The sequence below is a fragment of the Lathyrus oleraceus genome, chromosome 1 (assembly GCF_024323335.1).
Source record: "Lathyrus oleraceus cultivar Zhongwan6 chromosome 1, CAAS_Psat_ZW6_1.0, whole genome shotgun sequence".
Classification (NCBI taxonomy): domain Eukaryota; kingdom Viridiplantae; phylum Streptophyta; class Magnoliopsida; order Fabales; family Fabaceae; genus Lathyrus; species Lathyrus oleraceus.
In genome coordinates, this window is record NC_066579.1 from 447,793,555 (window position 1) to 447,865,643 (window position 72,089).

The 72,089-nt window shown below is 33.1% G+C and overlaps 4 protein-coding genes across 4 annotated transcripts; 2 read left to right on the forward strand and 2 right to left on the reverse strand.

The window, feature by feature from the left end:
* Nucleotides 1–3,342: 3,342 nt before the first annotated feature.
* On the forward strand, nucleotides 3,343–4,662 carry LOC127115906 (F-box/kelch-repeat protein At1g16250). The gene has a single exon (XM_051047322.1). It carries the CDS (start codon nucleotides 3,485–3,487, stop codon nucleotides 4,592–4,594), a length of 1,110 nt encoding a protein of 369 aa, XP_050903279.1. The 5' UTR covers nucleotides 3,343–3,484; the 3' UTR covers nucleotides 4,595–4,662.
* A 13,800-nt stretch (nucleotides 4,663–18,462) lies between these two features.
* Nucleotides 18,463–21,866, forward strand: LOC127082555 (uncharacterized). Its single transcript, XM_051022792.1, has 2 exons — nucleotides 18,463–19,096; nucleotides 21,452–21,866. The coding sequence occupies exons 1-2, from the start codon at nucleotides 18,782–18,784 to the stop codon at nucleotides 21,632–21,634; spliced, it is 498 nt and encodes a 165-aa protein (XP_050878749.1). The 5' UTR covers nucleotides 18,463–18,781; the 3' UTR covers nucleotides 21,635–21,866.
* A 17,338-nt stretch (nucleotides 21,867–39,204) lies between these two features.
* On the reverse strand, nucleotides 39,205–40,663 carry LOC127082561 (uncharacterized). The gene has a single exon (XM_051022798.1). It carries the CDS (start codon nucleotides 40,307–40,309, stop codon nucleotides 39,521–39,523), a length of 789 nt encoding a protein of 262 aa, XP_050878755.1. The 5' UTR covers nucleotides 40,310–40,663; the 3' UTR covers nucleotides 39,205–39,520.
* Nucleotides 40,664–55,410: 14,747 nt separating this feature from the next.
* Nucleotides 55,411–57,708, reverse strand: LOC127115239 (uncharacterized). The gene is made up of 7 exons (XM_051046829.1): nucleotides 57,378–57,708; nucleotides 56,952–57,287; nucleotides 56,365–56,906; nucleotides 56,159–56,310; nucleotides 56,004–56,052; nucleotides 55,731–55,882; nucleotides 55,411–55,492 (listed from the first exon to the last, which is right to left on the reverse strand). The coding sequence occupies exons 1-7, from the start codon at nucleotides 57,706–57,708 to the stop codon at nucleotides 55,411–55,413; spliced, it is 1,644 nt and encodes a 547-aa protein (XP_050902786.1).
* Between the last annotated feature and the right edge of the window lie 14,381 nt (nucleotides 57,709–72,089).

The window sequence follows — 72,089 nt, forward strand, 5'->3', positions numbered from 1 at the left end:
AAGTTGTAAAAGTAATGCTGTAAAAATGTGCTTGTACTGCTGGAAGAGAAAAATTGCGAAAAAGAGAAAACGGCGAGGAAGTCTGGAACCGAGAGCTTTCCCAAAAAGCTACTATTTATACTGCTACTTTTTGTAACTGCTTCCAAGGGTTTTCCGTGTACATGGTCTTCACGTTCCAAGGGTCAAGCGTGGAAGTAGCTTCAATGTGGTCTGTTGCGTTCCTGGTGCCAAAAATATAGGGGAATGGTGTGACGTCCGTCACACCATGTGTGACGCTCGTCACACAAGTGTGTAAAACGTGACGCTCGTCACAGCCTTTGTGACGCTCGTCACAGGCACAGCGTCTGTGCTTTTTGGGCTGGGCTTTGGCCTTTGGTATTTGCTTCTTTTCATTCCTTTTTGCACCTCCTTTTCTTCCTTTTTTACTTGTGCTTCAAATAAACCACCTGAGATAAATAGAAAGAAAATACCGCGTAATATCTAATAAAATGAAATGAATTGAAGTAAATAATAATATAATTTAATTAAATTGAGTCCAAAAATGTGATATAATTTCATGTTATCAAGTGTTCAATTTTATGCTAACAAAACACAATTTAATGCATTATGCTCAATTCTAAGTTGTGCAAAGATTTAATTTAGATAAAACTTAATTACTAAAGTAATAAATGATAAACGATAATAAACCGGATAAACAGTAAAACAAAAACCTTAAAGGGTAGAGAAAATTCACCATCCTAAAGAACTACACAATTGCCTCTATTTAATTAATTTTCTAAAACCTCAACAACTCACATATGTTTACCTTTTATAACTAGTTTTTGGTCATGCAATCACCACAAATTAACCTGACTATGTCGCGATGCTTTATTAATATGATGTGACATGTCTTAGTGAAAGATAAATCGTTACACAATTTAGTGCCATTGCGTTGTGATTTCGTTATATTATTTGGTCTTCATTTGCACTTGAAATCACGCCATAATCCTTCTTGATTGTGGGACGATTTTAAAGGACTATGATCTTTTTCCTTTTTCTTCTTCAAGTTCTTATGAACTATTTAAATCCACTTATCATCATTGTAACTTTCACCATATAGAAACATTGTAAAGTTGTTTGGCCAAACACTTTTTAGATAAAATGAGATTTTCCACAGTATTTTGAATCATTCTATAATTTAGTATGATTTATACAATGTTAATCATAAATTTAGTTAAAATATTATAGAAGATGTTAAGAAATAACAATATGATTTCAAAATATTTCAATTTAGGCCACACATGATTCATATCCCAGATCATGCTAAAGTATTATGAGCGTGAAATAGTGTATTGAAAAAATTAAAACCTCAAGTAAATTAAAGATAAAACATGACTTTTATCTGTATTCCTGCCATTTATATACACACAAAATGATATATTAATATCGTTCCACATATGATAAGAATAAAGGACTAAAATATGAACCATAAACTCAAGATACAAACCAAAGAGGTTTGATTGGAATGCATGAAAAGGATAAACGTAAAACATCTTAATTAAGTTACTAATATGAGTTTTTTTTAAATGACCAATATAAATCAATTAAGGGACCAAAAAAATTTGAAATAAATTTATAAAGACATCTCTCAGGATTAAGATGTGTGGTTAAGTCTAACTCAACCCTACAAAATTGTTTAGTAAAGTAAAGATTGTCTCCACTTATAAATACATGTTTATGTCATAGATTATTCGATGCCTAATAAATTTTTAACGAAACTCTGATACCATATTAGAAATGTGTGGTTAGACCTAACTCAATCCTATAAAACCGGCTAGTAGGATAAAGATGACTTCCACTTATACACACATGTTCATGTCATAGATTATCCGATATGAGATTCTTAACATTCAAACACAAGAGAAATTGTAAAGATAAATTAACGGTCTGGTTGTTTTAATTTTTTAAAATGATTTTTATTGTTATTTTTCTTTAAAAATAAATTACAAAGATTTTTTAAAAAAATTAAAGAAAAATTTAATTTAAATATTTATTTTAAATGTTACTACGGGTATTCCATTCTTTTACTATAATCTTTTGAGATATCGAAATTTTAAAAAATTACTTAAATTTGAAGTTATTCTGAATAATTTTAAATAAAAATCATTTTAAAAATATATCTTTTAAAAAAAATTATAATTTTAATTATACTTTAATCTTTAATAATATACATTTATATTATTTGATGTTAAAATTAGTATTTTAATTTATAAAAAAAAAATTTAATAAAATAAATCAATCCTAAATTTTATACAAAAGCAAAATTAATTTGGTGTCAAAGTTATGTATTCAAGTTACTATTTATATCCATATTTTAAATTGGATAGCTTTTTAATGTTATGAAAAAAATTAAATATATTTTTGGTCTTCCTAAATATTTTAAATTTTATTTTAATCACTCAAAATATTTTTTTTATAGAATGGTCCTTCTTAAATTTTTCATCCATATTTTTTAGTCCTAAATAATAAAATCGTTTGTTAAAATTGTCTCAAATTCAATTGTTAAGTAATAAGTTATCGCTAAAATCGTCGCTAATTCAGTCATTAAGTTGTAAAAATCATCACTAAATTATAGGAGGGTCGAAAGTATGAATGATATTTTTTTGAATGATCATTCTTTGAAGAAAATATTTTGATAAATTAAAAACGAAATTTGAAATATTTAGGAGGATGACAAATATATTTAATCCTAGAAAAAATCAAAATCTTACTACGATAAAGATACCAATCAAAATGCATTTATAAAAAAATGATATTTTTCATCTTACAATTTTAAAAAATAAATTTGATCTAATCTAAAAAAATCCTAATAAAATCTAAATATGTCAAAATCATGTTCAATTATACATCTCTAAAATCAATTTTTTTTCTCATTCCAAATTAATAGTTTAAAACAAGCATTCACTTAACTCCACTCAATTATACACCTCTCATTCCGGTGCTACTAAGGCCAAAAAAGGGAAGAAAACCCATTCTACCAAAATTCCAAATGCTAACATAACAATCAACGCCACAAATAGAAATTAATCTGATAAAATTATACTCAATTTTTTGTTTTCTACCTACTCAAACATTGGGATATCCGGAAAACATTAGTTATTTTTATCCCAAATCCCAAATACTAACATAAGAACAACATAAAAATGGACATAACCACTAAATGTTCTATATATTTTTTAGTAACTACCACTAAATGACACTACTATATGATAGGCTTATAAAATAAAATGTTATATAAAACTATATAGTATCAATCACAAGAAAAACCTTCGATTTCACCTCCATTTTTTCTTCCTAGTTGATACTCACAAACAATCTTCATTTTGTTTTCTCCGCCCCCATTTTCTATATCTCCACCCCCTCTTTATATTGTTACATTTCCCACTCACAAAAAAAAATATAGCATCACTAATAAACTTTGCATAATAATCTCCCAAATTCTCCAATGGGGTCTCTTCCATCACCACCACCATCACCTTCCCAAGAAAATCCTCTTTCAAATTATGTCATGGTTACAATTTTCTGTCCTAGAGAACCAACACCAAATGTGACACTTTCTAATTCAATTCACCTTTATTATCCTTCCACCAATACATGGAACTATGTTGGTACAATTCCTGGCCTAATTGATGACCAAGTATTGAAGGGTTTTTCTATGGTGTCGTTAGGAGATTTTGTTTATATAATTGGTGGACAAATTTGTCACAAAGAAAAAGTTCATGTTAATGATGATTCGGCTGAGTTTCTTGATGAAGGTATAAGAGTTGTTCCAAATGTACTTCGTTACAATATAAGAACTAATCAATGGTTCAATTGTGCACCACTAGGTGTTGCTAGGTATGACTTTGCTTGCACTGTTTGTGATAATAAAATCTTTGTGGCCGGAGGAAAGTCCATGTTGGCGAGTGCGAGAGGGATCTCGTCGTCTGAGTTGTATGATCCTGAACTCGACACGTGGACACATTTGCCTAATTTGCATATTTTGAGGTATAAATGTATAGCCGTGATGTGGAAAAGTAGAGTTTATATTGTTGGAGGTTTCGCCGAGAAAGAAGACTCTGATTTAACTATGACTAGCATCGTTGAACGGAGTTCAGCTGAAGTGTATGACATACGAACAAATAAGTGGGATCTTATCGCAGGTATGTGGCAACTCGACGTACCACCTAATCAAATCGTGGCGGTGAATGAGACACTTTTTAGCTCGGGGGATTGTTTAAATGCTTGGAAAGGACACGTTGAGGCTTACGATGGAAAACTTTGGAATGAAGTCGAGGGATCGCGTAAGAGAAGTCTTTCGACGTTGGAATATAACTACGAGAATTGGCCTTTTAATCAAAGATTATACTTGACTATGGCGCCGATCGGGAATAAATTGTTTTTCTTGGCGGGTTATAGGGTTGGTGATGGAGAATTGGCAAGAACAATGTCTGTTGTTCATGTATTTGATACATCAACTAGTGCAGATGCTTGGAGGAGCTTTGAGCCAATGGAAATGGAAGGTGAGAAAGAGCTTTGTAGTCATTGTTGTGTTGTGCAACTCTTATCATCTTAATTGAGAGTACTAAGAGGAAAAGAAAAGGAAAAAACCAAACAAAATGGTGTATGTTTTATTATAGATTATATGTTATGCAATGATATTTATATATTCTCTTAAAACACTTTTATCATTGATTATAAACTTTATGTGAGTGAAGTTAGTAAAACTTGCATAAGTTTTATAGAAAGAGTGTTTTAATAGTTTTGTACGTTGTAATCAATGCATGGCATTTTTGCTAATGGATTTTGCATTTAGATGTTTAGATAAAATCAGCTTTTCAAGTTTGTTTTTGAAGATATCAACTTTTCAAGTAGGATTTGGTGTAACATGGGTACATAAGTATCTTGATTATTGTTTATAAACTCCATTAGCATAATCACTTCACTTAATCTCCATTAGCATAATCACTTCAAGTCAATAGTCAACGACTCTGAAAAAGCTTATTTCCACAGAACCATGAAAAGAAGAGAAAAAAAAAGCTTCAATCATTCATGTGAGCCTCACCTCAACAGCCATGCCCATGCCAACGGGCTCACTCGCACGAGCCACTGCCTCACCTTGACCATGACCCTCACGTGGGGCCCACACTCTGATTCTGAGTTCTCTCTCAACACTGCTCTCTTCTGTACTGTTTGTTGATTGCGTTGAGATTTTCGCACGTGTCAGATCTACCATGCACGCGTGAAGCTTTCGCATCAAGTTTTCACTGTTCAAATATTATTTATTTAAAGCAATTTTCCGATGTTGTTTTGTTCTTTTAATTGTTTTTGATTTGATTTGATTTGATTTTGACATTTGAAGTAACGTTAACTGTTTGGTGATTCATCTGAGCCGTTCATCTTGGAGACAATTTCTAGGGCTACATGATAGGTTTGGGTCTCAAAAGGTCGACCATATATGAGATTATGGGATTCTTGTTTTTTTATACCGGAAAGTATACTATACCTAGTTCTTTTTTTAAAATTATTTTCAAACTTTTCAATTGAATAAATTAGTTTTTTAATTCATAATACCTCTAATTATTTTTTATGATATTTTTATTGACAAATTAAATATTATTGTAGAAAATATTAATTTTTTTTTTTGCAAAATAAAATTGTGGAATGCTATCATAAAACATTATTATATTTTTATTAAATTAAATTTATTAAAATATCAAAAATAAATATAAAATACAAAAATTGTAATTATTATTACTTCTATATTAAAAAGTGAGATTGACAGTAATTTAAAAATATATTTTATTTAATGTAACAACAATAATTTTAAAACGAAACGAGTATCTACCAAGTCTAACATCCCTATAATCATATGATCTTAGCCCCTAATTTTTTGAAAACCTACCACTACATTCATTTTATTTATTTATTATAATACTTTATAGTAGAATGCATCTAATCTGTGTTAACAATATTTTGGTCTTTTTCATTTTTTGAGTTTAAGTTCTTTTTAGTAACAATGTTTGCAATGTTGAAAAAAAAAGACAAAATCATTATTAAGGGAAATTATAAAAGATCAATGTGATGTATTAAAGGACCAATTTAAAACTCAAAAAATAAAAATAAAAACTAAAAAAGTTATTAAGAAAAACATTAAAAATGAAATGATGCATTTAAAGTGGAGAAACCCCAATGTTAGATTTTCGTCCAATTTCTTTGATAGAGTATTTGTAAAGTTTTGGCAAAAGTGCGTGCAAATATATTGTGTAGTAATTTCAGTTTGAAATAGGATCTTTAGATGATCAAAGTGAGTTATAGTTATATTTAGAGATCGTGTGATCCTTTTTTCAATGTTTTTTTTTTCTTATGATTTGGCATGCTATGATTTGATCGATTTAAATTTTTAAAAATGGTATAGTATTCTCAAATAAATTGGTGACTTCGAAGGATGTGGAAGACTTGAGCATTCTTTTAGCGTGGACATAGAATCATGATAGGTGGTGGATAACTCTTGTGCTTTTTCGGTCTAACTCAAGAATTCAATCATCATATGAACCAATAACGACTTAAGTTTTACGACCTCTCTTTAGTGTGTTCTTGTTGTTCAAGTGGAGATCATTGTTCGTTCTAGGAGGTCCTTGGTTGGGGAGCTCTAGCTCCATTTCTTCATTTTAAGTGATCTATTTCTATGTTTTATGTTATTTTTTTGTATTCATGGTTGGTTTCTTATTACTTGTTTGTTGCTTCCTTTTTTTTTATCGGTGTTTTGGTACCTCTTGTACCTGTTATCAGCATTTTGATGTACTCTTTTGTGGAGGTGTTCGTTGGTCAGTTTGTTTCGATTTCGAGAGAATTTGATACTCAAACCGATCAAAAATATATGAATTGATTTGGATTGGATTTGCACAATTTTGTGATAAAATCCAAACTCAACCAAACTAAGAAACAACGAGTTGGTTTGAAATGGATTGATCATATATATTAAAAATAATAGTGCAAAAATATTTTTAAAAAAACTAATATACATTAACTAATTTCTCATAATAATATAAAATCCTTAATTTTTTCATGTCTTCATATAAATCGTGAATGTCGCAAATGTCGTTTCATATTTTTTTCTTGAAATTGAATAGCGTAAACTAATTTGAAAATCTGTTTCTCGAACCAATTAACATCGGATTTCATTGGATTGATTTGATTTTTGTATGAACTAAAGAAATGCTCAACCCAAACAATTTGCTTTGGGTTGAATTCCAATTTGAGTTGAATTTATCCGAACAAATGAACACCCAAATAATATATATATATATATATATATATATATATATATATATATATATATATATATATATATATATATATATATATATATATATATATATATATATATATTCTTTAAAAAAAATGGAATTATTGGAAGTGTCATTTTAGATTTTCATTTGGCTTTCGTTCATATTAGGTAAAATTTAGATGGCATCTTTCTCGCGAATGAAGTATTGGATGAAGCGCATAAATGCCCGAAGGAGTTAATTTTGTATAAAGTGGATTTTAAAAAAGCGTATGATTGAATTGACTAGAATTACCTGAATACGATAATGCGAAAAATGAATTTTTCGAATTTGTGGTGAAGATGGATTATGGAATGTGTAACAACAGCAACAACTTCGATGTTAGTTAATGGAAGTCCAATCGATGAATTTGTTCTAAAAAGAGGGCTTCGACAAGGTGATCCTCTTTCTTCTTTTCTCTTTCTGATAGCCGTTAAAGGTCTAAATATTATGCTAAGTTCTACTATTGAAGTAGGGTTGTTCTCGAATTATAAAATGAAAAGGGAAGAGGTAGTTAGTATCAGTCATTTGCAGTTTATTGATGATACTTTAATTTTATGTGAGAAAAATTAGACTAATATTAGAGCACTAAAAGCCATTCTTGCACTCTTTAAGGTAATTTTGGATTCAAAGGATAATTTTATCTATGGGTGATCGCTTAGTTCTCCTTCATTTTTTCATGTCCTCGCTCCATGTCAACTTTCTTTCCTTCTTCATCGCTTTCACATGTATCATTTCCACTTTTTTTTAATCTATTTTTAATTGTTTTTTTTTGGGGGTTGGGGGTTTGAGGTTACCTGGAAAATTTATTGGATTAAATGGAAAAATATGTGTCCTGAAAAGGAGAAAGAAGGTTTGGGAGTTAGGAGGATTAATGAGTTTAATTTGGCGTTATTAGGGAAGTGGTGCTAGAGGTTGTAGTAGGATCAGTTGAGCCTGTGGTTTAAGGAATAGGTTGTGCACTAAGGTAAGGACGGTGAAAGGTTGGGTTCTCGGTGGTGGATAGACAATTCAGGTATCAATAGAGGAGTAGGAATGGGGATAAGATGCTGGTTTCATGATAATTTTGTGAGAGTGGTTAACTATGAGAGCAACACTTTATTTCTATCTGACTAGTGCTTAGAGGACAAGCACAATATAGTTACCATATTCTTTCGAAGACATATGATGATCAATTGAAAATGTTCAATGAATGAACACAAGCATATATAATTAGTATTTGGTAAAACATGGAAACTAACTATATATAATAGAGAAACCACAGTTTCAAAATTACTCACACATGGAGAAATGGTTCTAAGTAACAATCTTTTCTCCCATCTAACCGGATGTTAAGTATGCTTCAATCTTTTTTTGCAGAATTATTTATAAATCGAATATCATTTGGATCAAAGAATCCATAAATATCAAATTTATTTAATTCTATACAAACACGGCGAATGTACCTAAATGGTCAAACAAATTTCAGAAAATAGGTGAGGAATTAGTTATATACAAAACGATGAATGTACCATAATGAGATGTTCAATTATATATACTTATGTGCACCAAACTTGTAGTAACCATATGTCTAGCCATCGATTTCCAATAACCATATCCTTTATATCTTTAGGATTGACATAGAAGCAATCTAACTCTCGATCATGTTCTAGCTCAAGATGAATTAGATTTATCTTGTCAATAACGTGACATAATATTTTGGTATATGATTCTTAAGAAGGATACAGTAACTCCTTATGGATCTTATTATCGATAGAGACGGCTAAAAAACTTCCTTTTGTACTTGCACCACGTACAATAGTTCTTTCAGGAAATTGATCATCAACATCATCATCTTCATGTGTACATTGTGGAACAAAGGAACCTTGATTGGCCATATCAATCAACAAGTCCTACATAACATGGTAAGATATACATTGTTAATTACCAGAGTGATTTAAATAATACATATCATATGCACAACAAATCATACTTACAATTAGGCATCTGAAGTGTAGTCTTTATTTGGTCTTTGTCGAGCCCTCTTCCACTTCTCATGTCGTGATGATGTAGATAGGTTGCGATAAAGACTCATGGAATCCTCATCTCCTAGTTGTTGTCTTTTTTAAAGCAATAATAATTTTCTCAAGTTTCCTATATCTCCCACGAAACAACCTATTGGGGTATTTGTTTTTTGCCTTGTTCAGTTGTCTTGCTTCACTTCTAACCTGTTTTAAACATATGAAAATTATTAGCTTGCATGGTTGTATCTATAAAGCATAAGCATAAAATTATCATAAAATACAATTAGTAGTGATCAGGAACTCCGTAGAATACGATACTTTCCAAACTTTTTCCAAACCATTTTGTCAAGAAAATTATAAGTTTCCTAATGTAGTCACGTGTGAACCGTGAATTAAAGCTCCTCCAACACTTACCAGCATAAGTGATCTATTTTTTCCAACTTATAATCATCGGGAAATTCAAATGTCAACTACACAGTTACATAATAAGTATGTATTAATAATTATTTAAAGTAATATTAAATCGATAAAAATTAAAATTAATACCTTAATGTCTATACATATGCTCTCTTTCACCTTCCCTGATACATCTTTCCAATCATTTATCAAGATACTGACTTTGCTACGTCCAAGGAACACATCATAACTCTTAAAAAGCGAAGAATGAAGACCATTGAGTATCATATATACGACACTAAACTCAATCAGAAATTTATCACCCGACTTGTGGATTTTTGTTAATTAAGAAATCATTGTGGCACACTTTGCTTTGTTTTTTTCTTTTATGTTTTTCGTCTATAGTTTGAGACTCATTTTACGAGTTTTATTTGTATAAGTAGTTTTGTCGCTACTATATAAAGAAAAGACAATCTATCAAGACATAAAACATTCAACATAAAGACAGAAACATAAACATCAACCACAATGGCATAAACAATATAAACAACAACACCAATAACTACATAAACAACAACACCAACAACAATGCATGTATTTATGTATATTGTCATAAGGTAAAATACATAAGCATGTATACTATTGATCAACATCAACAACATAAACATAAACACACAAACATGTATACTATTTCAAAATAGTGTATTGAAAAAATTAAAACCTCAAGTAAATTAAAGATAAAACATGACTATTTATCTGTATCTCTGCCATTTATATACACACAAAATGATATATTAATATCGCTCCACATATGATAAGAATAAAGGACTAAAATATGAACCATAAACTCAAGATACAAACCAGGACTAAAATATGAACCATAAACTCAACATACAAACCAAAGAGGTTTGATTGGAATGCATGAAAAGGATAAACGTAAAACATCTTAATTAAGTTACTAATATGAGTTTTTTTTAAATGACCAATATAAATCAATTAAGGGACCAAAAAAATTTGAAATAAATTTATAAAGACATCTCTCAAGATTAAGATGTGTGGTTAAGTCTAACTCAACCTTACAAAATTGTTTAGTAAGGTAAAGATTATCTCCATTTATAAATACATGTTTATGTCATAGATTCTTTGATGCCTAATAAATTTTTAACGAAACTCTAATACCATATTAGAAATGTGTGGTTAGGCATAACTCAACCCTACAAAACCGGCTAATAGGATAAAGATGACTTCCACTTATACACACATGTTCATGTCATAGATTATCCGATATGAGATTCTTAACATTCTGACACAAGAGAAATTGTAAAGATAAATTACGGTCTGGTTGTTTTAATTTTTTAAAATGATTTTTATTGTTATTTTTCTTTAAAAATAAATTACAAAGATTTTTTTTAAAAATTAAATAAAAATTTAATTTAAATATTTATTTTAAATGTTACTACGGGTATTTCATTCTTTTACTATAATCGTTTGAGATATCGAAATTTTAAAAAATTATTTAAATTTTAAGTTATTTTGAATAATTTTTAATAAAAATCATTTAAAAAATTTATAATTTTAATTATACTTTAATCTTTAATAATATATATTTATATTATTTGGTGTTAAAACTAGCATTTTAATTTATAAAAAATAAATTTAATAAAACAAACCAATCCTAAATTTTATACAAAAACAAAATTAATTTGGTGTCAAATTTATGTATTCAAGTTACTATTTATATCCATATATTAAATTGGATAGTTTTTTAATGTTATTAGAAAAAAAATATATATATTTTTGATCTTCCTAAATATTTTAAATTTTACTTTTAATCATTCAAAATATTTTTTTTTAGAGAATGGTCCTTCTTAAATTTTTCATCCATATTTTTGTCCTTAATACTAAAACCGTCGTTAAAATTATCGCAAATTCAATTACTAAATAATAAACTATCGCTAAAATCGTCGATAATTGAGTCGCTAAGTTATAAAAATCATCACTAAATTATAGGATGGTCGAAAGTATGAATGATTTGTTTTTGAATGATCATTCTTTAAAGAAAATATTTTGATGAATTAAAAACGAAATTTGAAATATTTAGAAGGACGACAAATATATTTAATCTTAGAAAAAATCAAAATCTTACTACGATAAAGATATCAATCGAAATGTATTTATAAAAAAATGATATTTTTCAGCTAACAATTTTAAAAAATAAAGTTGATCTAATATAAAAAAAAATCCTAATAAAATCTAAATATGTCAAAATCATGTTCAATTATACATCTCTAAAATCAATTTTTTTTAAAGTGGATTTTGAAAAAGCGTATGATTGAATTGACTAGAATTACCTGAATACGATAATGCGAAAAATGAATTTTTCGAATTTGTGGTGAAGATGGATTATGGAATGTGTAACAACAGCAACAACTTCGATGTTAGTTAATGGAAGCCCAATCGATGAATTTGTTCTAAAAAGAGGGCTTCGACAAGGTGATCCTCTTTCTTCTTTTCTCTTTCTGATAGCCGCTAAAGGTCTAAATATTATGCTAAGTTCTACTATTGAAGTAGGGTTGTTCTCGAATTATAAAATGAGAAGGGAAGAGGTAGTTAATATCAGTCATTTGCAGTTTATTGATGATACTTTAATTTTATGTGAGAAAAATAAGACTAATATTAGAGCACTAAAAGCCATTCTTGCACTCTTTAAGGTAATTTTGGGTTAAAAGGCTAATTTTAATAAAGGCTTGCTATTTGGAGTAAATGTATATGAGTCTTAGTTGGTGGTGGCTTCAAAGGTGTTGAATTGTAAGATTTGATTTATTCCTTTTTGTATATGGGTATACCGATTGGTAGTGACCCTAGTCAGGTTGTTTTCTGGAAATCGTTGCTCGATCAGGTAAAAAAAGATTATCGGGGTGGAAGAATAAAAAATTATCTATGGGTGTCGCTTGGTTCTCCTTTATTTTTTCATGTCCTCGCTCCAGGTCAAATTTCCTTCCTTCTTCTTCGCTCTCACATGTATCATTTCCACTTTTTTTAATCTATTTTTAATTGGTTTTTTTGAATGGGGGGTTGAGGTTACTTGGAAAATTTATTGGATTAAATGGAAAAATATGTGTCCTGAAAAGGAGAAAGAAGGTTTGGGAGTTATGAGGATTAATGAGTTTAATTTGGCGTTATTAGGGAAGTGGTGCTGGAGGTTGCAGTAGGATCAGTTGAGCCTGTGGTTTAAGGAATTGGTTGTGCATTAAGGTGAGGACGGTGAAAGGTTGGGTTCTCGGTGGTGGAGAGACAATTCAGGTATCAATAGAGGAGTAGGAATGAGGATAAGATGTTGGTTTCATGATAATCTTATGAGGGTGGTTAACTATGAGAGCAACACTTTATTTCGGTCTTACTAATGCTTTGAGGACAAGTACAATATAGTTACCATATTCTTTCGAAGACATATGATGTTCAATTGAAAATGTTCAATGAATGAACACAAACATATATAATTAGTATTTGGTCAAACATGGAAACTAACTATATATAATAGAGAAACCACAATTTTAAAATTACTCACACATGGAGAAATAGTGCTAAGTAACAATCTTTTCTCCCATCTAACCAGAAGTTAAGTATGCTTCAATCTTTTTTTGCAGAATTATTTATAAATCGAATATCATTTGGATCCAAGAATCCATAAATATCAGATTTATTTAATTCTATACAAACACGGTGAATATATCTAAATGGTCAAACAAATTTCAGAAAACAGGTGAGGAATTAGTTATATACAAAACGATGAATGTAGCAAAATGAGATATTCAATTATATATACTTATGCGCACTAAACTTGTAATAACCATATGTCTAGCCACCGATTTCCAATAACCATATCCTTTATATCTTTAGGATCGACATATAAACAATCTAACTTTCGATCATGTTCTAGTTCAAGATGAATTAGATCTATCTTGTCAATAACGTGACATAACATTTTGGTATATGATTCTTCCGAAGGATCCAATAACTCCTTATGGATCTTATTATCGGTAGAGACGGCTAAAAAACTTCCTTTTGTACTTGCACCACGTATAATAGTTATTTCAGGAAATTGATTATCAACATCATCATCTTCATGTGTACATTGTGGAACAAAGGAACCTTGACTGGCCATATCAATCAACAAGTCTTACATAACATGGTAAGATATACATTGTTAATTATCAAAGTGATTTAAATAATACATATCATATGCACAACAAATCATATTTACAATTAGGCATCTGAAGTGTAGTCTCTATTTGGTCTTTGTCGAGCCCTCTTTCACTTCTCATATCGTGATGATGTAGATAGGTTGCGATAAAGACTCATGGAATCCTCATCTCCTAGTTGTTGTCTTTCTTAAAGCATTAATTTTTTCTCAAGTTTCCTATATCTCCCACGAAACAACCTATTGGGGTATTTGTTTTTTGCCTTGTTCAGTTGTCTTGCTTCACTTTTAACCTGTTTTAAACATATGAAAAATATTAGCTTGCATGGTTGTATCTATAAAGCATAAGCATAAAATTATAATAAAATACAATTAGTAGTGATCAGGAACTTCGTAGAATACGAGACTTTCGAAACTTTTTCCTAACCATTTTATCAAGAAAATTATAAGTTTCCTAATGTAGTCACGTGTGAATCGTGAATTAAAGCTCCAACAACACTTACCAGCATAAGTGATCTATTTTTTCCAACTTATAATCATCGGGAAATTCAAATGTCAACTACACAGTTACATAATAAGTATGTATTAGTAATTATTTAAAGTAATATCAAATCGATAAAAATTAAAATTAATACCTTAATGTCTATCCACATGCTCTCTTTCACCTTCCCTGGTACATCTTTCCAATCATTTATCAAGATACTGACTTTGCTACGTCCAAGAAACGCATCATAACTCCTAAAAAGCGAAGAATGAATACCATTAAGTATCATATATACGACACCAAACTCAATCAGAAATTTATCACCTGACTTGTGGACTTTTGTTAATTAAGAAATCATTGTGGCACCACTTTGCTTTGTTTTTTTCTTTTCTATTTTTCGTCTATAGTTTGAGACTCATTTTACGAGTTTTATTTGTATAAGTAGTTTTGTCGCTACTATATGAAGAAATGGAAATCTATCAAGACATAAAACATTCAACATCAAGACAGAAATATAAACATCAGCCACAATGACATAAACAATATAAACAACAACACCAATAACTACATAAACAACAACAACAACAATGCATGTATTTATATATATTATCATAAGGTAAAATACACAAGCATCTATACTATTGATCAACATAAACAACATAAACATAAACACACAAGCATGTATACTATTTCAACATATATATAAAGTCTACTCATAAAGTCTATGTATACTATCATAAGGTAAAACACACAAGCATGTATACTATTCATCCACATCAACATCAATAACATAAACACACAAGCGTATATACTATTTCAGCATATATAGAAAGCCTACTCATAAAGTATATGTATATTGTTATAAGGTAAAACATACAAGCATGTATACTAGAGTTGGATTTGGTGCCTTCTGTTCCATGAGGATGGGGAGAAGGTAGAGTTTCTTTGTGTACCGCAAGTGCCCTTGCTAGAGTTGGATATGAAACTGGTATAGGATGACCTCGTGAAGTTATCTCACACATAGTGCTTTTCCTGAAAGGGTTGAACTGTCATAAAATTGCTTACAACACTTGTAGACCAGGTAACAACCCCGATGCAACTATCAAAGACAGAGGTAGAGGTTTATTAGCAAGTTTGACTAGGACATGCGATTCATTAGGTTGGAAAATGGGAGAGGTTCCTCGAATGATTCTCTAAGGAATCACCATTGATTCAGTTGAATTTGATGGCGAAGTTACCAATACTAGATCATCCAATCTTGGAAGAGGATGAGGAAGATGGGGATTCCTGCTTTCTTCTGCTGTTGCGACGACAGTGGCCTTGGCAGATATAATGGACTTGGAATCGACCATAATAAGAGTTGATGAATATTAGATTTCATGCGAGGAGATCAATATCTCGACGAGCGGATATCTGAGATTAAAATCCTCGATGTAAGAAGGAAGGTTTCTTGCTGAAGTTTGTAGAAATCAAAAATTGATTCCCACATATGGCATCATTATTCCACAATGGAACTAGTAATGTGAAATGGACTGATGATTAGACTTCTGATGCGTTGTGCTGAGCTTTCAAGTGTGGGAGGTGTACCTGTAAGATTATCACTCCAATGTCTAAGTCAAAAAGAGAATGAGAAGTATTGGATAATGAAAATGAATTTGAATCAACTATATATCCATTAAAATAATATACATCAAACTTTCTAATGTATCATTTTCTTTAAAAAAAATTAAACTAACAAAAGAGGATATTTGTTATTAATAAATACTAACAAAATTGAAACTACCTCTTTTTGCCACCTTATTCATTTTCCACTTTTTACTTTTAACTTTCTCACAATTTTTTTTCTTTTCTTTATTCAAATTTCAAATTTCTCCTGCATTTCTTTTTCTCACACTTTCTCACTTTCATTTTTAATTTTCTCTCTTCATTTTCTTTTTCCTATTTTATTTTTTTAAGAAAATAAAATAAAATTTGAACCTCATTTTAATTTAATGAAGAAGAACACAAAAAAATATTGAATTTTTAAAATACAAAATTTATCTAAAATAAAAATATAATTATTTTATAATTATTATATATATATATATATATATATATATATATATATATATATATATATATATATAATATTCATAATTTGTATTATTATTTTTCGTTTTATAATTAAGTAATTCATTTAAAGTTGACATGTGTATTTAAATAAATTTTATACGGTATCAAATTGGTTAACACTCAATAACAAAGCACACAATTAACTTTCTATTTCACAGGTTACTATCAACACAATATCTATTTTATTTTAATTAACAATTGTCTTTATTTGAGAGACAAATTTTTTATTTTTAAATGTGAATTTTTTTTCTTTCTCCATCTCATGGGTCTTTTTTTTATATGATTATTTAATACAATTGAGTTTATATGATCATTGTTCATTTTACAATTAAGTAAAACATTATAAATTGACATGTATATCTAAAAACATTTTATATTGTATCAAAATGAATAATACTCAATAATGACGCACACCACTAACTTTTCAGGTCACTGATTACTATTAGGACAATATTTATTTTATTTTAACCAACAATTGTCTTTAATTAAGAGATGAATTCTTTATTTTCAAATGTAAATTTTTTATTTTTTTCTCCAAATTCGTTTTTTCATTTTAAATTTACACGTGTACTAAATATATTTTATACCATATTAAATAAATTTACTCGTGCAGACGCACTAGTATCTTGCTAGTTACTTGTAAAATAACGTCTCCTCTCTTTATATAGCAAAGACAGTTATAACCGCTTCACGTAGAATGCGACGTATCACTATAGAGATTGTCTGATTGATTTGAACGATGTATAATGAACTAAAGGCTAGAATAGGCATGACAACGGGGCGGGTCGGGGAAAGTTTTTACCTTCCCCAAACCCGAATCCCCAAACAACCTCAGTTCCCCACCCCAAACTCAAACGTGGATGCAGAATCAAAACCCAAACTCGTCCCAAACGGGTTCGGGTATCCCCGCCCCCGCCACCATTCATTTAGTGAAATGATTTTTTTTAATACAAATAGTTATTTTTTCCAAAATAAAGTTACAATAAAAATAATAAAATAAAATAATATAAAATAATTTCATACATACATTTCAAATATTTTAAATAATAAATTCAAATTAAAATATCAAAATATTGACTACATATTTAATATTCTAAATTATCAAAAATAAATAATAATGTATATAATGAAATAAACGGGTCAGGTTCGGGGACGGATTCAGGGTGGGTACTAGTGTCCCCATTATCCGACTTGTCCCCATATTTTAAAATCGGACAAAACTCAAACTCAATCAAAACGGGTTTTCCCCCATCAACTTTGGGGTGGATACGGGTGGATACCCGCGGGTACGGGTATTGTTGTCATGTCTACGTTAGAATCATCTGAGCTTTGTGGATGACCCATAATAAATATTAATGTCGAACATGAACACATATCAAATACTAATATATATATATATATATATATATATATATATATATATATATATATATATATATATATATATATATATATATATATATATATATATATATATAATATATATATATATATATATATATATATATATATATATATATATATATATGAAGTGTAGCTACTATTAACAAAACTTGTAAATAAACAACTCACCTTGGAGATACTCAAGGATATTGCTATGCAAATGGTAAACATAAGCTACTAAACTACCCTTTCCAATTTCCAACATCCAAATGAGCAACAAAGTCACTCTTCTTTTGTTTTTCTCCAAACAGTTTACTTCATTTTCAATTTTTCAACTGTACTACAACACACTTAAATTATTTTACCCTTCCTTCAAAGGTAGGTAGTACAAACTCAAGATTAAAATAATAACAAATATTTAAAAAAAATAATCCCAAAAAGCAAAAGCAAAAGATGAAAAAAATTTCAACCCCTGTTGTTTTTCTGTTTTTATCGTTTTCCTCAAAATAGAGGACAAACAGAGGGTCCTATTATCCAAATTCCAAAGTTCTCTTTTTTTTCACCTTTCACTCCAACCCATATCCTCTCTCTCTTTCTCTCTCTCTCTCTCTCTCTGAACAAGCTTTAATAGTGGTAAATCTCAACCTGTTTTTGAACAATATCATAGTACTTTATTGCAACAAGTGTTGTTCTGTTTTTATTTACAAAACAGAGTTGTTCTGTTCTGTTTTGTTCACAAGAAGAAGAGGATGTTGTTGTAGTGTTATTAATTGTTGTGATTGAGCTCAAAGGTGAATTATTATGGTAAGAGAAGAAGGGTAAAAGTGGAAAAGAGAAAAAGAGAAAAGGAACAGTGATGGTAATGGTACTAGGAACAGAGAAGCATGTTGTTGATAATGGATGGAGTCCAATAGGGGCCCCACTAAATGTACAGAGAGATGATCAACAACAACAACATTGGACTAACAACAACAATAATAGTTTCGATAGTTCGGTTAATGCTGTCTCTTTTGGTTTTGTTGCTACTGCAATTCTTATTTCCATGTTCTTACTCATGGCTATTTTTGAGAGGTTTCTTGCACCTTCTTCACAAGCTTTGTTTCCTAACCGTCGCCGGAGCCGTCGTGCCGTTGAGTCTCCGATGAGGAAACTCAGCCACCCATCACCGAAAGTGAGTTTTTTTTTTTTAAAATATTATCTTTTTGTGTTTTCATTGTTGTAATGCCAGTTTCCTAAATATTCATGGTTATTTATTTTTCTGACAAAAATGTTTTGATGTTTCTAGGTTGCTTTTATTTCTCACTCTCATTAAATGTTTTTTTTGCCATGTTTTGGTCTGTGTTGTGTTTTTTCATGAATTCCTCTTCCATGTTTAGTTCAGAAACTTTCACTGTTCTTCATTCATTACAGTTATATCTTGTTTCTTGATTTTTTTCCCTTCTTTTTTGATGTTTCATAAGGTATTTTTCATGTTGGCCTAACAATTAAGGTTGTTGTATGTTCTTTCATTCTTAAATTTCCCAAACTTTCATATGTTTTAGATGTTCTTCATTTTGTCATGATTATGTTCATGATTATTCCACAATTCCCAACTGGTTGGTGAAAGAGGTTAAAAACCTTGTCAATTGTCAAATCTTAATTTAGTATGCGACCAACTTTTTAAAATGTTTATGGTTATAATGAGCTTAAAATATCTATCTATCATAAATAACCCCACCAAAAATTTCACATACATTTACATTTACATTTAGCACCAGAGAGGCTCATATTTGCCATGATTAAATTGCACTAAAATATCGAATCATAAAAAATTGTGTCGCCTATACTATGGTTAATTAGAGTTTAATATTTATTGTCACCATTGAATTGTGGCCCTTTGTAGTCAAGATCAAATGCAGGATGTAAAATCATAAGATCCTATGCGTCAAAGGTGCTTGAAAGTGCTACAATTAAAAAAAGATCGTTTTTGTTGCTATTGTGTTCAAAATCGAGCTTTTTAAAGTAAGATCATAAAAAAAACATATTTGACTTTTTTTGGACTTGAATTATAATTTCCATATTTGTGTATGTGTGAGTAAATATTCTGAAATTATTATTTTTTCCTTTGCTAAGATCTTACGTGTTGTGTTAATGATCAGAGTTTTACGATCTTTAACAAACCGATCGATCCTATTTAAGATCTTGTGCTCCTAAAAACATAGAATGTTTAAATACTAGTACTATATGATTGAACAATGCTGTCTTCTGATTTTTATGTAGAGATCACATGGTCCTCTATAAAAATTTTCTGCTAAAACTTTGGTCCCTAAGCTTATGTCTTTGTATGGTACTTAATCATCTATTTGTGTGAGTTTTTAGACCCACACATTGTCCTTCATGTTCATGTGCTACCTTACATCACCACAAATCTCATAAGATACCGTACATGAACATGAACGTTTTAATCTTATTATATACTCTTTCTTATCCTATTTTCATGGCTATTGTTTATTTATTAGTTGCATTATTGTATTGTATGATGAGCTAGTACCATGCAACAATTGTGATGTCTACACTGTGCTATTTCTTTGGAGGAACACATTAGGCCCACCCACTTATTCAATCTAGAGGACACTATTTGATTGGGACATTGTCTTTTGAATTGTTTCACTCAACTTTAACAAATTTAGTAATGATTCTCTTCTAGTATTAGAAATGGTTCAATGATTCTTTGAATGCTAATCCTACTAATCAAATTATATAGAATTTAATAATTTAGATGTTTGGCATTTTTGTAACATTAATGGAATTGAGAATATGTTTTTGGATTTGGCCTTCATTATGTGATTCTTATTTTGTTTTAGTTTTTTTTATCAAGTAGTTTAGTGGGCGAATTTCACCATTTATAGGTGGGGAAAAAAATATCGTAGGTTCGAATCTGCGCCAGGATATCTCTTGCTTATGAGTTGTATATAATTGTTTGTCATTATTTTGAGAAGGTAGTGATTTCAAGCTTATATCATCTTCAAAATGTACAACAAATATTTTCAATGATTTGATACATGCTTTATATATGCTAATATGTTTAAAATTTAAAGGAAACTTTTGTGCTTTTATTACTTTATATTATGTGGATTCATATCTTATTTTTATGTTTAAATTATATGTAGGTGGAGTGAACATATTTAATGTCCTTTATATAAATACTATATAGTATATATCTACATTAAAAGTCAAATATTTGATTTGATGTTAGATGATGTTGGTGCCTTGTCTAACATGACTAGACTTAAAGAAAAGAGAGATTGAAAATGTTGGATTATATTATATGAATATGATGTTTCTATTTTTCATTTCTTTGATATAGTAATATTCACAAGTGAGATCCACTTGGAAAAGATTCCTTATACCTACTATTGAATCTTTTATTTTAAACTTTAATTTAATTACTTTCATGTCCTTTCTTATATTGGTCTACAATATCAAATAACTTTCATTTCAGAACAACTAGATGGAGTACCAGAATTTGATTGATCTTTTTATGCAGATGAGTATTTTTACTAGCTGGGTTTCAGTTCTAATGCCCGGAGATGAGATTCCTACTTTCATTGCTCATCCTGCGCCGATACCGTGTCGCCCGGAACGAATTTCATGGCCTTCTCATCATCATCATCATACAGCATTGTCTTGTTCCACTTCTAGTGTTATGCCTAATATGAATCAAGTATGAATGAGAAGAATTGAACTGAATTGAACATGACAATGTTGTGCAATCTGCATATTGAATGAAAGGGTTGATGAATATTAATTTATGTGTAACATTCATCAAATTTTATCCATGAGTTTATGAGTTTTCTTTAAAGCTTATGTTATCATGATTGTATATAAGATTTAGTTTAGGTGTTTCTCAATGGACGAACAAGTGTTGTTCTCTTCATTAGTATGTAGACTTTCTCTTAGTATTTTGTTATCTTCTTGTTATTTCATTTTCTAAAAATAAAAAATCATTAAAAAAGAGATTAACTTTGTAATTAAATTATAAGATAATTCAAGAGCACTTGGATATACAGAGATTTCTTTCAATTTAATTAAAAATCCTAAGTTTGATTCTAATTTTAGACCTATAATAGTGTTAAATTCTTTTTTTTTTAAATGTTTCAGGAGATTAATATCTAAAATTGTGATTAGAGGATTTACAAAATAAGTAATGAAAAGGGTATTAGAAATTTAACTAACTTTTCATATTGTTTGGTTAATTAGTTTAGTGGACGGTTTTTTTCACTCTTATGTGTTCTTCTACATCACCGTGAAAAGATTCATTGAAATGTTCCTATCTTCAAACGCACATATTTTAAAGTCATTTTTATATGAAATTGACGGTGCGATACTTTTAGAGATGCCCTAAGATAGGAGAAAGAATAATTAGAAATATGTTCGTTAAGGATTCGCATCCTCGTGCCTACTTATTCTGACTATGCAATAAGAAAATCAGAGCATTTGTAGTTCATAAAACCACCAAACAAAGAGAGATTAAAAGTGATGAAAAATATAACTTGCACCAACATAATGGTATCAAGGGTATCAGTGATGGAGCCAAAACTTTTTAATAAAGGGGACAATTTATATAAATATTTTTTTCTATTTAAATTTAAATATTACATTTAAGTTTTGTGTAACTTTCTATAAAATAGTTATATTGAACTATAAAATTAATATTATTTATCAAAATATATTTTTTAATTATAATTAACATATGTAAATTAAAATTTAATAAAGAAATATAATAATGAATATATATATTATATTAATACTCAAAAGCTATAATTATTTTGAGATTAAAAAAGAGTGAAAATATAATATTTTGAGACAAATTTCCACATTAAATTTTAAAGATATTTATATTTTGAAAAATTATCAACAATTAAAATTTTAACAATTTTAAATTTAATTTTCATGATAATATGCAAATTTTAAACTTTATATAAAAAATTGATACTGCTATAATTTTAAAATTTTAAATTTTAATATAATATAATATAATATAATATAATATAATAATAATATTATTATTATATAATTAAAGAGATCTACAAAAATAATACTAAAGAGATGTTAAAATTTATGTAACTTTTACTGAATGGATAATGTAATCTTTATTTTAGATTAATTAAACTTGCATTTAATATAAAATAACATGTACATGTTTTAATTAAAATATATGTATTAATGTAAAAATTAATATTAATCATAAACAAGTATTAAAAGATAGTGAGAATACTAACACACACTTATTTGTACATGTCTTCGTCCCTTAAGGGAACCCACAAAGGGAGAGTGAACTTTGAACCAAAGAGTAAACAGACGTCTTAACCTAAAAAAAGAAATTAAATGTTTGATTACGAGGCAAACAACTCTTGATTCATAAGGTGGAATGTTGCTATATCGTCCTAAAATGATATATAGGGGTCCTTAAAGAAAGTATCGTTGAGTACAAGGATGAGTATATATATATATATATATATATATATATATATATATATATATATATATATATATATATATATATATATATATATATATATATATAAATATAACGATATTAATATGTAGATATTAAATAATAACATGTAAAAAATACATAATTAAATGTGCTTGAAAATTTTCAGAGCTATTTGGTGTTAAGGGTTGACCCAACACTAAATGTGGATTACAACATACTTTAAAGTGATTTATTTTTCTTTTCTTTTTCAAATTGTTAGCTTTCATATTTTAAAAACTCCATACAAACTCTCAAGTTACATTGATATATTTTAAAATAGTAAAAGCAGAGAAAATTCAGTCTTAAGACTAAAGAGACTACTAAATATATTAAGCTATCCAATTCATATAAAGCAAACGTTAAAATTAAAATAAAAACAATTAATTCAACGACAACTATAAGTTAAGATTAAAAAGGGGATTTAATTGAAATACACTAACAGTGTAAAGAGATTTTACACCGTCAGTTAATCCTAAATGTTGGATATTAAAATAAGTTTGACTTTTATTTTTAAAACCTATAAAGTAATGCAAACGGATGATGGTGATGAATCGACAGTGTAAATCTTTTTATACTGACAGTGCATAGTAATCAATCTCTTAAAAAGGTATCACAACAAGTTATAATTCAATATGAATTTAATTGAAATATACTGATAGTGTAAAAACATTTTACACGGTCAGTTGATTATAACGGTTGGATATTGGGATAAATTTGACTTTTATTTTTAAAATCTATAAAATAATGCAAGCGAATGATGGTGATGAATCGACATTGTAAATTTTTTATTCTAAAAGTTCATATTAATTAATCTCATTCAATATTATGAAAGAGTTTGAATACTAATTTTTTTAATGAGTAAAGTGGGCTAAACCTAAACAATTCAAAACAAGAGTAAAATATTTAGTTTGAATTCATCTAACAGAATGAATAATTCTGAAATCCTATCTCAATTCAAGTTGTTATTCATACATTTTCTATCTCCTCCAAACGATCAATGGTACAGGGCTACTGGAGCCCCATCTCACATAACAATAAACAGATTCAAATCTTAAGCTCTCTTCCCATAACAATGGACTTTCCTTTTAAAAATATATCTGAAGTACATCCAATTTTTCTTAAATTTAAAACTCAAATTAAAAATAATTTGAAAGAGAGATTTTTTTTATCGTGACAATGAAAAAGAGTACGACAATAATCTTTTTCATAAATTGTGTGACTTAAATGGAATGGAATGTCCTTTATATTTTATTTATCCTCACACATCTCCTCCAAATGAAAAAGTAGAAAGAAAATTTTAAACCATAAATAACATCATTAGAATCCTTCATGCACAACCTCTCTATTACCATTTTTTTTTTGCATCATGCACTAGAAATAACAACTTACACACACAACATCTTCCTGAATAAAAAGTATTTCCTCCAAACACCAACTAAAATTATCTACCAAAAAAATTCTTCATATTTTTATTATAAAGTTTTTGGGTGTCTTTGTTATCCTCTCATCCCATATATTTTTTTGAAATAAATTCCAAGCTCAATCAACACCATACTTATTCTTGGGATATCTATCAAATCAAATCATAGTGGTTTCAATTATGGAGTCGAAAAATACTATGTTTCCTAATTTAAATGCTCTTACAACTTAGCTATAATATTTTAGATTACAAAATGACACATTTTCTTCCATCATCTCACAAATCGTCACTACACAAATGAACCAACCCAAACAACACCTACACATAAGACCCAAACAACACCTCCCACCCCTAAACAAAGTAAAATTCCAGCGGCCCAAAGCACACCTCACGTGTCCCCTAAAACCCAATCATCATCAACGAATTTTTTTAGCAACACTTACATCTTCCATTATCTAAAATCAATCCATTGCTCAAAAAATTTCCCCCATGAACCAAACAACTTCACCACCAAATTCATGTCATTCTCCTTAAATGACCATCCAAACATAACATGAAATTTTTATGCCTCACTATTCTTCAACTTTTATACCTGTGCACCCTATTATATTTCTCATTTACCTACCAATCTCATTAGAATTTTCAACACCCTATAACTATGTATGATTTCCCAATAAATTTCTTTATGGACTAAAACAATCACCTCGCATATAATTCCAACGATTTATGGACTGTATCGACACAATGGGTTTCTCTTATAATATTAGTGATCAATATTTATTTATTTATCATCATGGAAATGATACAACTTATATTCTTCTTTATATGGATGAAAACATTATTATTGCTTCTTTTGATGTTTTTCTTCAATCCATTATATTAAAACTTTGTTTTGAATTTTCATTTTCAATGAAGAATTGAGGCCGTATCAATTATTTTCTAGGTATATCTATTACAAGAACTCAAGAGGTATTTTTCTCTCACAAAATAAATATTTTTCTCTCACAAAATAAATATTCAAAAGAAATTATTAAGTGTGCGAACATGTCTTCTCGCAAACTTTCGCCTACATCGGTGGACATGAAAGCAAAACTTTGTGATTCTTCAGGTAACCCATATCATAACTTAACTTAATATTAAAGTTTTGCTTAAGCATTACAATATTTGACATTAATACGGCCAAATATCTCTTATATCGTTCAGTTAATGTGCTTATTTATGCATGATTCGAAACCATAACATATGTTTGTATTGAAGAAGGTCATTCTCGAAATTCGAAGCTTTATGGATCTTATATAGACTATATGGTTGTAGATACATCTGTCTATAACCATTAGACGACCTTAGTGGTTTTGATCATGACAGTACCTAATGTTAAATAGCGTTCAATAAAATCATTGGTGATATTTGATCCAACAATCTCTAACAATAGTGTCTATCAAAGAATTTATATCAACTCTCATTATTAAAAAAGTCAAGTTCAACCTGAAGTGTTAAATTAATGATGAATCAAGAAAGAGATCTGAAAGCTTCAAGATTATGAAAAAGAGGAAGTGTGAAAGCTCTTATAGTCCTATGTATGAGTGATTAAATAAATGTTAAGGTGTAAGAGTAACTCTCTCTCTCTCACACACATAACTAAAAATTGTTTGAAGCCTGTCTCTTTACACCTGAGATATTTTTATGCACATACCTAAGTGATTATTGTCTTGCTTAAACAATTATGACTAATTTTTACACTAGTTACTCGATTAATACATTAGGGCTAATCGATTAACTCTTTTGTAACATATTCCAAATATTTAAGGAGACTTCTAATTAATTAGTGACATCATTTTCAAAACTTCCATTTGTAGCTTATCTAATTGATTAACAACTAGGGTTAATCAATTAAATCATTTAAAAACCCATGTATCTTTCTCTTTTTGAGCTATTTCTTTTCCTATAAATTGAGGGATTCTCCTCATTCTTTTTTTACACCATATTTCAAAATTTAAACTATAACTAGATAAGACCCGCGCGATGCGCGGTTATAAATTATATTTTATTTGTTTTTTTTATTAAATTGTAAATATGTTAAGAATTATTTTTTTTTTAAAATATGATCGATAATTTTATATTACTGATAATTTATTATAAATTATAATTGACACTTATTAAATTATTAGTTGAAATATCAGAGTTCTTATTTTAGACATTACTACATAAATTTTTATTATACTCTCTACAATCAATAAAAGAAAAAAGTTGCATAAACTTTAAATTAATTTTGACAAATTTATATCTTTATATGTGACAAATGCAAGGACATTGTTATTTGTCTTTAATTTATTTGTAAAACATGATATGAAGAATATATAATAGAAAATAAAATTGAAGTTAAAAAGAAATTGTTAAATTAATATATTTTTTGTATTTGTCGGGACTTGAATCCGTGACCTATAACGTTATGTGATTGTATCTTTTGAGAAGTGAAGATGAAATTTGGAAGATGCCACATATGAAAAATGATGATGTGACACAAATTATATTAAAGTGTCAACATGATAGTGCGTGCTTCAGATTTAATATATTATAATAGATAATAGATATACTATTTTCTACTATCTTCTTCTCTATTTTTTTATTATTCACCAAAGTTGCCTTAGACCCAAGATGATGGAATATACTTTTGTAAGAGTTTGATTGTACTAGGGGATGCTACATTTATTATTGTTAAAGTGTGTGATTCTCTTGAGCCATATTCCTATTTGGTTATTGAGATGAGTCGGTTAAAATCTCTATTTTTATTTGTGAGTCCAACCTATTAAAAACACCTTTTAATTTGGAAATCAACCTTTATAAAATCTCTTATTATTTTAAAAGGTCTCAGGGTATTTCTTTAATGCTCAAGACTCATTTTTAGTTTAACTCTCATGAGGAAATTCTTGGGGACAAGAGTAAGCATGATAGGTTGAACCTATATAAATTTGTGGTGCACTCTCTCTAACTCTATCTATTTAACTTATGTCATTTAATTTTATTTTCTTATTATTATTCTTATTCTTCTGCTCCACATAAGCTCTGTTGAACCAATACAAACTTTTTTTTCAGAAATACTTTTTTAAAATAATCTCAATTTCTAAATAACATAATTCACCCACACTCTTATGTTAGGAGTCACTTGTTCAACAAATGTCTTCAGAGCCTAACTCGTGTTTTAAGACTAATCTTCCCATGAGGAAGGAATGACTTCAATAGAGAATTGTATGATTTATGAAAAGAGGATATGAGAATCTTTATAAAGGGGATGAATTTTGATATTTGAAAATCTCTAAAGAATGATATTTTTCTTCTCACACATCAAGTTAATGGTGTTGTGGTAAACAAACAGGAAGATGATTTGAGCAAATAATAAAGAGAAAAGTGCAGTGCGGTTTGAAATGTAACACCATCATCACTATTTCTATTATTATTGATGAGTTTTTGTGTGTCTCTCACTGCGATACTACAATTTTTTTTTGGTATATCCTTCTAGTTACCCATGAAGGAACAATCAAGATAAGAAGGGAAATGATGAATACATCAACTCATGAATATTAATTCTTCATAATGAAACATGAAGAAAACATTTATGGTATGTGTCGCACCTCAAAAAATGAGAACACGATTTAGCGAAGCACAATCGCATGCTCGCAATGATGGACTAAATAGATCCGCCGCCGAACTTTATTTATTCCTAAAAAGGAAAGGGGAAAATCGATAAAACCCAAGAAAGAAATACAATGATATTGTTTGTCGTAACCAAATTAGGATTTGGGAGTCGATTATGCAAGGGGAAGGTATTAGCACCCCACATGTCTGTTGTACCCAACGAGAACCATCAGGCTAGTTGTGCGCGTTAGTGTTAGCTTAGAAATATTAGGCTTCTTGAGTTATTAGAAGGGAAAGAAGAATAGGAACAAAAGAAAAGAGAAAATGTTTTTTGGATTTTTTAACGAAGATGACTAAACCTAAGTTTTTTATTAACGGACCTGACAAGATTTATAAATCATGCTCCTACGTATCTCCAGATGCAACGGAGAACTCAAGGCTTACGTGGTTCTGGACAGAAAATGTTTGTTTGTTGGTAGATTTTAGCGAAAGCTACTTTGTGTCAATCGACGAAAATATTGTTGGACTACCCAAAACAAGTGGAGAATGGGACATTTTGCATCACGTCCAAATGGATTTACATATCAACATTCGTGGGCAACGTCGTAAACTTACTCACACGTTCAAGTGGACAAAACATTGTTTTGCATCATCAAGACAGAGTACCTTTCATTTACAAAAGGGTTTAAGTATCCATCTCACAACAGCGAGAAAAGAGTTTGATTGGTTTGATTTGTTTTGATTAATGCAGAGAACTTAGATTGGTGAGATATCCATCTCGAATCCTAGCCTCAGGAGTGCATGGTATCCACCATGTTCCGTTTCCATCTTATTTGCAAATGTGTTTGATATTTTTAGGTATTTTTGAGATTTGATTGAGAAAAGGTTTAGAGAATACGCATTGACAGTTTTGAATAATGGCGAAGCTAAGATGGACGAAATATCCATCTCGAATCTTAGTCTCAGGAGTTCGTGGTATCCACTCCGTTCCGTTTCCATCTTTATTAAAAAGTGTTGAATATGCATAAAGTATTTTTTGAGTTTTATTGTAAAAGTGGATTGACGTTGGATCAAGTATTTGATGAATGGTTGCGAAATATTTGAATGAAATGGATTGTAAGATTTGGAATGGATATGATTTAGTTATTAAGAAAATACTTAACGTTGGATCGAGTCTTTATTTTTTATCTTTTTTAAGAAATGGTTGATTTTATTCTTGTATTAGAACTAGCTAAACAATCAAGCAACAAAGAAATAAAAGCGGTAAAATTATTACACGTCATGGGAATGGGGGTACGTTTTGTCAAATGGGGATTCATGATAATGAAACGATTAAATTGAGCCCAATCAACAACCAATGATAAACAAGTGTAGGTGCAAGAGGATAATCTAATTGTAAGAAGGCCTAAGAGTAAAATATGTGAAGAAGATAGCAACACATAAGGTATATTTAGAACATGTTCAAAAATTAAGTCGAAAGAAGTAAAATCAAATGGTGCACAGATTAAAATCGGGATGCGAGGATGCGAATCAAAATCACATAACTCAAGGACGTACAAGGCAAAATGGAACGGAAAGGAGCAAGTAAAACCCTAGATAATGTGCTCAAAGCTGGTTTGCGCATATTAACAATAATGGAAATGTTGTATGCGACGACTCAAAACACGATGAAATACCATCAATATATCGATAAAATAATCGGAGGAATAACAACATGGATGGTGTCAGATCCATAGATCAAAGTTTGATGTTTAACCATGAAAGGAAATCAAAGACACCAAGCAAAAATCCAACAAGTATCACATTTTTTAAAACGTTCACGGTGGACTTTTGCAATGGCCGTAATCAGGGGAAAATAATTGGAAAAATATAAACAAAACTTAAATTGTAAAGATAATATCAAAAATAAGAAGTATGTATCAAAAAATCAGAAAGAAAAAGTCTTTTGGATGGTTAAAGAAAATATGGAAAATAAACATGAGTCATTGAAAAAACGGAAAAATAAAATGGAAAATATAGTGAGGAAGAGTGGCAGCAAGTGATTGAACCTAGGACATGACGGAGGGAGGCGTGAAGCTTCAACCATTCCTCTCATGGTTCTATGGCGAGGAGGAGTGGCAACAAGTGATTACAATATTTTATATAATGGAAAAAAAGAAAAAAAGCAATAAAATTTTGAAAACAAATGCAAGCATGTGGGCGCCTGGATCGAACCCCTGATTCGGGAATGGCAAGCCACAACCCTTATCACTAAACCAAAGTCATTAGTTGTTATTTCATCGCAAACACTAACATATATAATAAAAATATGCACTAAAAATAATATAAACAAAAATAAACGCAATGAAACAGTAGCAACAATAAATCTGATATTCAACATGTTCATCTTCTCTTTCTAAGATGTAGTAAAAGATGCAAAACAAAATAATGAAAATGTACTTCTCTCATCTCGTAAAAACATCTTTCTCCTATACTTTTCAAAAAACAAAGCTTCAAATGTTTTTAGAGAAAACAAATGTTACTCTCCCTACTTTCATGATCGAATAGGAAGAGGAACAAGTTTTTCTCTCCTCTCTCAAACAAGGCTCAAGCAAAATGGAAAAGAAAACAAAAACAACTCACATAGTATCCATAAATGTTTTTATGAGCAAAACAAAGAATCAAGAAACAATATGAAAATAAAAGTTATCGAATGAAAACAAAAGAAATTGAATCAACAAGTGTGACGATCAGATTTGCTTCAACAGCGGGAGCTGCGCAATCCCAATAGAGATGGTCGGAACATAACCGAGATGATCATTTGAAGCTCTTGCAGCAGCAATTCGAAAGTCTTTCCTCTTTCTCTTTTTCGATTTTTATTTTTGTCTTGTTGTCATTATTGTGTTGTGCATTTTGGTGTTGCCATTTAATATTTATATGGCAGCGAGGGAGAATTTTACGGTGATGGAACTTAAAATAAAAATGGTGGATATTATAGGTTCGTGTGTATGTTGATGTGAGGGTTTGTGAGTTGTGTAGTTGTAATCGAAAATAGGTGGGCAGTGGGAGATGTTGAAGTTGCAAGATCTGGTGGTTTTAATAGAAGTTAAGGGAGGTAGAGGGTGGTGGTTTTTGGAGATGTGACTTGTTGGGGAATATATGAGACTCGCTGGATATGTAATGAGGATCATTCAATAAAGCTTTTCTTTATCCATTAGACTGACTAGGGAGGTTGTTAACTTGTGAAGAGATATCCATCATGGATAAATACTTCGAAAAAACATGCTAAGGATAAAGTTGATGGGGATACCTTTCTAAGGAATCTTGCTGGTATGAAACTCGTCTATTGAGTTCATGAAGTTTTGCTGGAGAAAAATCAAGAGGAAATTCCGTGGGGGGACATCTATTGACATAAGACTTCACTTGGGGAACATCAATCACTTTGTTGGGGAATAAAACTCGTCTTGAGAACCATCGCTAGCAATTATGGTCTTCTGAAAGCAACTTGTACTATCAAAAAGAATTGTTCTACTCTTGAGAACACCTTTTGAATCTTCATTCTGTTGAGGATTACACTGAACCTCCCTGAGAGGTTGTTGAATCCGACTGAGATTTATGCATGATCTATTTTGTACATGATATGCAAGAAGAAAAATGAATGCATGAACTTACTGGTTTATGCATTTTGTGTACGGCAAGCTCTGATTCCTCGACACCTTGTCTTGAATAGTTTTGACACCATGAAAATGGTTTTCAAAACTATGATTTCTGCTCTGCCGCCTGGTGGCTTCAGTGGGGATTCTTATCTCTGTAAGAATAGAGATTTCTGACTTGATCAGATCAAGATGATCGTTTGAGATGCTTCACACTTTGTGAACTTATCGTGCCCCAGTTTGCTGAGTCTTCGGAAAAAACTTCTCTTGAAGAGGAATTTGACAGTTGTTTTCCAAAATATGAACGTAAGATGGATTACCCCAGATTGACTGAATTTCTATGTGGTGGGCTTCAATTTATCTTGGAAGTGGCTTGCCGCAGTATGAGCCTTAGAGAGATCTGATGTGTATCGAAGTGATTTCCCTAGATTCACTGAATCTTGAAACGGTTTGCACCAAGCAGACTGTTATTTGGAAGAATTTCCTTGATGTTAAGTGCGGATTTGCCGATAAAATTTCTTCATAAAAAAGGTGATTTTTAATGTAATGCTCATGAATTTTTTTTAAATAAATCATTATGGAAATGAAGGTGATATATAATGAAAGGATCACTGGTTTATTCAGAGTGAGAAAGATAATGAAATGTGATACCAATACAAATAATTAATAAATACTTAGGAGTCAGGTTAATGCAACCTTGCTGAGTATGATTTCAAAAGTTACCTTGATTCAATTATGTATTTTGAGGGTTGTAATGTGGCTTGGTTCACGGCTTTTAAACAAAAGGATGTGAGGCTCAAAACCTAATTTTAACCCACCCCTTCTTCTTGATGATCTCCAGTCCTAAATTCAGTTAAATTGATACACGCATTCAACTTCCAAGAAAGTTTGAAGGTGTGAACATGATGGCTTGAGAAATAATGATAGTGATTCATGTGAGGTGGCAGTGACCTGTCTTGTTTGGTAATCACAAGATTCTATCAGGAACTCTGGTGATCCTTTGGTTCTTGATATGATAATCACTTGTTTTCATCTTCATTTATTTTCTCCTTTTTTCTTCTTTCCCCTAACTTTTTCTTGGACTGTTCCTTTTGAACTCTCAGTCCATCGGGAGGCCCTAATTTTTGCCTAAGTCACCTTTTTGGTGTTTGACTTAACGAGATTTTTTCTTTTTATTTTTCTACTGAATATGAATTTCATGGCATTGGTTATTGGAGAACAACCACCATATTTTTGGATTTTTGTGACTGCTTCGACACTTATTTGATGTGTGTGAAGAAAACATGTGGTTAAACCTCTTAGGTATTCAAAATGTCTCTCTTGAGATTTGAATGCATAGTCAAATTAACTAAAAGTTATCCTACCTCTTGTTCAGATTAAGGGTTTTTCGTTCATAAAGAAACACCAACTTCTAGATTCAAAGGGGTTGACAAAGGATTATCTTCTTGACATCTCATTTGTATCCGAAATGAAATAATGTATTACATCATCAACATAGCTTTATTCGAAAGCATACTTGTCAGCAATTTTGGGTATTCATCATTCTCCCTCTAATCTTTGTTAAAAACAACTGTTTTGATAAAGAAAAGGGAATATGCGAGAAATATATTTTTGTGTGATAAAAATGGAAAAACGAGTGAACACGAAAGGATATATTCAAAACAATGCATGCCTATTTCATTACTATTACCATTAATATTTACAATTTTTAAAAGAAAACAAACACTTAGCAAATAGGCAAACTATAAAATGCAAATGACAAAGTGGCCTAATAATCTGCTTTGAGGATGAGCTATCATGTCTGGTCCATTGGATTTTCTTCTTGAAGTCTTCACATTTACCCCGGCAGGGTATTGTCCACCACATTTGGAACGTTCGCAAATGAAAATACCTTCTGATCAATCAACTGTTGTACCCGGTACTTGAAGGCTTTGCAGTCCTCCGTGGTATGCCCTGGTGATCCATCATGGTACTCACATATACCATTGTGCTTGAAGTTAGGTGGGAACATCACCAATTTCTTAAGCTTCTGAGGGAACACTAGAGATCTCTTAACCAACTGAGGGAGAAATTTAGCGTACGTCTTCGGAATTGGATCAAACTAAGGTGGCCTTCGGGGATCTGTCTGGTTATGATTATAATTATGTTTCTGATCCTACTATTACTGCTGAGGTGTTGGCTATTGAGATTACTGAGGGGCCAGTGGCTGATACGGTTGAGGAGCTCGTGGTCGATATGGTTGCGGAGCTTGTGGCTGATATTGTTGAAGAGCTTGATGTGAATACGACACTTGAGATGGAAACGAAGCCCAAACAGCTTGTGGATAAGGCATGGTAGGGTATTGTGCACTTGTTATATACAAGTATGGAAAGTAAGGCATTAGGACAAGTGCCCTTTGTTTTGCTTTCCCTTTGTGAGAGAAGATGGAATTTTCCTCATATTCATTCTTTTTATACCCGTTAAAGGGTTTCTTTACTCCATCCTAGCTATTGGAGCCTCCTTGAATCTTACCAATTTTCAAACCTTCCTCCACCCTTTCACCAATAATTACCATGTCAGAGAAACATGTAGACACACTACTAATCAACCTTTCATAGTACTAACCCTGAAAAGTATCCATGAATAGGTCAATCAACTCTTGGTCCACTAGCGATGGGTGAACTCTTGTAGCCAGTTCTCTCCAACATTATGCATATTCCTTAAAGGATTCATTTCCTTTCTGGGACATATTCTGGAGTTGGGTACGATTTGGAGCCATATCCATGCCGTATTTGTACGGTTTTGCAAATCCATCATCCAACTCAGCCCAGGTACCTATGTTGCACCGCTCCAACTGCATGTACCATTCTGCAGACGTCCAATTAGGCTATCTTGAAAATAATGAATCATGAATTTATCATACTTGGTATATGCACTCATCTTTCTGCAATACATCTTCTGGTGGATATTTGGACAATTGAGGCCCTTGTACTTCTCAAACTCTGGCACTTTGAACTTTAGCTAAAGCAACACATTAGACACTAGACACATTTCCAAAGCACTCAAGTTGGTTGAATTATGCCCCTCAATGAATTTCATTTTTTCTGCCAAGGCGCGACACATTTGCATAGCCTCGAAATCATGAATAGCAACGAGATTGACCACTGGAGTAACCCTTTGATAATTATGCATTTCGTACTCATTTTGGATCTCTTCATCAGTGTGAGAGTCGGGATTTGATTGAAAATAAACAACCTTTGTGCAACAAATCCATAAGTGACCCTAGAAGCATGAACAAGTTAAGGCACATGAGTTCCCTCAGACGGAGGAGTGAAACCAGATGGAAGACTGTAAATCACGGGATTGGGAATAGGAATTGAAGGTCATGATTGGATAGTAGGCTCTTGAACAGGAGCATTAATCCTTCAGCGACGGCAATACAAGCCTTCTTCTCTCTTCTAGCCAAAGTTTGTATGGTCTCAAAGGGAAGGTAAAGGCTAAGCAAGTGGTAGCATAGAAGGAACGCTACATGGGACTAGTCAACAAATTGGTTAGTCAACTCATCAAGTGGCCATAGATCCGCCACATATGATCACACGTATCACAAATGGATGGATGCATGAATAGTAAAAAGAGTGAAGAGTATGGTGTGGAGGTTAAGTCCCTTCGTCCCCCCCTCTCTCTCTCTCTCTCTCTCTCTCTATCTATCTATCTATCTATCTCTCCCTCCCTGTCTTAGACCCCCCTTCTCTTCTCTCTCTCTCTCTCTCTCTCTCTCTCTCTCTCTCTCTCTCTCTCTCTCCCTCTCCCTCTCTGTCTTAGACCCCCCTTATTCTCTCTCTCTCTCTCTCTCTCTCTCTCTCTCTCTCTCTCTCTCTCTCTCTCTCTCTCTCTCTCTCTCTCTCTCTCTCTCTCTCTCTCTCTCTCTCTCTCTCTCTCTCTCTCTCTCTTCCCTAGCCACACAAACCAACAAACACTAAAAATAAACCACCAAAGTGGATCTAGGAGATGGTTCCCACAGTGGCCCTGATGAAAATTTGATGAACACTCTTCGTGTTCATCAGGGCAAAACCCATAATTCCCCAGAAACACTCAAACACCAAAAATTCCAAAACAAACCTAACATGAAATTTGATTCTAAACACAATTCTAGCTTCAATTTAACTAAAAAATTTGACAAATCCACAGATCTAGTTAATCCCAAATTAAACCCTAACTAACAAAATCTCCCCCAAATCTTAAAATAACGAACAATCAATGCAATTCAGAGTATTACAACAGCATTACAACGAAGCAACAAAACGAAGCAAAGTATAATGTAGAAGACCTCGCCGAAGCTTTATAATTTTGGCGAGAAAATGTACCTCAAGTGAGTTTCAAATTCCCCCCCCCCTTTCTTATGCTTCTGTGATTATTTTCTTGTGACCTCCTTCTCCTATCCCTTTCTTCTACTTATTTTTCTTCGGCGAGTGAGGATGTGGTTTAGCTCAGCCTATGTTAAACTTTAACGAGAAGTTTAATCAGGTTATAGCAAGGAGCATTTGGTGAGTATTTGGCCGGGAGTTTCAACAGAGATTTAGGGTGATATTTCGTGTCTTTGAGAGTGCAATGAGAGCTTGCTTTATAGTGTGAGTGAGATGAATGATTGAGGGAAAATGAGAATTTGTTTGGGAGTTTTGGAAGGAAGAAAAATTAGTGATCCATGTGCTAATCAGTTGGAAGGTTGAGATTGATTTGATTAGAGGAAGTTTGTTGCAATTTGTGCTTATTGGATGAATTTTGTGTTAGTTTGATATGTATGTTATGTTAACTGATGACATGACGATGGAGGGATGCAAAATTTCACGCGTTTGCAGTTTGCTCACTTAAATTTGTTTTGCTTGATTTTTGTTTTGTTTAATTAATTAGTCTTGATGTATGTGTATGATATGCTAATGGTATGATGCTTGATGAAGATGATAAATTCACGTATATGCCACTGCTTGCTTCAATTGTTTTACTTTGATTTTAATTTTTGATGTATGATGTATTGTGCAATGAATGGTATGTTGTTTGTGAATATTGATGATGGTTTTCCCGTGTCTGGTTGATGACTTAGTGTATATGTATGTATGTATCAGTAGCTTGATAAATGGTGTTGAATGAAGCTTTTGAGTTGTCTTATTTGATTTTCTTTTAGAACCTATGTATATTGCTCATGTATGCTTATGGTTGTATGCAGGGTGTGGTAATATCATGAAAATGAAGGTGGTGCCTCGGGATGGAGCTATGTCAGATGATGGTGATGATAATGAAGAGGAAGCCTTGTGTGGCATGATGCACCAATGTGATCATGATGAGAATGAAATGGGGCATGTGTGGGGACCTCTGACAAACTTGGACGATCTCTTTTTTATTTTTTATTTTTGTCTTATTATTAAAAATATAAAAAAAAAACTCTTTTGTATCTATTTAAACATAATGCGATAAAAAACTTATTTTTTAGTATATTCTTCTGTTCTATTTGTGTCAAGATAATGCAATAAAAATGTATGGGTATACGAGTGAATTAAACTTTCTTATTATAAAAAGACTATTTTATAAAGGATGAAACATATTCTAATATTTTAAATGGCCTCCCCATCTATATAATGGAGAAGTAATCATAAGTTTTCCCTTCATTAAAGACATGTAACCGTGAATACAATAATGGACTAATATGAATGATAATACATGATGAACTATGTTTAAAATATGAGAGCAAATGTAACCCTGAGATGAAATGAGATCATAAGGTTGTGCATGGGGTATGAACATGTAATCCCCATGGCCATATTCCAAATGACTTATCATGAAGATAAGTGTGAATGCAGATGAAACATGAATGTAACTAGTGTTTTGTTATGCAACAAGTTAGAAAGTGAATAAATGGTAGGACAAAATTGGGATATGACACTCACGAGTTTGCGCAAGACGTAACCCCTAACATCCCAAACCTTAACAAGGTGAGCATTACATCTTCCATGATTTTAGGAAAATCCACGTAACCCGCCACACCCTACTTGATTATATCATTTGCTGGCACAATCAATGTTCAAACAAATCCACCACTTGAACTTTCCATGTGATCACAACTTGCACAAATCACCTACTTTGATGAAATGAGTTGTTGTTTTGAGTTAATTGATAATCTTTCATCCACTTTAAGATCTCATGGTAAGGTCGTTGTAGTTTTTTGAAAGTATCATTATGCAATACCATATTCCTCCGTCTCTAAAGAAAGAGGTAGCTAATAGCCCATAACTTCAGCCAAGTACTTCCCTTGTTACCTCTACAATCCTGTAAAATGTTGAGGCAAATCCATTCTTTAAAATTTGTTATGTAGAAAACTTCATGCATCCTCAAGAAAACAAAAGAATGTCAAAACTCTTTGGTCAAAGGGCAATCGCGCATGACATGAAGAACATCCTCGATCTTGTCTTCACAATGCCTCCACCGAAGATTGTCTAAGAGGACTTTATTCTTAATATGATTCGTAAGCAATCTTCCGTGATACAAAATCAAAATAAATCATATATTCTCTCGGAATCATTGAGGCGCCATACTCGATCCAACACAATATCCAACCTATCTTCAACAAAATTAGACATCAATTTATAAGCCGATGACATCATAAAGATACATGTATTGATCCACTCCAAATCATACGAGGCGAAAGAATAGTGTGCAACTTGTATGTGAGATTACCTGGTAACCAATCTTTCCAAACTTTGACACCTGCTCCATTGCCAAATTATTTTAGAGGGTTAAATTGATCTATCATTTTATTCAATTCAACCAATTTTATGAGCTGTTAGCAGTTGGAACTTAAAAAGCATTGCGCAACCTATTTCATAGTACAAAATTTACTTTATGATTCGTACCAAAACAATAAATAATTATAATTTGTCCACATTCTCATCATCTAATCTCATCTTGAATCTTTCGCTATCACAGTACCTTAGGTGAATAATTTTGTACAGACTGAATCGTGAATGGCAGAGACGCAATCTTTCCTAACCAGCCAAATCGGTGCAGTAGCAGAAATCCACTCGCAGAGAAGAAAAAGATACAAACACTGCAAACATCAATTTTCACCACATTGCATTTACGTATTACAGTATCCAAATTTTTATGTTTCGAAATTGGTACTACAAAGTACAAACCACCCCATCTTTCTCTACCTTACTATAACTTAGTCGCTAAAATTGACCTTTGAATTCAACTCTGATTAAATCTCATACTATATCACTATTAATTACTAATAATCAACTAAACAAAGTACATAATTCAAGAACTTTTACTACTGATTCATACTAATTCATATTAGTAACTAGCAATTATGATAGTCCATTCAGTTAAATAAGTTCAATTGATATTTGTGCAGAAATATCACTAGAGAAAGATGAAGCATTCCAATGATACAAGTGGATTTTCGAGTGACTCATTTCCGGTTGATGGCCATTTATTATTCTCCATTGTTGAATTCTCCATTTTCCGGCTACCATTCACCGGCGAGGCGGTTCTCGCCTTAGCCGGCGATTGGTTAGTTCTTCTTGCGGATAAGCTTCGACCCGCAACGGATCTCGTTGATCCATTGTCAGTGCGGGTGGCTGGTGATCTAGATCGTCGGCCGGAGTTTTCTCCGGCGTCTCTCCGGTGAAGGTGATTCTTCATTCCCCCATTTCCAATTTGATCTCTCCTTGCCGACCCAACATTTGTTTTTGCTGGCGACAACTCCGACCTTCTCGCCGGCGACTTCCCTGCCGTCCATTCTCTTCTCTCACCGGAAAAGGAACGATTTTTGCGTGTTTTAGCGGGAGATCCAATGACCCGTTGGCGAAATTCTTCTTCCTCTTCTCTCCTATCAGTGATTGTAGATACACTTTCGCCTAAGCTACAAACCTCAGAGAATTCAGAGATCTCATCTACTTTGTAGAACGGTTTCTCAACCTTGTTCTCTCTATCGAATCTTTCAAAACATTTTGGCTTTTCACCTTCATATCTCTTCCATTTGGATGTTTCCGACAACACTTCCTTCACGGTTTCTTCTTCCAAGGGAATAGGAGGAGGTGCTCTGTTTTCTGAACCTTTCACCTGAGAAATGCTAGATCTTGATAGCTGAAAATCATTGCTTTTTGTTTTTGACAATGAAGATCTGTTACTACTAGCACAACAACCCATTTTGGCTTTACACTGTGTTGGTGAAACTATGTACTATGTTTTTGTTTCTATTGAAAACACAAACATCATAGGTTGTGAAAATTTGGTTGGCGTGTCATGGAAAAGGTTGTTTTCTACTATAGATTCTCGTAGTTGTGACAAGATGAACAAGAAGAGGAAATGAGAGAAGAGGTATAAAAGGCAACAAATGGTAGTTAGAAAAAAGAGCTAGTTGCACAGGTCAATGGATGGAAGGAAGCCATTTATTGTAAGATCTCAAATAGTACTATAGTCATACAAGTACTAATATGGACAAGTAGTAAACATTAAATACTCTAACATAGCATAAAATTAGAGAAGAATAACTAAATTTTAATCTTAATAATATAGACAAGTATTTAAGCTAATATGGATTCTTAACCAGGTTGCATTTTGGAAAGTGAAAACTAGTAGTACTTCTTTAATATTTGCGAGAATAATTGATCAAAGTCGGTAGAGGTCAGAGTAAACAATTTAATTATCCTACCATTTTATAACACACTCTTAAATAAATGACTTAATTGTAGTTTTCTTTTTATTCTCAAAATTATTCCCTTTATTTTAAATTTGTTCTTGATCTATTTCTAATATTTTTCCATTAAAAATAGATGAGATTATTATTTTTTAACTTAGATTTTTAATCTATAAATTTTAACAATTTCTTATTTGTCACGTTAACCGGTAACAACTTTTACACCATTTGTATACATCAATTTTTATACCACACAACATTCATCGTATTGTATTTTTTTTAATTTTAAATAAATAATAATATTTATGAATTTTTTTAAATGAATTATTTTTGTAATATAAATATAAAATTTGTGATTAATCAATTTTATTATTGTATTAACAAAAAAGATAAATGTTATTAACCACTTATTTTACTTATAACTTATTAACCAAATTACTAATGTGAGATATTGGATCGAACTCTTGTATGATCGAAGGGTAGCTTCTTGGTTTAACAATTTGATAGGACCTTACCATATGTCGTCGAAGTTTGTTCACATGTTGTAGTCGAAATATGCTAGGATTGTTAGCATGTCGAATTAGGCTTGCTTGTTATGCCCAATTGTTTAAGTTAGTTTGTTCTTTAAGTTAGCTTGTGTAATGGATTTGTGTGTAAAATCATATTAGGTTAGTGTGTTAGTTTTTTTTTTATAAATAACATACTAGTCTCTCATCATTGCATAATGCAACTCCTAATTAAGGTGAGAGATGTTATTTGCTATTCTGTAACACTTGTAATCTTGTTTCAAAGAGAAAGTAAATATTAGCAGTTTATAATCAATTTCATTGTGTTCTTATTTTCTTATTTTCTATTCTTGTGAGTTTCTTACCGATCAAGAAACCAATTATACTTTGTTATTTCGGCATCGTTTTCACAGCAAATTGGTGCAGTGAGCATGGAGAAGATGTCGTCAACAAAGTATGAGATTGAAAAGTTCATTGGAGTGAACGATTTCGGTCTGTAGCGCTTGAAGATGAAAGCCATACTGGTTCAACAAGGTTGTTTAAAAGGGTTGAAGGGAGCCGTAATCATGGACGTTGCGTTAAAGGATAAAGAAAAAACGGTTATGGTAGAGAAAGCCCACAACGCCATCTTATTGAGTCTTGGTGATAAGGTTATTCGACAAGTTTCGAAGGAGACAATAGCGTCGGGTCTTTGGGAGAAACTCAAAAGTTTGTACATGACCGAATCATTGGTCAATCGCCTTTACCTGAAGCAAGCTCTGTATTCATTCAAGATGAGTGAAGACAAAGTTATGACTGAGTAGTTGGAGGTGTTCAACAAGTTGATTCTTGATCTTGAAAATATTGATGTAAAAATCAAGGAAGAAGATCAAGCACTGTTAATGTTGTGTGCTTTACCTATAACACATGCTCACTTCAAAGAAACTCTCTTGTATGGAAGAGAGTATCTAACCTTTAAATAAGTTTAATCGGCCTTGTACTCTAATGATTTGAACGATCGAAAGGAGCACAAATCATCTTCGATTGGTGAAGGTATGTCCGTTAAGGCGAAATTCACAAAGAGAGATGACAAGTTCGATAAGAAGAAGAATAAAAGTCAGTAGAAGTCTTACAGTGGTGATGCATCTGGTATTCGACATTATCATTGTAAAAAGGAGGGTCATACAAGAAAAGCATGCCCTGAACACCTCAAAGATCATGGAGGTATGGATAATGGCAACACATCCATTGTTCAAGATGATTTCTACTCATATGATATTCTTGTGGTTTCAAGCGGCGACTAAAGTAAAGAGTGGATTATGGATTCATGTTGCACTCGGCACATGACTCCAAATTAAGACTTGTTCAAGGAACTATGTGATCAAGATGGTGGATATGTATTGCTTGAAAACAATAAAGCTTGCAAGATTGCAGGTGTTGGATCTGTGAAATTCAAGCTCCATGATAAGTCAATAAGGTTGGTGATTGAAGTTAGGTATGTACCTGATTTGAAGAGACATTTGATTTCTCTTGGTGAATTCGACAAGAAAGGATATGTTTTCCCAGGAGAGAAAAATATCCTAGAAGTCATGAAGGGGTCGAAGGAAGTCTTAAGAAGCATGAAGAAACAAGACTTGTATACCCTTGAGGATGAAGTTTTCAGTGGTTCTGCAGATGTTGCATCCACGAAACCTTTGTTGAAGACATAAATTTGGTACATGAGATTGGGCCATGTTAGTGAAAGGGGTCTAATCAAATTGGGGAAACAAAATTTACTTGGTGGAAACAAATTCGAAAAGTTGAAGTTTTGTGAACCCTGTGTACTTGGAAAATCTTGCAGAGTGAAGTTCAATAAAGGCAAACAAAGAACACATGGATCCCTTGATTACATTCAAGTTGATCTTTGGGGGCCCGAGAGGTGTCAATCACATTCAGGAGAAATGTATTTTCTATCTATAGTTGATGATTATTACAGAAAATTATGAGTGTTCATCCAGAAGATTAAGGATGAAACTTTTGTGAACTTCAAAAGTTGGAAGACTCTGGGAAAAAATCAGACTGGCAGCAAGGTCAAGAGGTTGAGAACCGACAATGACCTTGAATTTTGCAATGAGGCGTTCGATAGTTTTTGTGCAGCCTTTGGTATTGCAAGGCATAAAACTACTGCAGGTACTCCCCGAAAAAAATGGTTTGGCTGAAAGGTTTAATCGAACCATTTTAGAAAGAATTAGATGCAAGTTGACTAGTGCTGGGTTAAAGAAGGTGTTCTGGACAGATACTGTTTCGACAACAACATATTTGATAAGTAGATATCCTTTTATTATGTTAGATATGAAGACACCTGAAGAAATTTAGTCGGGACATCCACTAGATATCGACAAACTTAGATTATTTGTCTGCATAACCTATGCTCACATTAGGCAGGACAAGGTCGAACTTAGAGCTCTGAGATCCATGTTCATGGGATACCCTGAAGAAGTCAAAGCGTATAGGTTATGGTTCCTAGAGCCAGGTCATATGAGGTGTATCATCAGTCGAGATGTAGTTTTCAATGAAGCTGAGATGGCTTTCAAGAAAACTGATGATGTTAATCGAAATGCACATATATTTGAAGAAAAAATGGAACAAGAAGAGATTCTTGTTGAGGTGGAGCATGTTGATTCTGAATTGTGTATCCCATATCAAGTCAAAGAAGAAGCACATGATACTGAAGATACTGAGGAAGTTGAGGAAAATGTCGATGACTACCTGTTGGCAAGAGATAGGCCGAGAAGAGTCATCAAGCCACCTTAAAGAATTGGGTATGCGTATCTCATAGCTTATGCCTTAATCTCTGCAAGTGAGGTTCTAAATGAAGAACCTAAAGACTATAAGGAAGTTATGAGGAGTCGAAATAAGACTGAATGGCTGAAGGCCGTGGATGGTGAGATGGAGTCTCTTCATGATAATCGTTGTATGCAGTTGATAAAGTTGCATGAAGAAATCTAGTTTATTCCCTTGATGTTAGAGTTTATTCCAAGATGGAGATTTGTGAGATATTGGATTGAACTCTAGTATGGTCGAAGGGTGGCTTCTTGGTTCTAAAATTTGACGGGACCTTAGCGTATCGTCAAAGTCTGCTCACATGTTGTACTCGAAATATGCTAAGATTGTTCGCATGTCGAGTTGAGTCTGTTTGTTATGCCTAATTGTTTAAGTTAACTTGTTCTCTAAGTTAGCTTGTGTAATGAGATTGCATGTAAAAAACCATTAGGTTAGTGTGTTAGTTTTTTCATAAATAGCATACTAGTCTCTCATCATTGCATAATGCAAATCCTAATTAGGGTGAGAGAGGTTATTTTATATTCTGTAACTCTTGTAATCTTTTTTAAAAGAGAAAGTAAAAAATAACAGTTTATAACTAATTCCATTGTTTTCTTCTTTCTATCCTTGTGGGTTTCTTACCGATCAAGAAACCAATTATACTTTATAATTCCGACATCGTTTTCACAATAACTAATTTATTAACCAATAAATTACACAACATTAACCAAATTCTGACATTAAAATATAAAATATAATAGTTCGTCTATATTTTATAATTTAATGTCAGAATTTGGTTAATATTGTGTATTTTGTTGGTTAATGAATTAGTAAACTTGGTTAATAAATTATAAGTAAAATAAGTGGTTAATAACATATATTTTTATGATTAATGTAACAATAAAATTGGTTAATAATAAAATTTATATTTATGTTAAAAAATTAATTTTAAAAACAATTTTTTTTATAAATATTATATTATATTATTAAAAAATTTAAGAAAATATTATTCACCCCGTATAAATATGGTGAACAGTGTATAATGTAAGAAGGGATGTAAGGAAATGTTGTAAATGTAGCATTCGTGTTTATTGTAAGATCTCAAATAGTACTATAGTCATACAAGTACTAACATGGACAATTAGTAATCATTAAATACTCTAACATAACATGAAATTAAAGAAGAATAACAAAATTTTAATCTTAATAATATAGAAAAGTATTTAAAATGTAACAATCCATGGAGCTTTTGCCACTTGCAAGCTACCATTCTCGAATAAAAACAGACTTTGCCTATCAATTTTATCATTTGTACTTCTCTTATCTTTTCTTGTTATGCAAAACGTCATTTATTTGTTAATAATGATTTTTGAAAATGAAAAGGTTTTAAAAAGAAAATGTTTTGAAAAAATTTTGAAAAACAAAATTTTTCTTTAACATATGGAAGCATTGAAAAAGAAATCTTTTGTCTCCCCAATAAGTCTCAAGGTTGCAGAAGCACTTTTACACTGTCATTACAGAAATCCCCATTGAAGTTTAAATTGACAAGCACTCTTGGATAAATCCTTTGATTGTGTGCAACTCTCAAGTTTGAGGATCTCCCTAGTGTCCATCTTGTGATACTTATTTGAGTTACTGGTGTTAAGGATGTATTCCTCATTAAGTCTCCATAAAACTCGTTGTCTCTCCAGAGTCAGCATTTGCATATCATGATCATTCACATCATGCTCAATCATGTGCATTTGACATTTAATCTAAATCATTATTCTTAGTTGTCGTTCTTCTAACTCTAAAAGTCCATCTATCATTGGCACTCCAATTGAAAATCCAATTGTTGTTGGTACCTCGAAGTTTGGACATGACCAATGTTTTTTTTCCAGTAAGTTATTGGCATCCCCTATGAAAGTCCAATTGGTTAACCCCAATATTCCCCTTGAAGTCCAGTTGTTGTTGGCGTTCTACTTTGAAAGTCCAACTATTGTTGGCAGTATTATTAAAGTCCAGTTGTTGCTGGCATTAAATCTGTTAGAAGCTGGTTGTGATACCTTTGCTTGCGGTCTAAAGTCCAATCTGATTTGGCACATACAGAAGAGTTTAACTACCTTGTATTCTTCCTGATGGTTCCTGAAGGTCATGTTTGAACTCTTCATTGTAAGGAATTTCTAGAGGATTGGATGTTTTATCTTGTTTGAAAACTCCAATGGGGATATTTCTAAGTGTCAATCGGTCATGCTTGAACCTGTTGATCAATCACTTTGAATACTTCCATTTTACTATTTTTAGTGTTAACCAGTCTTGCTTAAACCTGTTGATCAATCACTTGAATACTTCAAGTTTATTATTTTTAGTGTCATCCGGTCATGCCTGAACCTAGTGATCAATCACTTTGAATATTTCCAGTTTCTTTATTTCTTATTATTCTCAGTGTCATCTGATCATGCCTGAACCTCGTGATCAACCACTTTGAATATTCCCCAGTTTGTTTTTTCCCAGCATATGTTATCCCTCGTGAGTTGTTGCTCATGGTCATTGGCATTATACTTTATCTCCATAATTTCCTACATATCATATTTATCATTCATCATCATGCTAGAATTCATTGTATTTTGCATCATATCCCCAACAGATCAAAAAATATATACCAAAAAGAGAGTTTGTTTGTCCATAGCATACCATGTCATTGAGTCTAAGGGCAAAATTTCCGGTTATTTCTATATTTAAATACCTTTCACCATGATTTCATGAGTATTATCATCACTCATGCCATCTGACAAAGTTATTTAAATATGAGCAACTGTCACACCCTCAATTTTACTCCTAGATTTCATAATCATTTGCATCCTAGAGATCATTCATGCATAGCTAACCTCAAGATTAAGATATGCCTGGTTTGTTTCATCTCTGAATTAGGGTTTCCCTCAAAGAGCTCAAAGGATTGATCAGTCAAATTTTTGGATTGATCATAAATAAATCAAGTTCTCATACACTCAATATATCTCTCTCCGTTAATAAAAAAGTGTATTATGGCCTAATCACAAGTGCATCAAGCTTCACTTTCATTTGGCTCACCAATTAGGGTTTCTCAGCAACATTCAATTTCATCTAAGAATTTTGATCAAGACATGATCTCAAGCCTTGAGACATGACACAACACACTCAAGTACATTCTTATAGCCCATCCATGATGTTCAATTGGCTCAAGAGTTTGAATTCATTAAAGATCAAGAAATTCAAATTCATCTGATATACAACCAATGCATTGCAAAATACCTTTGACTTTTGAGATTTATGATCAAATATGAACTTCTTAAGTTAAATTTCATGAGAATATGTTTAATTGATGAATTTTATCAAGAAAAATCAAGAAAAATGAGGTTACTTGCAAAAAGAGCAATCTTGAAGACATTGAAAATTCCACTAAGTATCCAAATTTCATGTTCAAGTGCACTAATTTCTCAAGCCATAACTTCCAATCCAAGAATCCATTTTCTTTTCTCCAAAGCAAAAATGAAATCTCTTGTTCCATACTTCAACTTTTTCCTATAGGGTTGATTCCCTAAAAGTGCAAGGATTTTGAGTTATGAGGCCATAAAGTTGGTGTTTCAAGTTGAAACACAGAAAATTTTCAAGTCAGCTTTGATCCCTAAAAATTAATAAACTTTACAGCCAATTTTCATCATGATCCACTTTGATTAAGAAAAAACTCAAAACATGAAAGTTGTAGAGCATGTCTGGGGCTTTTCAAAACGTACAAGAACATTTTTTCCCATGCATGAGCTATGAGTTTCGAAAATGGGAAGTTAGGGTTCCAAACTTGAATTTAAAGTCATGTTCATGATGAATTCTTGGAGGAAACCCATTTCAAATTGGAAAATCTCTTGATTGCAGGTCCTTTTGTGTATAAATCTCTCCATAATCAGATGTTTATATGAATCCTAAGTGCATTAAACAAGGAGTTGAGGTTTTGTCCATTGCATTATATCATTTATGGATGAATTTGCAAAATGTCACATTACTACTTTGTTAAAGTAAACTTTATGCCAATAACTCACTCTTTCACCCTTGAAACTTGTCCCTAAAGATCACAAATAATCTTAAGTTATCATAAGCAACCTTGTAGAGGCTAGGGAAATATGATAAACTCCTTGAAAACTCCCATTCCTTAAGTCTTAAAACACACAACAATTACCCATAAACACTTCAACAAACTCCCATTCCATTAGGATTTGCAAAAATACACTATTTTTTCAAGTTCTCTAACCAAACTTATTCTCCACGTGTGTCTTCCAAACAAACACCACAAATCATCTCTATACACCATATAAAGCTTGTTTAATCACTTGAACAAGTTTTGTATCCTCTTATTTATCATTCACCATTTCAATTCTTCATTTTGCAATAACATTTGTGTGAGATAATATAAGTTGTTTTTGGCCATTCTCATTTTCAAACACTATCCTCAAGGATCAACAAGGCTGGTAGAATCTCTCTCTTATCTCTGTAGTAGCTAAGAAGAAGCATTGGACTTTCTCCAATAGGTAAGTGCACTTACACTTGAAAACTCTTATTCATGCATCATTCTTGGATATTTATTGAAGTAAAAATATAGTATATAGTGTATTTTTTGTATATTTGCTACTGTATGCATTATACCATGCTCATGCATTGAGATTTTATTGTTAGAAAATTAAAAGTGCACTTCTGGTTTTTGCATTGGCATGCTTTGTACATTGAGCTTTGGGATGAGATAATGATACCATTATATTCCTTGCGAAAAATAGAGCAATTTAGGTTCTTACGGTTTTTAATTTCATGGAAAATTGAGAGAGTTATGGTTGTTGGAAGTTTGAAAAAAAATGAAAAGAAATTGGAACAAACATGCAAGAACACGAGGAAGAAGATGGTGAGTTGGCTCCATTTTCCAATTTCTGGAATCTTTTTATTATATAGATTAATGTTTTTAAATGAATTAATGGATGTATCATCGTCTCAGCGGTTAAAGTGTGTGTGTTAAGACTTTGTGTGTGCAAGAGGTCTGGGGTTTGAATCCCCCTTGCCCCGGACCTATTTTTTCATTATTTTTTTTACCTATTTATTTTTGTTATTTTTTTATAACTTTAAAGGCTCATAACTTGATGATTCCTAAGCCTTTTTAAGCCACTCTTTTTTCTATGTATTCATAATTTTGTCTATTTTATGATGGTAAAAAGAAATTCCAAAATTGATTTATTTTTCACATACTTATACTTGTCTAAAGTTGGTACCTTTTTAGGATTGTTTTAGGGTTTCAAATGACCTTATTTGGTTGATACTTCAATTTTTCTTGATCACCATGACTTGTATGAATATTGTGCATCATATATGAACTTTATTTGATGTTGTTAATATGTGACTCTTGGGTTTGACCTAATTTTGACTTACTTTAATGTATGTTTACATGTTTATGTGCTTTGAACTTTGTTACTATACCATGAACTTTTGTGTGTTTACTTTTCCATTGATCCATTATTCACATGTCATTCTTTCATGTCTTGTTGAACCTTAACATTCATGTATTGAATACTTAACTTGTTTTCATGATTAAGTTGATGTTATGTCAAAACCATGTCTTACTTCATGCATATACATGTTCATTCATACTTATTATGACATCCACATGCATGTTCATGCATTGTTATGCCATTCATCTTTGTTTCTTCATGATGATATATCCATGTCATTCATATTCATGTTAACTTTATACATCTTTGATTGATGTTGTTGTATCTTTGTTCATGTTCACATGTTGTACGTATGTGTTTACATATCATGCTTGATATTGTTATGATCATGCTTCCATATCGTTGTTGATGTCATGTATGAACTTATACTTCATTTGCTTATCTTTGTAAGTGTAACGCTTGAACATATTCTTTATCATGTGCTTATCTTTGTTGATGTCATGCTTGAACATCTTCTTCATTAGCTTATCTTTGTTGATGTCATGCTTTAACATCTTTGTTGATGTCATGCTTTCACATCTTCTTTATCATGTGCTTATATTTGTTGATGTCATGTATGAACATCTTCTTCATTTGCTTATCTTTATGGATGTCATGTTTGAACATTTTTTTCATCCTTGTTTGTCCTTGTTGATGCCATGCTTGAACATATTCTTTACCATTTGTTTATCTTTGTTGATGTCATGCTTGAACATCTTTTTTATCACGTGCTTATATTTGTTGATGTCATGCTTGAACATCTTCTTCATTTGCTTATCTTCGTGGATGTCATGCTTGAACATCTTCTTCATTTGCTTATCTTCGTGGATGTCATGCTTGAACATATTTCTTTACCATTTGCTTACCTTTGATGTCATGCTTGAACATATTTCTTTATCATTTGCTTATCTTTGTGGATGTCATGCTTGAACATCTTGCTTATCTTTTGTTTATCTTTTTTCCCCAAATCCAAGGGAAAGACCTCTTTATTGACTTAATGTCATAGGTAGTTTAGCAATCCCTAGTTCCCCTTTGACATTGTTAGAGTCATTCTCACTTTCAACTTAGATTTAAGTAAGAGTTTGTAACTCTTGTAAGTATGTTTGTTATGAACACTTACTTGCCCCTTTGGAACCTTGATCACTATCAAGTGTTCTTTCACCCTTAGTTAGGTGAACTACGGTTGCTCTGATTCCATCCTTATAAGGATACGTAGGCACATGACGCAAAGTTTTGGCAAGCAAACTTAATAAAACCATTAGGTCCTTTCCAATAAAATGTTTCCAAACAATAGCAAACAAACTATAACATAACACAATTATTTTCAAAAGGTTCCTATAGGATACTATAGATACTTAGAATGCTAATATCTTCCCTTAGTATAACCAACCCCCGAACCTTAGATCTCTTCGCATTGTTTTTACATTGTACAATTACGGTTTTATTCGATCTTTTCCCTTTACCTTGGATAAATTAAAGTTCAACGATGAACAGTCAATGTTTTGTGATTCAAGTTAATACAATAGCTTGATATCCGATTCTCACCGCGATAGTAATTTAATATTTGTGAGAATAATTGATAAAATTAAATAGAGGTCAGAGTAAACAATTTAATTATCCTACCATTTTATAACACACTCTTAAATAAATGACTTAATTGAAGTTTTCGTCTTATTCTCAAAATTATTACCTTTATTTTAAATTCATTTTGATCTATTTAAAAATTTTTTTCATTAAAAATAGATGAGATTATTATTTTTTAACTTAGATTTTTAATCTATAAATTTTAACAAAAGGTTTCTTTATAAGTATTTATCACATTAACAAGTGACAATTCATTTAAAAATGAACACATAGTCAGTTTTTAAGTGCAAAAATGTGACAAGAGTTTCAAAATTATTTGAATTTAAAATAGAGGGATTAGTTTCGTAAATCAATTATGGATTGGGATAATCTTACTGGGCCTTAGGAGAAATAGTTCAAAGGGCACGAGTTAAGACAATAATGTCAATATCAAGCGAGCATCCAACTGTGCACCATAAGTCACCCAAACCATATGGGCACTTAAGGCACCCAAACCGCTTTCCATGTAGGGCCTGAGCCTAGCCGCCCTAACTAAACCATGTTTTTTTACAGACTCCACTAATGAGTCACGTGGCGCATATAATTAGTCAAGGGATTATTTCCCTTCCCACATTTGTAGATAGAGAACAATTTTCTCACTCCTGTACCTTTTCCCAAAATAAAGGGAAATATACTCCTCTTGTTCTCTAATCTAGACCTAAGGGAGTTTTCTATATATACCTTACCCTCATAATGTAAAGGGGTCTTTATTCTCTCTAGAGAAAACCATATATTGAGTTTCTCACGACTCTTCAAAAGCTAGCGCTAAACACACTCAAATACTCTAAACTCTCAAACAACCTTACATAAATAGGGGTGTCACTCATTGCACTTTTTTAGCAAGTACAATGTGCACTATAGTAAATATGACTTGGGCACCCTCTTAATCAACAACTTACTAACTACCCTCCTTAGTAATCCTCTCAAATATGGTGAACATGTGAGCTGCAACGTCAGTCTTTAAAAACTCTGATGATGACCATAAGGCCATAGCAGAGATGCACGTCGTTGTGGATGACTTGTGTTGCCAAAACCATACTTTGGAGGATAATATCCTTAACCTACAACAACATTATCAAGAAACTGGTCCCACTTAGGAGACAAATTTTTTGAATCCTCAATCTCTCTCTAATGAGATTTAAGGGGTCCTCATACCAGAAAGTTTTAAGTTGCCTTCACTTATAAAATTTGACGGAAGAAGCAATCCCTAAGAACATGTCTCCTCTATTAACACGCAGATTGCGATCATCCGATTCTTAGACTCTTTGAAGTTTAAACTTCTCTCTAACACCTTCAGGGGTTACAAACTAAGGTAGTATATGAACTTGTCATAATTATCAATCACTAGCTATAAAGACCCAGTGAAGAAGTTGGTGCACCAATTTTTGGTGAGTAGACACCGAAAGATATCCACCATTAGCATATACAATGGTCGACAAGGCTCTTCATAATCTTTAAGAGTGTATCTCTCCTAATTTAATGAGGCGGCTATCAAGGTCATCCAGTCAAACACTACTACAAAAAGCATATATCATCTCGATTGGTAGAAGGATTTCACCACAGTTGGTCGTCCATGGTAACGAAGTGTGTGATAAAAAGCGTGCTACTTTTCACCTCTAGCTAATGGTCGAGGTTAAAAACTAGACAACACACACCTTTTCACCAAGGTTGGACATTTCAACTGTGATGAAAAATGGCACGGTCACAAGTTCGATGCCCAACAATAGAATCTTGGCATTTTTAAAATGGTGTGTACCACTAACTTCCCCCTACAATTTAAATTTGAACCAAGTTGAAAAGCTTAACTTTCCACCATAGTTGTGACTTTAAACCGAGGTGATAGATAGAGGGAGATCACTTTTCTTCATGGTTGAAAGATACAACAGTGTGGAAATACTTTGTTTTTTTAATATAATTTTTTTAATTTTACATAATGTTTATTATAACATATATTTTCTGAATCACAAGAGATACAAAAATAAAAATAGAGCATTTGTGAATCAAAACCAAAATGGAAAACATTATGACTTAAAACTATAATTATTATGTCAAAACAAAAATGGCAAAAACCGACACATATTTTATGCATTATTACATTAATTCAGGAAACAACGAACATGTAAAATTAGTGTGCACTTGACTCATAAATCTAAAGGAAGTAAGATGCACAACGTGATCGGACGTCTTTCGGTGTCCTGTCTTTAAACACCTATATGTTGAAATAATAACACTTGTTGAGCTGGAAACCGAGGGGTAAAGTATTTAGAAGACACGCCTTCTAATCCCAACAACTACGTTTTAGCACATTTTAATTTTTAATTTTTTTTAACATATTATCTCGGTTTTGCTAAAAGTCGAGGGATAAAGTATTTAGAGGATACGTCTTCAAATCCCAACAACTACATTTTATCATCTTTTTAGTTTTAGTTTTTTTTATGATCTATTACCTCAGTTTTGTTGAAAATCGAGGGTAAAACATTTAGTGGACATGTCTTCGAATCTCAGTAACTACATTTTAATTTTTATGACCTATTACCTTGGTTTTGCTGAAATTCGAGGGGTAAAGTAGCGTATTTTATTTATTGCCAATTTGATGAAATAATTAACTAACGAATCTTTATCGTCCATTTATAAAGTAACAATGATCAAGATATTGCAAAATCATCAATCCACATAAAACATTAGTGATACATGTGAAACTCTCACTAGCCAATCAAAATGTGAATGTCACAACTATCCATTTTGGATGCAAAATGTTGAAATTTAAACTTAACATATTGGAAACAATGATAATGAAAGCAAGAGCAGGAAAATATTTCATGGTTAGTTTCTTAATATAATCTTTTCTCTAGTAATTCTTTTTAAAATATTCAATGTTATTTAGGAAAACATTAAAGTGACTTATTAATGTTAGTTGTAGTTGTATAAAGTAAAATGTTTAATATTGTTGTTGTTGTTGTTAAAACTTAATATTTAACAATTTTATTGATTTTGTTTATTTGTTATTGTTGTTGTTTAGATTTAATGGTTAAAGATTCCATGGATTTTGTTGTTTTTGTTTTTGCTGTTGAGATTTAATGTTTAAGGACTCTACTGATTTTCTTTTTGTTGTTGTTGATGATGATGAGGAAGATTTATAAAATATCCATAAATTTGATATTTTGCAGATTAAAACGAAGAAAAAAAAGTTAAAACTAAAATTTTGTAAGCAGAACTTTACCCCTCGGTTATTGTTAAAAATCGAGGTAAAAAGTAGCGCAGTTTTGAAAATCTAAAAAAAAGCAGTTGTTGAGGATCAAACACATGACTAGTGCCACTTTTCCCCTTGGTTATTCAAAAATCGAGTGGTAAAGTGACATGTTTTCATGTCTCTCTCTGTTACCTCGCTTGTGTAACCGAGGTAAAATCCCCTTCGTGTCCAAGGTTGAAATTTTGGTATCAGATATGAGATGTCGAAGGTAATGTCACGACACTAATATCTGAACAACAGGTGAAATATGAACAGAATAAAAATCAGGAAACAATTGAAAAACGACACAAGCAATTGTTAACCTAATTCGGTGCAAACACACCTACGTCTGGGGGCTATCAAGCCAGGAAGGAAATCCACTAAACAGAATTAGTTCAAAGACTCTCAGCAAACAACTTCAAGTTACAGTCTTTTCACCTGATCTCTACCCGTGTGATTTCTCTATAAGAACTCTTAGACACGAGACCCTACTCACTCCCCCTCAATCACAGCAGTGATACTAGAACAAATACCAAAAAGAAAGAAGACACACTTCAAGGACACACACTTGATCTTACTTAAAAGCTTCAATCAAGTAAACAAATACACCCGTACTTCAAAGCTTAGAGTGGAAAAATTACAACTCAAAAACTCAGTCCAATTCACCCATCAACAAGATGGATGAATGGCTTACAATTCACAAACTCACACAAGACTAAAACCCTAATCCTTACTCACTTCACGTTCGTATTTTCTGTATGTAAAACAGGGTTTACAACGTCTTTAAATAGAAGCTTTCTAAATGGGCCTGAGCAACATGAAACCCTAATTCTATTTATTGCATATTCCCTAAGAAATAGCAGCGAATCATTCCTTTTGAGGAAACAGAAAATTTTGGCTTTAAATATAATTACTCCTTGAATAATGCATGCAATATCCACATAAGCACACAAAGACTTGCATGAAAAGCGCAACAACAAAATACATAACATTTAGACGGAATTTTCTGTATGCACATGTCGTAACATCGGGTCTGACATCTTGAATAAATCCTGCACAACCATATTAACCAACCTGCAGAAGGATGATATCACATGTCAAGACTACAAGCGTGACATCTTGTGATAACACTAAGTTTTACCAAAATTGATGACAATCCATAGAACCAACAAACTCCCCCTTTGGCAAATTTTGGCTAAAACAAACAATAGATCACATGTTCACAAGAAATCAGTCAGAGCAATAGTTCAACAGCAGAAAAAAACATACACACGTTCCTAGCAAAAATAACAACTTGTAAACACACAAGTGCCTGTACTCTCCCTGAAGTCCATGCAACTTCCTAGAACACAACAACTCCCCCTTAAGCCAGTCCACAACAAGCAACAACCACGTTGCTTCACACAAACAGAACACAAAGAATTCTCCCCATGTACCAAACAAATAAACACTAGAATTCTCCCCCTGTATCAGACAAACAGAGCAACGACAATACTAGCTACATCTACAACCACTTCTCCCCCTTTTTAGCCAAAAGAGACCAAAGAGACAAAATAAATGTCTATCTAATCATTAGCAGAAATACCAGAAGATAAAGAGTTACATCACCAAGTACAGACATAGCTGTAAGAATTCTGATAAACAAACCAAAAAATAAACCCACAAAGGAATCCACCAAAACAACAACAAAAAGCCAAAAAAAATCATCAAAACAAGAGGGACCAAAGCCAATAGAGCTACTCAGTAGAGCTTGAGTTTACAGCCTCTTCATCAGCACTAGAAGTAGAATTTCCACTCGCGTCATCATTGTTAACAGACCTCTCATTAGAGGTGTGGGCTTCAGCTTCTTCTTCATGGCTGACATTAGCATGTTCAACATTTTCACCCTTAGCCTGCTCCAAGCTTGCAATTAAGGCTTCAAAAGATTATTTTCTATTTGTGGCTACCCTAATCCTTTCACCTAGATCTTTGCATGTCTCCTTAATCTCAACAATTGCTCCAACTTTTGAGGTTGGCCTCTTCATGGCAGATGTCATGACAATATCCTCGACATGACTGCCTTCAAAGAGTTTGTAGTGCACAGACAGAGCTGGTTTTCTCCTACTAGGTAAATTATTTGAGCATATAATACCAGGATGTTGGTTCAATATAATTCCACAGATCATAGAGGGAAAAGTAATTGGCAGTTTAACTGCATTAGTAGTTGCATGCTTGATGATTTGATCAAACATAAATCTACCGTAGTCAAATTTCACTTTTGTCCCAACAACAAAAATAAACCTCCCAAGAGTATTAGCAATGGTGGAGATATGGTTGGTAGGGACCCAGTTAGCAGCTCCTATTTTATGCAGGATAACATACTTGACAGTCAACTTCCCAGCAGGAAGATGCTTTTTAACAGGCAAAACTTTCACCTGCCTAGCTGTAATCTCCCTACAGATCTGATTGTCTGTAACTTCTAATTCTCCTACACCCTCATTATTTCTGCCTAGAAAATTATTAATAATAGTAGGAGAGAATGTTATACACTTACCCCTCACATACACCTTGTAGAACTCCTTGTTGTTCTTATCAGAAATATCCTCAGGAATATTAACAATAAATTCCTTGACTAAACCTTCAGAGCATTGTGAGAACCCATTAACAGTCTTCAAAAGCCCAACAGCTTTTATCAGATCCATGACCTCCTTGACATCAGCAGCATTTTTTCCAAATTCCCTTTCCACAGCTACCCTTCTCTGAATCACAAATTTCCACTTAGCAGCTCCATCCTCAAGATAGAAGAAGATGTTATCCAAATGAAGAACAGGTACATTAATAGGAGACTTCATAATAGTAGTTTTCTTTACAGGCGAGATATCAGGGACATCTTCCTCAACATCCTCTTCAAGCTCAGAATCATCTCTGACCTTCCTCTTCTTTATTTCAACCTTGCTCCATGGTTTGGAGGGACCAATACCAGCAGTCTTCTTAGCTTTCCTAGCTGACATAAGTTCAGCCATAGATTTTCCTTTGCGAGTCTTCATGCGTTTAGCCACACTTGGCTTTATATGATGAATCAAGCTTTCCTCTTGATCATCAGAGCTACCATCCTCTAAATCAATCACAACGTTTGCATCATCATGCTTCTTAGAGTGGGAAGCATTAGCAGTCTTAGAGGCCACAAATTTCCCTTTTTCAGACACGGTTTGCCCTAGAGAGCGCAACCCTTCAGCAGCCAAGTCCTTTTCAGAACTGAAGGAATCATCACCCTTACCACTAGGTTGTTCAACCTCGGGAGAAGGATGCATTTAAGCAAGGGTAGTAGAAACTCCCTTCACAGAGTGACCTTCATTAAGAATTCTAGTAACTAGGTCTCTTATAACACGATCAGTATAGTGTGTTCCTTCCTTAGAATTAGTGACAGGAGTTGAACCAGACGGAATACTAGAGGGATTACCTTGTTTGGAACATGCAGCAGCGGAGGCATCAATGGAGATGGGTTGGTTCAAATCAATGTTTGCGCCGGGAATAACAGAGAGAGGAGCAACATCCAGAATCTCATCATCAGGGACGCCCATGGGAGGAACACTAACTTTTGGAGTAGACTTAGTATTTTTAGAAGCAGAAGTATCTTGATGTTGTGACATTTGGGAGTTTTTCTGGAAAAAGTAAGGTTGCCCTAGCAGAGGTTTGTGGAGAGGGAAAAAGGAGATGGACGAGTTGGAGTAGGGAATGAGGTTATGGGTGTAGCGTGTGAAGATGGAATAGATGGTATTTCCAATACAAGGTGATGATTTACCATAACGGGGGCACTTTATTTTAGGAAAGTAGACAATAATTTGATTACTTTTTCCACTCCATATTAATTGCTACAAATTTTCATAAATGCAAATCCCTAATTTCCCTCTCAGGAATTCAAATTGATTTGCATCCAAGGCCTTTGTAAAAATGTCATCTAACTGCATCTCAATAGCAACATGCTCTAAGACTACAGTCTTATCCTCCACAAGTTCTCTAATAAAATGGTGACGAATATCAATATGTTTGGTCCTACTGTGCTGAATAGGGTTCTTTGAGATGCTTATAGCACTCAGGTTGTCATAGTACAATGTCATGACATCTTGTGTGACATTGTATTCAGTCAGCATTTGTTTCATCCATACCAGTTGAGAACAACTACTTCCAGCTGCTATGTATTCAGCTTCAGCAGTAGACAGAGAAACACAATTTTGCTTCTTACTAAACCATGATATTAGATTGTTCCCTAAGAAGAAACATCCTTTTGATGTGCTTTTCTTATCATCAGCACTTCCAGCCTAATGAGCATCACAATAGCCAGACAACACAGAGTCAAATCCATGAGTGTATAGCATCCCATAGACACAAGTGCCATTGACATATTTCAGGATCCTTTTCACTTGGTTTATATGGATCACCTTTGGTTCACCTTGATATCTAGCACATACACCTACAACAAAAGCAATGCCAAGTCTGCTTGCTATAAGATATAACAGACTCCCTATCATGCTTCTGTAGAGACTTTGATCCACACTGACACCATTTTCATCTTTAGACAACTTCAGATGAGTAGGAGCGGGTGTCCTCTTGTGGCTTGCATTCTCCATCCTAAACTTCTTAACAATATTCTTGGCATATTTACTTTGAGATAGAAAGATAGAATCTTCCATCTGCTTGACTTGCAGGCTAAGAAAATAGGTTAGTTCTCCAACAAGACACATTTCAAATTCAGACAGCATTTGTTCAACAAAATGTTAAACCATCTTACTTGACATCCCACCAAACACAATATCATCCACATAGATCTGAGCAATCATGAGCTTTCCTCCTTCATCTTTGACAAGTAAAGTCTTATCAATGCCTCCCTTTCTGTATCCATTGTCAATGAGAAACACTGTGAGTCTCTCATACCAAGCTCTCAGAGCTTGTTTCAACCCATAAAGAGCTTTCCTCAACTTATACACATGCTTTGGAAGATTTGGAGCTATGAATCCCTTTGGTTGTTCAACATATACTTCCTCATTCAAGTAGCCATTTAAGAAGGCACTTTTCACATCCATTTGGAACAGTTTAAACTTCAGAATACATGTCACTCCCAACAATAATCTAATGGACTCCAGGCGAGCTACAGGAGCAAATGTTTCATCAAAGTTAACTCCTTCACCTTGAGTGTATCCTTGAGCTACTAATCTTGCTTTATTCCTAGTAACCACACCTTTTTCATCGGATTTATTCTTGTATACCCACATTGTTCAAATAACATTTATTCCTTCAGGTCTTGGAACCAATTCCCATACTTCATTTCTCTTGAATTGGCCTAACTCTTCCTGCATGGAATTGATCCAGAATTCATCAGTTAAGGCTTCTTTAACGTTCTTAGGCTCAATCTTTGACACAAAACAGGAATGTGAGATCACTTCCCTTGATCTAGTGGTGACTTCTTTATTTAGATCTCCTATAATGAGATCTTTAGGATGATCCTTCTGAATTCTGATAGAGGGTCCCTTGTTTACTTGATCAGCTTCAGGTTCAGCTTGGGTGGACTCACTCTCATTACTTTTATCAGAAGGTTCAGCTGAGGCATCATTTAGAAATGTTTTAACATCGTCTGTGACATCAGTCTCTTGATCATCAATAACAACATTGATAAATTCCATCATAACTTTAGTTGTGGAATTAAAGACTCTAAAGGCTCTGCTGTTTGTTGAGTAGCCCAGAAATATTCCTTCATCACTCTTGGGGTCCATTTTCCTTCTTTGTTCACGATCATCCAGGATATAGCATTTATTACCAAACACATGGAAGTATTTGACAGTAGGTCTTCAGGTTCAGCTTGGGTGGACTCACTCTCACTACTTTTATCAGAAGGTTCAGCTGGGGCATCATTCAGAAATGTTTCAACATCTTCTGTGACATCAGTCTCTTGATCAACAATAACAACATTGATAGATTTCATCATAATTTTAGTTTTGGAATTAAAGACTCTAAAGGCTCTACTGTTTGTTGAGTAGCCCAAAAATATTCCTTCATCACTCTTGGGGTCCATTTTCCTTCTTTGTTCACGATCAACCAGGATATAGCATTTACTACCAAACACATGGAAGTATTTGACAGTAGGTCTTCTTCCCTTCCAGACTTCATATAAAGTGGTTGAGGTCCCTTTTCTCAGGGTTACTATGTTGTGAACATAGCAAGCAGTGTTCATAGCTTCAACCCAAAAGTGGTAAGGAAACTTAGCATGAATCATAGCTCTAGCAGATTCTTGGAGAGTTCTATTTTTCCTTTCCACCACACCATTTTGCTGAGGGGTAATGGGAGAAGAGAACTCGTGTCCAATCCCTTCAGATGAGCAGAAATCAACAAATTTACTATTTTCAAATTCTTTCCCATGATCACTTCTGATTCTGATAACATGACTCTCTCTTTCTCTTTGAAGTCTTTAGCAAAGGTCTTTGAACACATCAAACACATCAGATTTTTCTCTTATAAAATTCACCCAGGTATATCTGGAGAAGTCATCCACCACAACATAAGCATACCTTTTTCCACCAAGACTTTCCACCTGTATAGGTCCCATCAAGTCCATGTGGAGAAGTTCCAACACTTTAGATGTGGTGTCATGTTTGATCTTCTGATGTGACATCTTTGTCTGCTCTCCAATCTGACATTCACCATATACTCTTCCTTCTTCAATCTTTAATTTTGGGATTCCTCTGACAACTTCAACAAATATGATCCTCTTCATCCCTTTAAGATGCAGATGACCCAATTTTTGATGCCATAGTTTCACTTCTTCTTCTTTAGCTAGAGCACATATTGATGAATAGCTAGTTCTTTGAGGAATCCACATGTAGCAGTTGTCCTTAGATCTGACTCCTCTCATGATCACTTCATTTTTTTATTAGTAACCAAGCATTCTGTTTTTGTGAAGTTCACATTGAGACCTTGATCACATAGTTGACTGATGTTGATCAGGTTTGCAGTCAATCCTTTAACAAGCAACACATTATCAAGGTTAGGAACTTTATAGCAGTTTAGCTTTCCAATCCCCTTGATTTCACCCTTTGCTCCATCACCAAAAGTTACATAGCCGGTGACATGAGATTGAAGGTCAACCAGCAGATTTTTGCTTCCAATCATGTGTCTGGAGCATCCACTGTCAAAGTACCGATCTTCTTTGGCTGAGACTCTGAAGGAAGTGTGAGCTATCAAGTTAGTAGCACCAACCCTAGGAGCCCACTATTTTCTGTTAGAAGAGATGTGTTGTTTGAGTCTAGGTTGATGAGTAGGACTGGGATAACCATACAGCCTAAAGCAGGATGGTTTTATGTGACCAAATTTCCCACAGTAATGGCATCTCCATCTTTGGTATTTTCCTTCTGAGTGCTTATGTTGTCTTCCCTTGTGATGTTGAGACACCTGATGTGACATCTTTGGTTTTCTATCAAAGGGACTACAATCAGGAGAAGATTCATTGAAACCAAGGCCAGTCATGTCTCCTGTCATCTTTCCAGCCTGGAGGATTTTGTCTAAAGTGTCAGATCCACTATTTAGCATTTTGACAGACTTAGTCATCTCATCCAGTTTGGAATTCAGGAACAAGGCTTCAATCTTCAAATTAGAAATGGTTTCTAAGTGTTCTGTCTTCTCAGCCTCTAGTTGGATTATTAGTTTCTTCTGATTCTCCACTTGTTGACACACTTCTTCACTTCTGAAACACAACTTCCTGTAAGAAGTAGCTAATTCATCAAAGGTTAATTCATCATCACTGGAATCTTCATCAGGATCACATCTCCCAGTCAAGGCAATCACAAGATTGGCAGATTCTCCTTCTGTTTCACTTTTAGAGTCATCATCAGACCAAGTAGCAACAACACTCTTCTTTTGTTTCTTGAGATAGGTCCCACATTCAGCTCTAATGTGACCATACCCTTCACATTCATGGCACTGCAATCCTTTGCTCTGTTTGAATTTTTCTTCAGATCTTGTTCTTCTTCCAGCATCATTGGACCTACTGATGTCAAATGAGTTGTTCTTGACATTAGACTTTGACTTCACATCCATTCTCTTCAGGATTTTGTTGAATTGTCTTCCAAGTAGCATTAAGTCATTTGACATACCTTCATCAGTATCCCGACTACTTTCTTCCTTTTTATCTTCAGTGTTGGACACAAAGGCTATGCTTTTGACTTTCTTTTCAGATCCATCACTCATTCCCAACTCGAATGTTTGGAGGGATCCAATTAGCTCATCCACTATCATCTTGCAGATATCTTGAGATTTTTCTATGGCTGTTACTTTCATGGAAAATATTTTGGGAAGTGACCTGAGAATTTTCCTCACAAGCTTTTCATCTGACATCTTCTTACCCAGGGCACTTGAGGAATTAGCAATCTCAAGAATATTCATATGGAAATCATGCATACTCTCATCTTCTTTCATCCTCAAATTTTCAAACTTGGTAGTAAGCAGCTGCAATCTAGACATCTTCATTCTAGAGGTACCTTCATAAGTGGTTTTGAGAATATCCCAAGCATCTTTAGCCACCTCACAATTGTTCACCAGTCTGAAGATGTTCTTATCAATCCCATTGAATATAGCATTCAATGCTTTAGAGTTTCCGAGAGCTAGTTCATCCTCCTCCTTGGTCCATTCTTCCTCAGGCTTCTTATCAGTTGTAACGTTTCCATCCTCAGTAGTGAAAGGATGTTCCCAGCCTGTTAGAACAACTTTCCAAGACTTATTGTCCAAAGATTTCAAGAAGGCTACCATCCGAGGTTTCCAATAATCATAGTTAGATCCATCTAGAATTGGTGGTCTGTTTATAGATCCTCCGTCTCTATCCATAGTACCAGAAAGTAACGTCCCAAGATCTCACCCAGAACCAGAGCAGGATGCCTGCTCTGATACCAACTGAAATTCTGGTATCAGATATGAGATGTCGAAGGTAATGTCACGACACTAATATTTGAACAACAGGTGAAATATGAACAGAATAAAAATCAGGAAACAATTGAAAAATGACACAAGCAATTGTTAACCCAGTTCGGTGCAAACACACCTACGTCTAGGGGCTACCAAGCCAGGAAGGAAATCCACTAAATAGAATTAGTTCAAAGACTCTCAACAAACAACTTCAAGTTATAGTCTTTTCACCTAATCTCTACCCGTGTGATTTCTATCTAAGAACTCTTAGACATGAGACCCTACTCACTCCCCCTCAATCACAACAGTGATACTAGAACAAATACCAAAAAGAAAGAAGACACAGTTTAAGGACACACACTTGATCTGGCTTAAAATCTTCAATCAAGTAAACAAATACACTCGTACTTCAAAGCTTAGAGTGGACAAGTTACAACTCAAAAACTCAGTCCAATTCACCCATCAACAGGATGGATGAATGACTCACAATTCACAAACTCACACAAGACTAAAACCCTAATCCTTACTCACTTCACGTTCGTATTTTCTGTATGTAAAATAGGGTTTACAACGTCTTTAAATAGAAGCTTTCTAAATGGGCCTGGGTAGCACGAAACCACAATTCTATTTATTGCATATTCCCTAAGAAATAGCAGTGAATCATTCCTTTTTGGGAAACAGAAAATTCTGGCTTTAAATAGAATTACTCCTTGAATAATGCATGCAATCTCCACATAAGGGGAAGGTATTAGCACCTCTCACGTCTGTAGTACTCTACGGTATCCACACGAATCTGTCTATTCTAAGGGTGTCTGAGTCTAAAGCGTAAAAGCTAAAGAGGAATACAATGCATGGTAGAAGGTTGATTTATTTACAAAGAAAAAAGAAAAGGTTTTTATTAATGTGCCCGACGTGGTTATGAACCTTTGTGCCTACGTACCCCCTTAGTGAGGGACCAGGGCATTCGTAGTTCACCTTAAAAGTTTGTTTGTTTGTGTTTTTTAGGCGGATAATGTTACACTCACACTCTAGCATTTTGACGACTTACCTCCCGACCTTTGGGGACTTACACGTCGCATTGCGCGAAATGGAAATAATATATCCTTTGTTAAGAAAAAGGTTTGCAAAAGAAAAAGGGCCAAGAGGCCAAAAAGAGTTTGATTTGGCTTGTATTTTTGTTGTAGATAGTGATGAGTTAATCCCAATGTAGGGACACTCTTCCTTCTCTACTTTTATGAAAAAAGATTTGAGAATTGGTCCACAATAAAAGGCTATGAATAAGAGAAATAACAGTAAACGGAACGTACCGCCTCGTTACCCTCTTATTACTTAAGTCTCGTAACATGTGAACCAACTCGTTATGGCTTAGTGTTTTGAATTTGATTAACAAAAAGAAGGTCTAACGCAAAAGAAAGAAAAAAAGACTAAGGGGAGACTATGCAAAACCCTAGTGTTGTCATGCAATAGTGGCCCTAAAGTCGAGGATAGGGGAGACTAAGCAAAACCCTAATGTTAGCATGCGTGGATAGAATCCTAAAGTCTAATGACTTATCTTGCACAAGATGAAGTCAAATCCTAAGGGATAATGGAAAATAAAGAAATAGGAAGTAAATAAGGATAAATAACATGCATGTTATGATCAAGCAACAAAACAACTCCCGGAACGGATGCATAAGATCGCCACAAGATGTAATGCACACGAAGCAATACTCAAGTAATCTATGCAAAACAAAACAAACTAAAGTATGATTAAATATCCATGTGACAAGGCAATGACAAGTCCAAAGTCAGCAACATATCACAAAGGATGCCGAATGATCAAAGCACTAAGGCTAAAGCACAAAACAAATACAATTCACATAAATGAAAGATATCATCACACAAAGGAATCATGTATCAAAGGTCAAACAAGGAAGGTATGATCACTAAATGATAAAAAAAACAAGAGAAAGCAGTAGCTATGACATACCAACAAGTATCAATTATTGAACACCATTCAACAAATGAAATAGTCCTCAAGATACAAAACTAGCTAGCGAAAACATCAAACAAAGCTCAAAGGAAGCAAACTTGTAACGCAAGCAAGAAGGAAGAAAAAAGATGAAAGTAATGCAAGATTCACATACGCATTAAAACATACTTCAAATATCAATCCAAATATGGATCATCAACTCTAAAGGTCTCACCATCAAAGAGGAATGAAAACAAAGTGGGAGGAGGAGAAATGTTGCTTCCAAAAGTCATCAAAAAGGACTTGTAATTGAATGCAAGCCATAGAATCATAGAAGATATACCTTAAAGGTAAAATTACTTTAGAAGTCAGTAGCAAACACACAAGGTTCAATTCAATATGGATCAAAGGTAATTGGCAAAGGAATGCATCAAAACAATCTTCTAACCTTGATCACATATGAGTGAAAATAAAGCAACAAAGACAAACATAACAAACACAAGTTTGGGAGTTTAAATGGATCAACCAAATTGATATTTAAGTCCCTAAACATGTTATAAGAATAAGATAAAGAAAAGATAATCAAATCCTTAATGGTTTGCATCAATGCATTCCATGTATCTCATAAAAACCATAAATAAGCATAAGAAAGAAACACATTCAAAGAGAAAGATCAAAGTGATCAAATGAAGTTAAATGCCTCTCAAGTCTTTTAGAAGACTATCCATGAGCTTATCATTCTGCTAAGCATCAATGGAGTCAAGATCAAAGCAAAAGTTGGCTCAAAAGATCAAAAGGATAAGGAGTTTACAAACCACACAAACTTATATGCTTAAGATAAAAATCAAATGATCAACTTAAAATTTCCAACAATTGAAAATAAGTTGATATATAAATTAAGCATGCAAATGATTATAACATACCCAAAAATCAGCCTTAAATTATGTCCACAAGCTTCAAAATGAAGTTGGGTTCAATTACACTAGGCAAAAGGGATGTTTATGATAAAAAAACCAAATAAAATAGAAAAATAGGATATAAAATCTCAAAAAAAAAATTACAAGAGCTCAAATCTCTAACAAGTCATAGGCATATCCTTTCTCAAGCCAAAAGATCAAGGAAACAACAAAACAAAAAGAAAAGTTGAAACTAGCTCACAAACTAGTCTAAAAAAACCTTTGAACAAAATAAATTTGAACAGGGTACAAAAAACAGAAGCAACAATTAACAAAAATAACAAATATCAACTTAACATCTTACAAAAGCTAGAAGATATTTTTGTAAATTTTTATGACCAATGGAAAATGAGGAATTACATTCTAACTTCATGTAGAAGCCATAAAACCTCAAAAAACCATTTAAATCTTGTCAAATTTTGAAAATAAAGCAAAACTAAAAATAAATTTGGCCAAGACCACCAAAAATTGAATAAAACTCAGGGGAATAAGAAAATATTTTTTTTTGGGATTTTTAGGGTTCATAAATTGGCCAGAAATAACTAAATTCACAAGCTATATAAAATAAATAACAAAATAAACACATTTTAGCAATTAAAACACCAAAAATAGCAAAATAAATAGAAAAATAAAATAAAAATCAGAAATAAAAAATAGAAACAAATACCTTTCAGCACATTTTTTTTTGTATTTTTTGATAATTAAAAATATTTTTAATAAAATAAACAAATAAAAGAAAGTAAAAGAAAATAAAATAACTAAAAAAAGAACTTTGGTCAAATGATTTCAGCATGGTAATCCGCACCAGCTACATGGACCAATAAGAACATTTCCCAAACATTGGGTGCAAGAGGACAAAAACAAGGCGAGCGAATCACAACATGCCATGTGGCCATGCAAAAAGAAAAAAACTTCAAAACCCTCACTTGTAGTCGTGTTTCACGATTTTCAACTAGGCCACTTCCAATCCACTTTTCTCCTTCATCTATTGATGAAATAATAAGTTATAAACACCAAAGTTGTAGATCTAAGAGACATCTACAACTTTGGTTTAGAATTTTTTTTCAAAAGGATGAATGATGAGAGAGAAATCTGGGCGAAAAGAGGACTAAAAGTCATTTTCATCAAACAACTTCCAATCCAAAAATCAGAGAATCAAGCAAGAATCAATGGAAAGTTTCAACATGAAAAATATTCTAAACATCATCAAGAATACACACAATAATTTCCAAATCTTAAAATTCCATGGTTAGGGTTTTGCAAGATTACCAAGTGGAGAAAGAGCCCACTGCCTTCTTGTGCTTCCAAAATCAAAAGAAACCCAGAAACTTTTGTAAATTCTTCTTCCTTGAACTCAAATAAAGAGTTTTGATGTTGAGAAATTATGGAGAAGAGGCTTGATTCAAGAGGGAGAAAGATAAGATCAATTTGGTGGTTTTTTGTGAAGAGGGGAGAAAGAGCTTATGTGTTGTGAAATGGACGACTTTCCCTTGAATTTCTTCCACCAAAAGCCATATGATGTTGAAACATGATCTTTGACTTCAACTTTGACCAAAAGTCCACTTGGTAAACAGTTGACATTTGTTCAAATAATCAAATAATCAAGAATAAGCCATTGAACATCAAATAATACCAACCAAAGGTCCATGATCCCAATGAGGATGCCCTAGTACACATACAAGCCATTGAGAACCAAGTTGCTCAAGGAATTTGTCAGAAATAGCCTTTGACCAACAATTGACTTTTCACTAATCAAGTCAAAATTCAACAATCATCCAATGCAATGCTTTGAGAAGTCTTGTGATGAATCCAATGGTCATACTTGATACCTTGGGCCATCAATTGATCAAAGAAACCAAGTCTTAATGAAAATTCAACTCAATTCTTGAAAGGGGCCAAAACCCTAGTTCCTAATCAAAAGGCTTAGGGGACAAGTAACTGAAGCCACACATTGATTCCTCAAAGATTCTTGGCGAATTCAAAAAGCCAATGATCTTGAATCAATAAGATACTCATGTGCATGAGGTCCCACATAACTTTCCTTGAAAACTTCCATCTTCAACTGATGATCACAAGCTCCATAAATCCTTGATCCCACCCACAAGTACCAATGTAAATGCAATGTATGAGAAACAATAAGCATATGATGGTTGAAAACCAAGTGAGCAAATTTTGGGGTGCAACAATTTCCCCTATCTAATCAATTTAAACTTGAGAGAGAAAAACCAGAGTTTTGAACTATCAAGGTAGAAGGGGATTGGATACCAAAAGAACCATAAAATTTGTGATCTGGGTGAAACAAACACTATTCCAAACCCAACAGAAGCAGAACCAGGTAAGAAAATGACCAACGCCAGGTCAAACCAAGAAAAAGTGGTCAGCGCCAGACCAAATCAAAGAGAGAAACTGACCAACACAAGGCCAAACCAAAACGAGAAATGATCAACACAAGATCAAAACAAGAACCGACCAACGCAAGGCCAAACCAAAGAGAAGAAATGATCAACGCAAGATCAAATCAACAACTAAAACTGACCAACGCAAGGACAAACCAAAACAAGAAATTATCAACGCAAGATCAAATTAAAGACTAAAACTGACTAACGCGAGGCCAAAGAGAAATGATCAATGCCAGACCAAATCAAACAACTGACCAACGCAAGGCCAAACCAAAATGAGAAATGATCAACGCAAGATCAAAACAACAACTGACCAACGCAAGGCCAAACCAAAGATAAGAAATGATCAACACAAGATCAAATCAACAACTAAAACTGACCAACGCAAGGCCAAACCAAAATGAGAAATGATCAATGTAAGATCAAAACAACAACTGACCAACGCAAGGACAAACCAAAGAGAAGAAATGATCAATGCAAGATCAAATCAACAACTAAAACTAACTAACGCAAGGCCAAACCAAAACGAGAAATGATCAACGCAAGATCAAATCAAAGACTAAAATTGACCAACGCGAGGCCAAAGAGAAATGATCAACGCCAGACCAAATCAAAAATTGAAATTGACCAACGCAAGGCCAAACAAAAATAGGAATGATCAACACAAGATCAAACCAACAATTGACCAACGCAAGGCCAAACCAAAACGATAAATGGTCAACGCAAGATCAAATCAAAGACTGAAACTGACCAACACGAGGCCAAAGAGAAATGATCAACGTCGGACCAAATCAAAAACTAAAACTGACCAACGCAAGGCCAAATAAAACGAGGAATGATCAACGCAAGATCAAACCAACAACTGACCAATACAAGGCCCAAGAGAAATAGCCACAAAGGACTCAACAAGTGAATACCAGACATTGACCTCACAAGAGGATCACACAACAGGTGAAAGATTTATGTGAATATCATTAGGTAACAACCAAAATAAGCTTATGCCTTAATGCATGTTTGAATTTTCTTTTTATTACTTTTTTCTTTTGGTATATGCAATGCAATATGATACATGAAAAGGGGCGCCCTGTCGGGGCGTGACAGAAATAAATCAGAAAACTCGGAGAGAAATCCTGAACCGATCTTCACAGGAGAAGACAAACCAAAATAACTTGTCCACCATATAACGGTTGCAAAGCCTAGTGAGGAATTGCAAAAATAAATTGAAATCTCTGTTGGAGAAATTAAATTTCAATACAAACTCTGATATATAGACACAGAACGGGGCTTTACCGGGGAAAACGTCAATAAACATTAACTTGTCATAACAGCTTGATCTGCGAGGAAGAGAAACAATTTTAACTTCTACGCGCTACTCAACTTCGTGGGGAATAAGGACCTACGATCAGAAACTAACAAAGTAGAATGCACTAGGGATATCAAATCATGTGCTGCTTCTAAACACCAGTCCTTCGAGAAAACATCAGGAACCAAACTTCACTTGGGGGGAGAGAACTCTTGTAGACTCCATTGGGAGTAAAGTGCTCTATTTAAGGAAATCTTCACTAGGGAGATATCAACCCAACCATTCGCGTCCCTGCTGGCACAAAAATTCATATATGCTCAAAGGAATCCAGAAACACAAACCAACGTGCCACAGATATACATTGGCGACTTCAACCCTCACCAGGTCACTCACATTTCTCAAGTAAGTTAAATTTATTTTTAAATCATGCATTGAAACAAAGCCTTTGTATTTCCAAATGCAAAGTTTGTCTGAAAAATTGGACGTTCTTTGTGATCAAAACAGTAAAAGTAAGTAAAAAAAGTAGAGACAAATTTCTGAATAACGACTCATTTTATTGATTGATGAGCCTGTAAATAGGCTATGTACATTAGGAAGCAATTCCTAAAAAGAGGTAAATGTGTACAAACATCAAAAAGAAAAGGTACAATGGTGGCAATGTGCAACTAGATTTCCACTGGATTCTGACTCTACTATTACATTCTTGACCTTGAAGTTCCTCAATGTCTTGCTTTTTGAAGAAGACGACTGAATTGAACCCTACCCTTCAAAAGTTACCAACTTGCTTGACAAATAGATGCTTTTGATCCCACAACAGAATGCGGTCACTCTCTTTAAATCCCTAATTTTTTCCTGGACCACCCTTTCAGGTTTTCGATCCACCGGGATACCCATTTTTGCCTAAGTCGCCCTTTCGGGTTTTCAACTTAGTGGGTGTACAAACTTTTCTTTTTCATTCTTTTATTCATTTTTTATCCCTAACTTTTTCCCGAACCTTTTTCTCTCTTCTTTTTTTTGGTTCGTCGGGATGCCTTTTTTTGCCTAGGTCGTCGACCCAGCGGGTCTTTTTATGCGAAGTATTTTTTAACTGCGTCTGCATTGACGGGGTGTGGAAAGTCTTCTCTATTCATAGTTGTGAGAATCATGGCTCCACCTGAGAATACTTTTCTCACAACATATGGTCCATCATTATTTGGGACCCACTTTCCCCTAGGATCATATTGATTCGGAGGTAAAATCCTTCTCAGAACAAGGTCACCAACCAGGAATTCTTTGGGTCGTACTCTCTTGTCAAAAGCATTATTCATCTACTTCTGGTACGTCTGACCATGACAGATGGTTGCCAATCTCTTTTCATCAATGAGGTTCAATTGATCAAGTCTATTCTGAACCCACTCAGATTCACCAAGCTTAATATCTGTCATGATCCTCAGGTAAGGAATCTCAACTTCAACAGGTAAAACTGCCTCCATACCATAGACTAAGGAGAAAGGGGTTACCCCAGTCGAAGTACGCACTGAAGCACGATAACCATGTAATGTGAAGGGCAACATCTTATGCCAGTCTTTGTAATTCACCATCATTTTCTGCATAATCTTCTTAATATTCTTGTTGGCCGCTTCGACAGTGCCATTCATCTTCGGTCGATACAGATAAGAATTGTGATGTTTAATTTTGAAACTTTCGCACATCTCCTTCATCATTTTGCTATTGAGGTTGAACCCATTATCAGTAATAATATTTTCGGGAATCCCTTATCGACATATGATATTATGCTTGATGAAACGTACGACCACTTGTTTGGTGACATTTGGAAAAGATGCAACTTCGACCCACTTAGTGAAGTAATCGATAGAAACCAAGATAAAATGATGACCATTGGAAGCAATTGGCTCGACCCTTCCAATCATATCAATGCCCCACATTGCAAATGGCCACAGAATGGTCAAAACATTCAAAGGAGAGTGAGGTACATGCAACTTGTCAGCATAGATCTGACACTTGTAACAAATTCTTGCATCATTGAAACAGTCAGCCTCTGTAGGGGACCAGTAATATCCTGCTCTGAAAATCTTTTTGGCCATGGTGTGTCCCCTAGAATGTGTTCCAAAGGAACCCTCATGCATATCTTCTATAA

Bases quoted from the DNA above. Each gene is read 5' to 3' on its own strand.
- LOC127115906 (XM_051047322.1), top strand. From the start codon at position 3,485: ATGGGGTCTCTTCCATCACCACCACCATCACCTTCCCAAGAAAATCCT.
- LOC127082555 (XM_051022792.1), top strand. From the start codon at position 18,782: ATGGTAATGGTACTAGGAACAGAGAAGCATGTTGTTGATAATGGATGG. The intron at 19,097-21,451 runs GTGAGTTTTTTT...CTTTTTATGCAG, and splicing joins TCAGCCACCCATCACCGAAA to ATGAGTATTTTTACTAGCTG.
- LOC127082561 (XM_051022798.1), bottom strand. From the start codon at position 40,309: ATGGGTTGTTGTGCTAGTAGTAACAGATCTTCATTGTCAAAAACAAAA.
- LOC127115239 (XM_051046829.1), bottom strand. From the start codon at position 57,708: ATGCATCCTTCTCCCGAGGTTGAACAACCTAGTGGTAAGGGTGATGAT. The intron at 56,053-56,158 runs GTAGCTCTATTG...TTTGTTTATCAG, and splicing joins GTAAACTCAAGCTCTACTGA to AATTCTTACAGCTATGTCTG. The intron at 55,493-55,730 runs GCACTTGTGTGT...ATCCTTCTGCAG, and splicing joins GGACTTCAGGGAGAGTACAG to GTTGGTTAATATGGTTGTGC.